Here is a 70,660-nt window from a genome sequence, read left to right on the forward strand (position 1 = left end):
GAATGGCCTTGGGCCTTGTCCACAACTGCCAGACAATGAAAGACAAGTTTTGACAGCAGCAGGTTTGTTGCTGGGGGACTTGCAAAGCTGACGGATGAGGTGGCGAGAACAAAGATTGATGTTCAGCGCGAAGATCTGCCTTGCAAGGAGCAGTGTAGGGAAAAGGGCAGTGGGTGGATGGGATGGAGGGAGGGAACTAGCAGTAAGAAAGCAGGTGTGATGCAGGGGTATCCTGTGGGCCTGATTCAGCAGGGCCTTGCGCCTGGTGTAGTCATTTGGTCCAAGAATCCTGAAAGGTATTTAAGCATCAAACTCTCATTGAAATCAACCAGAGTTTGGCACCTCTATATCTTTGAGCCTCTGGGCCTTAAAATCTGTGCCACAGGAGTGTGAAATGCTACCAAATCAGAGTTTGCCACTCACTTTACCCCAGCAGGAGCATTTTACTCCTCCGTTGCAGAGAGGTACACGGACCACATAAGGTTTACAGCGGCACGGAAGCAAATCACAGAATCATAGAATTCTATGATTCTATGATCTATTTACGTATATGATCCCTCCATCATCTTTGTACCTGTGAGATGGGGAAATACATTATCCTTATTTTAGGGGCGGGGAAAGTGAGGCACAGAGAGACTAAGAGCCAGATTTTCAAGGATGCAGATAGACACCTAGTGGGATTGACAAAAAACACCGCAACAGGTTAATCTCACTGGGCACCTATTTGAATCTTTTGGGGCCTAAATGCTTCTGAAAATCTGGCCCTGAGGGACTTGAATAAGGATCACACAAGGAGTCTGATAGCAGAGCCAGGAATTAAACCGAAATATTCAGAGTCCCAACAAAGTGCCTTTCCCACAAGACCATCCTTCCTACCTACTATTAGCTGAGCTGCCGCTGCTGGTTCTTTCATAGATATTTGCTCTGTGCTGAAGGTTGTTCTGCGTCTGTATGCTCTATATCTTATGGGCAGAGGCAGCTGCTGCGCGCACAACACAAGCTGGAATCAGCTGTTTGCTGTAATTCCTCACGTAGCCAGTCGGAGCTATTCCCAGCCTCACCTTGCTTTGGGGAACAAGGCCAGGTCTACACTACAAACTTATATCAGTATAACTACATCACTCTGGGGAGTGAAAAATCCACGCCCCCGAGCGACGCAGCTATACTGACCTAATCCCCAGACGGCGCTATGCCGACTGGAGGGTTTCTCCCCTGGACATAGCTACCACCTCTCATGGAGGTGCATTGACTGTGCTGACTGCAGAAACTCTCCCGTTAGCGTAGTAGAGTCTTCACCGAAGTTCTACGGTTTTCAGTGTCGACCTGCCCTAAGAGTTTCTCTGCAGAGGGAGCCCTGTGACCCTCAGTACTCTTGCCCTAGAGATCTGGCTGTAGAGTCATTTCTTTCACAATGACGAAAGGTCACTCTGTCCCATTTACTCTGTTTTGTGTGATTGTCGGTGTATTTTCCTGGTCTCCAGCGCTTGTAATAAGCATCCACATTAAACGGAGCCCTTGAAAACTTTCAATGTCTCTGAGCAACATTAATAATGAATGACAGTTATACAGCATCCCTTCATCTAGCCACACATCTCTCAAAGCACTGAACAATTTACATATTCTGGGCGTATTTCATTCATCACTGAACTGCAACCGCCTGATGGCCACAGCTGTTTAATAGCACGCAGCACTGTTACTCAGTGGTTTGGGGCAGAAAGTGAAAGCCAACGCAGCCACACTGAAAACACAGAGGGAGTTTTTGCAGCAGTTGAAACATTGTTACCTAAATGGAATGTTTCCAGGTGAACCCCTGTTCTTGCAGAAATCACCAGGGAATCAGTAATGGTGACAAGCAATCAAAGCTTTGGGTTTGCCTATTATAGGAAAGACAGCACTTACTGACCTTGTGGCAAATTGCCGGTACTACTTTGATGGGTCTCACACTTCCTCTTCATGTGGAGGGTTCAGGGCACCATTTCTCACCCCTGAACTGGGGTATTAACTGCCCCACTAGTGTCCTAGAGGACGGGAGTGGAGAGGGAGGGACCCAGAACCGCCCTCTACTCCAGGTCCCAGCCCAGGGACCCTAGGGATAGTGGTAAACCGCTTGAACTAGCAGTTCCTTCCCCTGGGCTACTTCCCTCTCCTGCCCTTCAGCTTGTGGGGCTTCCTGCCCTCCCTCTGCACAAACCAGGTGTCCCTTTACCTAGGGTCTTGGTCTTCTTAGCCCACCACAGGACTTCTCCAAACTCTCCTCTGCTTCCCTCCAAACTGCTCTCTGCTCCACCGCCAATCCACTCTGCTTCAACTCCTCCAAACTGCTCTCCGCTCCAACGCCAATCCACTCTGCTTCAACTCCTCCAAATTGCTCTCTGCTCCAACGCCGATCCACTCTGCTTCAACTCCTCCAAACTGCTCTCTGCTCCCACGCCGATCCCCTCTGCTTCAACTCCTCCAAACTGCTCTCCGCTCCAACACCGATCCACTCTGCTTCAACTCCTCCAAACTGCTCTCTGCTCCAACGCCGATCCACTCTGCTTCAACTCCTCCAAACTGCTCTCCGCTCCAACGCCGATCCACTCTGCTTCAACTCCTCCAAACTGCTCTCTGCTCCAGCACCAGTCCACTCTGCTTCAACTCCTCCAAACTGCTCTCTGCTCCAGCACCAGTCCACTCTGCTTCAACTCCTCCCCTTGTCTGATTGAAGCAGGGGGTTTTTATCAGGTGACTGGCTTCAGGTGCTCTAACTGGCTTCAGGTGCTTTAATTGGCTTCAGGTGCTTTAATTTATGTATAAGAAACTTTCTTCCCTCTACAGGGAATAAGGCTCCCCTCTAACACTCTCCGGCTGCCCTCTGGCCATTCTGTATCATGCTGTATGACAACTTATAATAGTTTTTTTTCTATACCACCCTAGTATCTAAGAACCTGATCCAATGTCCACTAAGTCAATGGAAGAATCCCAATTACTTAAGGGGCTCTAAAGCCATGTTTCTTTAGTCTTGTACAACAGATTCAATAGTACATATTTACAAGCTGCAGTTCAGTCCCTGAACTGAGCTGGCACTGCTGATCAGTGGCGTGTCACCCATTCGGCTGGGAGTCCCTGGGATGCCTAGCACCTGCCACTAAATGCATTGTTAATGACACCATCTGAGATGAGGGCCCCAACCTCCGAGCTTGACAAATCCCAGAAGCATCAACACGTAGCAAATCAGAGTCTGAGAGATTTTGCTTGTTCCCAAAGGAGGATGTGAGCTTCACAATCACACCTCTTGCAAAGGAAAGTGGGTTCCGTTGCAGTACAATTCAACCTACAATTATATGTATTAATCTACCCCTAGCTGGTATTAGGGAATTATGAACTGAGACTGTTACTGGCACCCTCGTACTTAGCCTGGGGCATCTGAAATTCTGAGTCCTACAGAGTGCTAAAGGCACTATGCCAGCCTAGGAGAGTCTATAGAAGGGAGTCTACTATAGACCAGTTTTCAGAGTAACAGCCGTGTTAGTCTGTATTCGTAAAAAGAAAAGGAGTACTTGTGGCACCTTAGAGACTAACCAGTTTATTTGAGCATGAGCTTTCGTGAGCTACAGCTCACTTCATCGGATGCATAGCATATCGTGGAAACTGTAGAAGACCCTATAGACCACCGGACCAGGGGGATGAGGTGGACGAGGCTTTCTTCTGGCAACTTGCAGAAGTTACTAGATCGCACGCCCTGATTCTCATGGGAGACTTCAATCACCCTGATATCTGCTGGGAGAGCAATACAGCGGTGCACAGACAATCCAGGAAGTTTTTGGAAAATGTAGGGGACAATTTCCTGGTGCAAGTGCTGGAGGAACCAACTAGGGGCAGAGCTCTTCTTGACCTGCTGCTCACAAACCGGGAAGAATTAGGGGAAGCAAAAGTGGATGGGAACCTGGGAGGCAGTGACCATGAGATGGTCAAGTTCAGGATCCTGACACAAGGAAGAAAGGAAAGCAGCAGAATATGGACCCTGGACTTCAGGAAAGCAGACTTTGACTCCCTCAGGGAGCTGATGGGCAAGATCCCCTGGGAGAATAACATGAGGGGGAAAGGAGTCCAGGAGAGCTGGCTGTATTTTAAAGAATCCTTATTGAGGTTACAGGGACAAACCATCCCGATGTGTAGAAAGAATAGTAAATATGGCAGGCGACCAGCTTGGCTAAACAGTGAAATCCTTGCTGATCTTAAATACAAAAAAGAAGCTTACAAGAAGTGGAAGATTGGACAAATGACCATGGAAGAGTATAAAAATATTGCTTGGGCATGCAGGAGTGAAATCAGGAAGGCCAAATCACACCTGGAGTTGCAGCCAGCAAGAGATGTTAAGAGTAACAAGAAGGGTTTCTTCAGGTATGTTAGCAACAAGAAGAAAGTCAAGGAAAGTGTGGGCCCCTTACTGAATGAGGGAGGCAACCTAGTGATAGAGGATGTGGAAAAAGCTAATGTACTCAATGCTTTTTTTGCCTCTGTCTTCACGAACAAGGTCAGCTCCCAGACTACTGCACTGGGCAGCACAGCATGGGGAGGAGGTGACCAGCCCTCTGTGGAGAAAGAAGTGGTTCGGGACTATTTAGAAAAGCTGGACATGCACAAGTCCATGGGGCCGGATGTGCTGCATCTGAGAGTGCTAAAGGAGTTGGCGGATGTGATTGCAGAGCGATTGGCCATTATCTTTGAAAACTCATGGCGATCGGGGGAAGTCCCGGACAACTGGAAAAAGGCTAATGCAGTGCCCATCTTTAAACAAGGGAAGAAGGAGGATCCTGGGAACTACAGGCCAGTCAGCCTCACCTCAATCCCTGGAAAAATCATGGAGCAGGTCCTCAAGGAATCAATTCTGAAGCACTTAGAGGAGAGGAAAGTGATCAGGAACAGTCAGCATGGATTCACCAAGGGCAAGTCATGCCTGACTAATCTAATTGCCTTCTATACGAGATAACTGGCTCTGTGGATGAAGAGAAAGCAGTGGACGTGTTGTTCCTTGACTTTAGCAAAGCTTTTGACACGGTCTCCCACAGTATTCTTGCCAGCAAGTTAAAGAAGTCTGGGCTGGATGAATGGACTATAAGTTGGAGAGAAAGCTGGCTAGATTGTCGGGCTTAACGGGTAGTGATCAATGGCTCCATGTCTAGTTGGCAGTCGGTATCAAGCGGAGTGCCCCAAGGATCGGTTCTGGGGCCGGTTTTGTTCAATATCTTCATTAATGATCTGGAGGATGGCGTGGATTGCACCCTCAGCAAGTTTGCAGATGACACTAAACTGGGAGGAGAGGTAGATACGCTGGAGGGTAGGGATAGGATACAGAGGGACCTCGACAAATTGGAGGATTGGGCCAAAAGAAATCTGATGAGGTTCAACAAGGACAAGTGCAGAGTCCTGCACTTAGGATGGAAGAATCCCATGCACCGCTATAGACTAGGGAGCCAATGGCTAGGCAGCAGTTCTGCAGAAAAGGACCTAGGGGTTACAGTGGATGAGAAGCCGGATATGAGTCAACAGTGTGCCCTTGTTGCCAAGAAGGCTAACCACATTTTGGGATGTAAAAGTAGGGGCATTGCCAGCAGATCAAGGGACGTGATTGTTCCCCTCTATTTGACATTGGTGAGGCCTCATCTGGAGTAATGTGTCCAGTTTTGGGCCCCACACTACAAGAAGGATGTGGAAAAATTGGAAAGAGTCCAATGGAGGGCAACAAAAATGATTAGGGGACTGGAACACATGAGTTATGAGGAGAGGCTGAGGGAACTGGGGATGTTTAGTCTACGGAAGAGAAGAATGAGGGTGGATTTGATAGCTGCTTTCAACTACCTGAAAGGGGGTTCCAAAGAGGATGGATCTAGACTGTTCTCAGTGGTAGCAGATGAAGAACAAGGAGTAATGGTCTCAAGTTGCAGTGGGGGAGGTTTAGGTTGGACATTAGGAAAAACTTTTTCACTAGGAGAGTGGTGAAACACTGGATTGTGTTACCTAGGGAGGTGGTGGAATCTCCTTCCCTAGAAGTTTTTAAGGTCAGGCTTGACAAAGCCCTGGCTGGGATGATTTAGTTGGGGATCGGTCCTGCTTTGAGCAGGACTAGATGACCTCCTGAGGTCCCTTCCAACCCTGATATTCTATGAGTCTATGATTCTATGCCACCTGTCCTGATTTTCAGATGGCAGTTATGATTTGGATTGGGCTGTTTCATATACTACAAGCAGCGCTCGCAGGATACTGAAGCAGCCCCGTATTGCTTCCGTCACAATTTCATGATGTCACAGATTTGTCCTGGGGAAAGGTGACAATGGTTCACAGCATGAGTACAGCTTCCTGAAAATTCTGTTAGCAAGTCTACTCTCTCCATCCACATATTGATCCAAATTTCCCCCTGGTGGAACTCCGGGGGCTGCAACTGAGTTACATTAGAGATAATAAGTTGGCCCATGGATCACAAAGTCTAGATTGAAAATGGAGCATTCTTTCCCCCGTGGAGTCCACTTTTGAGCCAGATCCTCAGCTGGCATAAGTTGAAGTCATTGGAACTACTAGTTGAGGATCTGGCCCAATCCTTCATTTGACCGTGTCAAAATTCTCCCTATACATTGTCTTAAGTTTCTGTTGTTTTATTTCATTTATAAATCTAAAATACCCTACAATGTTCACAACAACAACAAATAATTATCAATGCTCAACCAATAATAATAATCATTAACAATTAATCACTAATAATTAATCATTAACCTGCACTTATATAGTAGTTTTCATCCCAGGATTGCAAAGTTATTTACATTAACGAATTAAACCTCATAAAATAGGTAAGGGATATACAGCGATCACTTCAATCGCTATTAACATGCAACTAACTCAGATATTTACGGATTGAACTCAGAGGCTTTTTTAAAAAGCAGACAGCTGCACTACACAACAGTTTAGGTCAGCAACTGAAGAATAATAGTGTATCCAGCTGAAGTGTGTGTGGGGGGGACTTTAGGGAGGAAGAATGTAATTACCTGAGCTGGAAGGAGGCCAGACACTAGGACTAGCATCCCATCTGTTACAGAAAGTGCCTTGGGATCTTTAATGACCACAAGTTATTGGGACAGGGAAACATTTTTGTAGTGGCTCTTTTTAGAAACTCAAAGCAAAGCTAAAAGGAGACAAAAGAAAGCTATTTTTTCTTTCAGAGGGGCAGCCGTGTTAGTCTGTATCAGCAAAAAGAACGAGGAGTACTTGTGGCACCTTAGAGACTAAATAAATTTGTTAGTCTCTAAGGTGCCACAAGTACTCCTCATTCTTTTTGCTATTTTTTCTTGTTGTAGAAAGATCTCATGATTCATTGGCATGGAGTGGCTGATTCAGCAAAACAGTTATGTGAGTGCTTAAAGTCAAGTTCCCGTGGGGGGAAATGGCAGAGAAAGAAGGAAAACTGGGAAAAATGCTTCCATTAAAAAATAATTTTGTTTAATTTTAAAAAATTGAAAAATTCCATTAAAAGGGCCAAAGGAAATGAAAATCTTTTCATTTCAGGCAAAGCTATTTGCAAAAAATACCAGCCATGTTTCACTGTGCACCCATTCACTGGAAATTGCACTGATGGAGTTTTAAAATAATATTGAATACACGTCCTGGTGTGAATCATCATAACTCTGTTTGTATTAGTATGTATCACGTGAGGCTGTAGCTTTTTGACTAACCAAGGGCTTGTAGAAGCCTGGCTTCATGACTATTCTGTAGAGAGGAATAAGGGGACGACAGAAACCCTTTTATTCTTGTGCATGGGCTACCCACATCACTAAACCATTGCAGGGCTGTACTTCACCTGACAGGTGAGCAAGGAGTGTGTGGATAGAGGCTGGGAGTGGGCAGAACCCGTGCTCCATCCCTCCGTTGCACTAGCCAGTCCAGCTAAGCTGTCACAGAGGGGGAAGTATATGCATGTTAAGAAAGGGTTGGTGCAGCTAATTTCCCCCTAGAACAGAGCAGAAGCAGGGACTGAGTGGGTACCAATCAAGCCCCAAGCTTACAAAAATGTTCTTCCCTTCAGGACTATGTCAAACTTCAACAAAGTTTCATATTTTTAAATTAATGATGGTTGAGAGCCAGCACTGGACTAATAATGGGAAGCGAGGTTCAGTATTAACTATGCAGAGATAGCATGTTTCTCCATAATACACAGTGGCAGGTTCATGTAGAATATGGTGGGGAATAAAAACTAGATTCAGAAATGCTTGCAATGCCAATTAATTTGAAATCTGTTGGAAACTGGGCCTTGAAATGTTGGGACCTGTTGAGCCTGTCCCAGCTCAGATTCTCTGACTTTGGAAAGATGAGCTGGCCTGGTGCACCTGCTCCAGAATATCTGTGATGACAGTCAATGGCAGGGTTAGTCTAGATATCCTGCAGGAAGGAAAACCCCCACCATGCATATTGACTCAGGAGGAAGGAAATGTCAGCCTCAGATGGTTTGCCACATGCGAGCATGTGGCTGTTGTATTGTTTTAAAGCATTTTACAGCAAGTCTATATTGTGGGTTCATCTCTAATGGGCACTAATTAAAAACATACACGTACCTTAAAACCTGCTGCTTCTAACAGATGAACATCCAGGTGGAAATCTTCACTTTCCCTGAGTCACAGGACAGCGTAGAAGGAAAGGGATGGTCCTGGACCAGATCCACAGCCCACTGAAGTTAATGGCAGGATTTCACTGGGCTTTGGGTCAGTCCATTTAGAGTGGGAGAGGGGTGGATGGCTCCAGGGAACAGGAATAGGGTAAGAAGCTGCTTTAAATCCGGATCAGGCATGCAATGGCTGAAAATTGTTAGCATTTGGCAGTTGTTCTGTGACCATGTATGAACTGATTTGGTGGCCACAGCCCACTTTTAAACGGACCAATGTTTACTTCTGAAAATTCATTATCGCAATCAGGAACCCTGGTTGGCAATGGGCACAGAGATGGGTAAAGGGCTGACAGCCTGATCCACCCCATTGACTTTAATGAGAGGCGACCAGTTGCCTTCAATGGGAGTTACATCAGACACCGAGCACGGAGTCCGAATTCCCTTCTTGTCCCCCAAGATCTGTGTAGTGGGAGCCGAGAGGTACATTGGTGGGACAGCGCGCATATGTATGTTTGCATCTCTACTGCCATTTCTGTTTTGTCGATCACATGAATCTGCAGCAGTCTCCAAGTTTGGTTCAACATACAGTGGTAGGATCAAAGCCTTTCTCCTTATCTCTCCTTTTCATTGAAGTGAATTCGGTGCTGGATTGACAGGCCCACTAACCTCATTGACTTAGCCTCTGGGACTGGCAGAAGGTCATCAGGCCAAACGCTTATCATTCCTATTTGGTTCTCTAAATATCCAGCCTGACTCATTGCCCCATGTCCTTTCCATCATTGGAGACAGGAAAGACGTACCAGCAGATACTAATTCCTCCCTGCAGAACTGTGAATCACTGCCACATCTTTAATTCCTCTATTATGGCGATAATTGTAGGTGTAACTTACACTATGCAACTCTACCGTGAAGGCCAATTCTGGTATTTTCAAAGGGACACAAAGGAAATTAGGTGTTTTCCAATGGGAGTTGGGTACCTAATTCTCTCAGGACCCTTTGAAAATCGCAGACCCAAATGTTCCGGGAGGTTCATAAATTCCCAGGCACTTTTCCGCATTCTGCGTTTCGGGGTTCAGAGCACAGGCCTTTGGAAGCAGCGTGAGTCTCCTTACGTCCCAGCGTGGGACTTTTCACGCAGTGTGATCACACGCTGGCATATTGGTGCTCACACCAATGGGGTCTCATGGCGCTGTGCGGGGCCAGATTTGGATGTGGGGTGCGGGAATGATGCAGTGCCCGTCAGGGGGACCTGGTATTTGGGGCTTTGTTTTATATAGATGCCTATTATCCCCCCCACCCCACCCCCGTCCCTGCCCCGCTTCTTCACCCTTGCGCTCTGGTCACCCTAGCCACCCTGCCACGTTCTCCTGCACCCCTGGGTGCTCAGCAGACAGGGCTGCGGCTCTGCCCCCACCCCAGATCCACCCGCAGCCGGGGGAGGGGGCAAAGCAGGAGGGCAGAAAGGGGTGGAAGGACCCCGGCCATTGTGGGACTGGGGGGGCAGAAGGGAGGTCCCCCCACAGTGATGGGGGGGGCGGGGCAGAGGCCAAGGCCCACGGGCGGGGGCGGGGTGGTCAGCGCTCTGCAGAGCGGGGGAGGGGAGGGGGGTTGGGGCGCCGCAGCCATTGGGCGCCAGTGGGGGGCGGAGCCTGCAGTGAAGGGGGGGGAGGGGGAGAGGGGAGGCTCGCGCGCCCCGCCCCCCGCTCGCTCGCTCGCTCGCTGTCAGCTGACGGGATCACGTGAGCGGCGGCCCACGTGACCCGGCCGGGCCGGCGGAGCAGCGCAGAGCCGGGTGCCGCCATGGCCAGCCAGTCGCAGGGCATCCAGCAGCTGCTGCAGGCCGAGAAGCGCGCGGCCGAGAAGGTGGCCGAAGCCCGCAAGCGTGAGTGCCCGGGCGGGGGGGCCAGGCCCGGGGGCCTCCCCTGCGGGGGGGGGCGGGGCGGCGGAGAGGCCGGGGCTCCCCCGGGGAGCGGGCGCTGGGCCTGGAGCCGGGGCCCCTTTGCCCCCGTGTCCGGTCTGGGGGCCGCTGTGAGTCGCCCAAGGGGCGGCCCGGGCGGGCTCTCGTCTGGCTGCCCCTGGCCCGCGCCCAGGCCGCTGCGTGGCTCTCCGGGCAGGGCCAAGGGGCCGGGGGTGGGTGGGTGGGTGTGTGGGCGGGCGGGGTTGCGGGCTGGGTGTGCGGAGTGGGTGTGTGGGGTTGGGGGGGGTGCGCGGTGTGTGGGGTGCGCGGTGTGTGGGGTTGGGGGGGTGCGCGGTGTGTGGGGTGCGCGGTGTGTGGGGTTGGGGGGGTGCGCGGTGTGTGGGGTGCGCGGTGTGTGGGGTTGGGGGGGTGCGCGGTGTGTGGGGTGCGCGGTGTGTGGGGTTGGGGGGGTGCGCGGTGTGTGGGGTGCGCGGTGTGTGGGGTTGGGGGGGTGCGCGGTGTGTGGGGTGCGCGGTGTGTGGGGTTGGGGGGGTGCGCGGTGTGTGGGGTGCGCGGTGTGTGGGGTTGGGGGGGTGCGCGGTGTGTGGGGTGCGCGGTGTGTGGGGTTGGGGGGGTGCGCGGTGTGTGGGGTGCGCGGGGGGGTTGGGGGGTGCGTGGTGTGTGGGGTGCGCGGTGGATGGTGGGGGGTGTGTGTGCAGGGGGGTGCGCGGGGGGGTTGGGGGGTGCGCGGTGTGTGGGGTGCGCGGGGGGTTGGGGGTGTGTGTGTGGGGGGGGTTGGGGGGGAAATGGGGGGACGTGGGGCCACGGGGGATCTGTCATGCAGGGACTGAGTGGGTACCAATCAAGACCCAAGCTTACAAAAAATGTAAGGACAGGACCTTCCCTTGTGCGAAGGACTCCTGCAAGGCCGGGTGCGTGGGAGACGCATTGGTTCTGGTCTGGCTCTTGCTTACCAGTGCCCTGCATTAGGTTCCGCTGCTCTAAATTAATTGCAGCTGGCTCAGTGTTCGGGTTTTGTGCTGATGTCCCCTCCCAGGTTGAAGAGGGGATTGGTGGAAAACCCTGGTTCCCCCTCTTACTTCCCCCTGGAACAGGAGGGTGGGCCTGAAACTCTTAGACTTCCTCTGTCTCACAAGACTGTTTACTAAGCCCAAAGAAGAATGCGATGTCCTGCACACCAGTTACTTGGGAGTAAGGCCGTGACTCTGTCATGGATTCTGTGACTTTCTGTGACTTCTGCAGCGGCTGCTGTGACCGACCCCAGGGCCACACAGGTGGCTCCTGGGCCAGCCGCACCGGCCGCTGCTGGGGCAGTCTCCGGCCACTGCCCCCTCTCCCAGAGCACCGGCAATGCCCCCAGATGGTGTCTGCCCCAGAGCACCAGCGGCACCCCCACCCCAGAGCACCCAAGATTTAGTCAAGGGTATATAGTAAAAGTCACGGGCAGACCATGGGCTGTGAATTTTTGTTTACTCTCCGTGACCTGTCTATGACTTTTACTAAAAATACCCGTGACTAAATCTTAGTCTTACTTAGGAGTAGAGCTGGTCAAGTTATTAATTGCTAACTATCTGACGTCCCTCTCAGCTCATGCAACCTATCTTGATTTGTGCAACTGTATCTGTTTGTACATATTTGCCAAATAGCTTCTAGAAACAGATTTCAGCTGATGTGTTGCTTGCAAGCTTTTTGCTCTTCATGACGTGATTTGTCACCCAAATCATATGGTATTGTTTCTGATTGGATAACTTCAGCTCTTTAAGCAGGAGACTAGCAGTTGGTGAATAACGCTTTCTGGTACAATTTGTTGGACAAATCATCATTTGGTATAATACATATAACTGTAGAGGTTTGTGAACGTTTTCACAGGCAAACTGGCCTCCCGCATGTTTGTGAATAACAAACAATATGACCCCAGGAATAATAGAGTAAACTAGCTAGGTTATTCATGGCATGGGGAAAAAAAATCAACTTTTCAGTGGCAAATAGGAAAACTTCCATGGCGCTATATATATATGATTTCCATGTTTGAAAAAAATCTTCCAAAGATGAACAGGCTGTAAACTAGCACAGTGCAGCTTTGCTGAGTCTGCGGACAGGTGGCTCCAGTATCATTGCTGGTAGCTTTCTCAAGCAATAGAAGGATGAATCAAAAGAGTGGTCAGTTTTGTTGCTTTTTTTTCAGGACCCTTTGGGCAGTGGTGAAACTGATCACTATTTCACACAGCTGCTACAGACCAAGTCAATCCACCTTCCATTGTCCTAGTGATGTGCACATGGGGTGTGTGTTGGGCGGGTGTAATAACTGTGTCGTTCAGGAGTGTGGATTTTTCGTGCCCCCAAAGAGATCTAGTTACACCAACCTAATGTCCTAGTGTAGATCAGGCTTAGGATCTGTCACTTGAGAGAAAAGTGTGCGCAGTGCAGTGTGTTCTGTTTTTTTAAATATTAATCTATATTCGCATATGTGGCTATGTTTTTGTTAGAGAGGGCAAGATCAACGAAATGCACTTTGCACTTAAAGTGGAAGGTGGCGAGGTTTGTGGTGGTCCTTAGTTCCTGTGGGAGTTCGTTGCACAAGCTCCTGAGAAGGCTCTGTCTCCTGCGGGGATGTATGGGAAAGAGGGGTGGGTGACACCTCTCCATTCCAGCAGCTGGAGAGGCATTGAAAGGCTTCAGATTCATCAGAAAACTGTTCTACTATCTAAAAATTAACATGAAAGATGGTGCCACCAAGCAAGGCCCCCAGATACTGCTCTATTAGGAATCCCATCAACTGGGGGGCTGGACCAGTTTTATTGGCCAAATACTGGCCTTAATTGGGTGGCTCCTCCATGTTTCTTATCTGCCTCTAGCTGGTAGGTTTACTCCCTTGGCTGTTGTTAATGAAAGGGACGTTGTATATGATGTTGACTGCTTACATAGAGATCCTGGCCCCATCCAAGTCAATGAGAGTTTTGCCATTGATATAAGTGGAGCTAGGAATTCATCCATGGTCCCAGCCCTGAGGATTTCAAGGTGTAACATTTTTCAAGACCGGTTTTAAGGACTGCTTCTGGCTAGTAGCTTCAGCTTCTTACGCTGTTGTATGGGAACTGGATGGCTTTAGTTCAGTTTAATTACAGAAATCTTGAAGGGGAAAAGTTCATATAGCAGCTAACTCTCTTACGGCAGCTGCACATCTGTCTTGCGGCAAAATTAGGATAACTTGAGCTTTCTGCCATGCAGATTCACAGTGCTCTGCAATGAGTTGTACTCCTTCTGTAAGCTGAGCCAGCGGCGGAGTGTTTTCTAGCAACGTTTGGTGGCTATTTGTTCATTATCAGAGCTCACCAGTTGGAGAGCATGGCAATGGATCAATGGCACACAAGTGCCCTTCAAGCGCTTCCTGGAAGATATGGAAATACCAGTTATCTGTATGAATTTGGAAGGCTGTGGGGGGTTGGAGAGGGTATACTGCATTCTGGAGTTGACCTCCTGCAGTCTCTTCATAGCTTGCTATAATTGCAAATGCTACAGCAATTGCTGTGAGAGTCCAATAGCTTGGGGGAAAGTGCTGTCACTGTTAAATCTGGCCTGGCTGTCGGGCGTAAATTGTTCCTTAATAAGGCTCTTTCTTTGGAAACAGGAAAGAACCGGAGGCTGAAGCAGGCGAAAGAAGAAGCCCAGGAAGAGATTGAGCAGTACCGTCTACAGAGGGAGAAGGAGTTCAAAGCCAAGGAAGCAGCTGTTAGTTAGATAATTTGTTGCCATCAAATCAGCCACCGGGCTCCATCAGTGTTACTTGCACTGAGATCTGCATGTGATGATGCGGTTAGATCTCTGGGAAATCATGTTTGGCTGCTGCTCCTCTTGGTGGAACGTTCCACGTGGGGTGTTCTGTCCTTGAGCAGTTTCCCTTAATTGCTTCTCTGTGCTTTAACATGCAGCCAGATGTCTTGGTTTATATCAGTGGAAAGGAGCCAGGGCATCAAAAAAATTTTGTCGCATCTCGGAAGCTGGAATTTCTGCCCTAGCAGTAAAGCAGTTAATTAACAAGATCATACACTGACCCGTGCTCCTGCAGTCCCATTCGTAGAGTATAACACTATAAGTTACTCTGGCAACATGCACAGTATGTATTAATGCTAGAAGCAGAGACAATGCTCGTCTTCCTGCTTCCCTTACTAAATCCAGTTCATTCTCACAAATACTGTTTGTTACAATGGTACCTTGATAGAAGGCACTTGGGCCACAGACGGTATTTAATGCTAAAGTTTATTTGTCTGAAATACTGCTGGGGCCTGGATTACCCTCACCTACTCCCATCACCCAGCCTGGGACACTCACCACCAGCATGTAGGTCACAACCTGAAGTGTCTGTGCTGGACAGCCCTGGTTCAGCAGCCTGTCTACAGCCCCAGTCTGGCTTCCACCAGCCTAGGCTACTACTTGCAGGGTGAACCCAACACACGCCCAGCCCACAGCTGGGAGAAAGATCTGTGCTCTGCAGTGTACAGCCCTCTCCTGGACAGTTCAGAGATAATAAGGTTCATTTCTTCCTCTAAAGAGAAAAAAGCAGTTTACAGCTTATCTGGGGTAAATACACCCTTTCCCTGCAAGGTTTAGAGTAAAAAAGAACAGCCTATGTCCTGTGTTCTCTCTGATTTTTTCCCACCCATGTGCAGAATGAACTGGGTTATGTGCACCAATATGGAGGTGATGTGTGACACATCACCTTCATATTGGTGCACGTAACCAAATTCATGTGGTGGGGGTGGGGCCGAGGGGTTTGGAGTGTGGGAGGGGGCTCGGCTGGGGCAGAGAGTTGCGTTGCAGGGGTGTGAGGGCTCTGGCCGGGGATGAGGGGCTCTGGGTTGGCTGCAGGGGTGTGAGGGCTCTGGCTGGGGGTGCGAGGTTTGGGGTGCAGAAGGGTGCTCCAGGGCTATGGTGTGGAGAGAGGATGTCCCGCAGCAGCACCTGGGCGGGGAAAGAGGTGCCTCTCCTCACTGCGGCAGCTCTGGGGCTGAAGCCACAGGATAGGCACCCCTCCCCTGGCAGGTTTGGGCTGGGATTGGGTTCGGGGAGGGGTTCCATGGCACATGGATGGGAAAAAATCACAGGGAACACAGGACATAGGCTGTTCTTTTTTACCCTAAACCTTGCAGGGAAAGGGTGTATTTACCCCAGATAAGCTGTAAACTGCTTTTTTCTCTTTAGAGCAACAAATGAACCTTATTATCTCTGAACGGTCCAGGAGAGGGCTGTACATTGCAGAGCACAGATCTTTGGGGGCCAGGCTAGGTTGGGGCTGGGGGAGAGGTGACCCTCCTCCGGCCTCAGCAAGTCCCCCGGGCGGATTCCCTGAGCGCTGGTGCCAAGAAGGCTGCTGTGTGGCCCCCAAAGCTTACAGGGAACTTAGCCTATGTCCTATTGTTGTTAGTTTTTACGTTATACTTTGTAAAAGGAATAAAGTTAGAAAGGATAACAAGCAAATGAAAGTGAAAACATGCGTCTAAAACTTAATCTAGCAAGGCACAGGTTTTGTTCACAATAGTTTCTCACGCCTATATTCAGTTCCCTGAGACTTCAAGCCCCCCCCTTTGCTTGAAGGACCCATCTTTCTTAGCTTGCAAGAGCTGTGTTTCCTTGTGCTTGGCCAGTGCTGGATGCCGAAGATGGCATCTCTCCTTGCTTATGTCGTCCAAAGTTCAGTGACTGTTTCAAGAGGCAGGATGACCTCATGCTGATTTTTCCCTTCCTGAGGGCTTCCCATCCCCCTGCTGGTCCTCTATGTAAATGGAGCTTCTATTGTTTCTGGTCGCACCTTGCTTAATTTCGCTGTAGGTTGCTGCCATCCCTCATGTTCTGGGGGAATCTTTTTCTCCCTTTTGGTCACAGACTGGAAAGCCTAATATCAATGAGCAGCCATAATTCCATATGTAGTGTTGGTACATACAGTTCGCAATGATATTAATCGCCAGGGTGTCATAGGCTTTCATAAAAGCACTCACTCTACACAATTTATAATACAGTAAAGTTGATTCAATTGTTCGTCACTTGAGGTTCAGCCCCCCTGTCTTTATAGACAAGTAAACCTTTGCAATGGCTTTTTTGAAAAGTAAAACCAGACCAAGGTTTCTCTCCTGCTGGGTGTAGTTGGATCCTGTCTTCTGTCCCACTCCTCCTTAGTGTGAGGTTTGCTTCCCCCCCTTTTTAGCTTAAGGGTCTGTTTACATGATATGTAAATACGTTCTCATTGTCTTTCAAAGTGCTTTGCAAAGAACTCCCAGGTGGGGAAAACTCCGCTTCATTTGTTTAGTGCAGACCTGTTTACCCCCCCACCCCCAGCATGCCTATTTTAAACACACTTTAGTAATCATTCCAGCATATGTCCATAACTCTTAATACCCATTGCTTACGTACATCACCCAAGAATACTAATGATCAGGGAGTTGTTAGTTTTCAAGTGATACCCCACCACTCCTGTCTTGTAGTGAGGTGACTACAATTGTGTGTAGGGTGTAAACACAGGGGTGCTTAATCTCACAGAGTTGGGGATTTTTGAAGAACATCAAAGAATAGAAGGGATGAATTTGTATTGCAGAAGTGCTTTACGTCTTAAATTACATTGTTTGTAAAGGGCTTTGTTTTTTATTTGAAATTATTTTCTTATTGCAGTAGTGCCTAGAGAGCCCTAAACTGGAATCAGGGCCTCATTGCTCAAATACCTAGAGAGAGAGACCGACCTTGCCCCCAAAAGCTTAATCTAAATATGTAAAACAGTCTGAGGATGGGAGGTGAAAATAGAGGCACAGAGAAGTGAAGGGACTTGCCCAAGCTCACATGTTGGGTTATTGGTAGAGCTGGGAATGGAACCCAGATCTCTCCCGGTTCCCAGTACAGTCCATTAACCACGACTCCGTGCACCAAAGGATGTAACTGTTCTGCCATTCTGTATATACACCTGAGCACAACATTTTGTTTGGTTGCCAAGTATCTCTAAGTGGGCTTCTCTCTTTCTTTCTTAGGCTCTTGGATCTCATGGCAGCTGCACCACAGAAGTAGAGAAGGAGACCCAGGTGAAGATGAGCGCAATCCAGGGCAACTTCCAGAAGAACAGGGAGGAAGTCCTGAATAACCTGCTGATGTTTGTGTGCGACATCAAACCGGAAATCCATGTGAATTACCGCATCAATGGATAGTGGAGGGGGAAGGAATGGGTCTATGGAAGTGTTAGCAATAACAGCTATGCTTCAGATGAAGTGTACAGCCCTTAGACTTGCTATAGCCCTGTGTGCTTCTCGTAGAGATGTTAAATTATTTCAGTAAGTTGTAGGCTATCTTGTTGGAGAGACTCTAGTTTACCTTTATATGGATTCAGATCTTATCCAAAGATTTCATGGCCATGTCTCAAATATGCATTAAGTGTGATCTAGGTATTTAAGGGGAACGTTAACATTCTGTGCTTCTTGGTGGGTGTTAAAAATCGGTTTTCCTTGCTCAAAAATGTGGTGAGATGCCGGACAGGTTTAAATTGCAAGCCTCTGAGTCTGTACCTATTGGAAAACACAGCTCTGATGGCCTCATAGAGTGGAGTTTGTTACGGTAGTAGTGGTGGTAACATGAAAATAGGGTTAAGCCCAGTAAGGGGAAAAAAAATCTTCTGGGTGTGCAGTCCTGGCTAGTAGTCCTCAGGAGCTTGTGAATGACTGTGTCTTAAGCACCCTCTATATATTCTACTGTTAACTTGAATTAGAAGCCTGGCACTATGATATTTGAAAGTAAAGAATTTATTTAACTCTGGAGTCTCTTCAGTTTTCTTTTTTTCCCCTACCCTTTTACTTACTATTTGTTGCAGTAGCACCTAGTTGCTGTGTACACACATGGGTCCTCACCCTGAGGAGCTAACAATCTAAATAAACAAGACAGACAGACAGGGTAAGAGGAGAAATGGTCCTAAAGAGATGAAGCAACTTGCCTGAGGTCACACAGCAGGTCAGTGACAGAGCCTGGAATAAAACCCAGGTATCCACTAGACCACTATGCATCAGTGTTCCTCAAAAAAAAAAAAAAGAAAAAACTCCTGGAAAAGATTTATTCCATGATCACCTGGCGAAATGGAAGCTAGTCATTCTTTCCCACTGTATTCTGGTAATCAGACACTGAATGCAGTCATTATCCTTCCTTTCTTCATACTCCCATACTGATCTCTGCTGTACTGTAATACCCAGGTTGTACTGATTTAGGCAGCATCCTGCTGAGCCTAAGAACAGCGTGGGACAAAATACACTTGTACATACTAGTGTTTGTGTCCTGACTCGCAAAGAAATCGAAGTGCATCAGACCCCATTTAGATAGGCTTCTTGTTTCAGCATTTCTCTCTCCATTAATTGGGGTGGTGATCAGCCCTAATCTTGATAAAAGCTCTGTAAAGGATGAGTGAGGGAGACCAGCCAGGCAAGGGCCGCTTTTATGGATAGCGTCTCTATAATTAAACTAAGCAAGAAATGTTCTCTTGATGCAAACCTGTTGCATGGGAACAGACCAGAAATAACAGCCTGCACTCGTATAGTGTTGTTTGTCAGAGGGTCTAAAAACTCCTACCTCACAAGGGTGCTTTGATAGCGGTTAGGGGAGAGAGCATCAACCCTATATTTTGTCTTAATTGCTAAGCTAAATTCTCATCAAATATCTCCTTAATAGATTCCTGAAAGAGCCTCTTCAGAAAATCAAGCTATTAAACTGGCTATGAAATTGAAACAACAAGCCCTACCCGTGTCACATTTCAGTGGGCCTGGAAAGAACCAGGACCTTATGATGCCTAGAATTACTTAGGCCTCACTCTTGGAGCCTGTTCCACTGGAATATTAATAAACCATAGCAATGGCTGGACAGGTGCCAGCTGACTTCCCAGCCACCCCCCAGGGGAGAGGTGGTTGGCCCCTAGATTTAATCCATTAGTGTTTGAAGCATTTGCTGCTGCTATTGTAATGGACAGATGATGCAGGGTTCCAGTTTTGTATCCTTCATAGAATATTTGGCTAGCTCAATGCTGCAGTATGTACCTGTTATCTGTGGTTTCTCTTCTCTGGTAGACGGTCTGAGAAACAATGGAACTCTCTCTTGCTGCACTTGTCTGGAAGCACCTCATTAATAATGTCTAGGTGCCCACAGCTGCTTGGTGATGCTGGCTTTTCCTCCTCATTCATCCTCTTGATTGGGGTGGATTATTTTCTGTTCCACTCCAGAATTCCTCTTTGGCTGGAAATGTAAAGATTTCAGCCATAGCTCATGCTGAGGCTTTAATGCTTTTTAAGAATGCCAACAGCCTTTTGCTTTTCTACCTATTGGCATGCTGTTCCTGAAAAGTCTTATTACAAGAATTATCTGACTGCAAGTGTTCACCAGACACGGTTGCTTTGTTTGCAATGCAGAAGATTCCTTTGGAATGAAAGATGCATAAACCTTATCCCAGTCCACTGTGGGGAAAGGACCCCTAGTGCAATTATTGTTCACAAACTATGGTTCACACAATATTTCATCTTAAAATTAGACTGCACGCTAGTAAATGTACTACAGGGTGCAATTTTCTGCAGGCAGAGGCATACATTAGGCAAAAAGTCTTTCAGTTCTCACATCTGATTCACATAAAATTCCACCTTCTCCCTAGTGACTGCTTGATGAATACAGGTGTAGCCTACACCAGCTGCTAACACAATGTTTGAGAGTGAAGTCTGCTTTTCACGGCTCTGCCCACGTATTGCATCAGTGGCAGATGGCAAATAGTAAAGCTGCGTGCACCGGGCTATAGACTGAGCGCAGGTAGTGGTTGAAGTCCTGTTAATTCTAACAGCAGTTGCATGCCCAGACCAAGAACAGTCTTTCTATAGACTTTTCTATGGTGCCTATTACTGTGGTATTTGAGCACGTCACAAGCACTCTGAAACCTACCATTAATAAATTGCTGTATGGGATTTCTCAGATGAGGAAACTGAGACCCAGGGAAATTAAGGTCATACAGTCTGTAGCAGAGCTTGGGAACAGAACCCACCCCACCTGCCGTCTGCTCTTGTCCAATATTCCTTTCATATGTCTTATGTATGCTTCAGCAATTAAACACTCAAGCTGAAACTCCACCCTTTAGGGTTATTTGTCTTGTAGTAGCTCCTAGGAGCCCCCATCATGGACCAGGACCCCATGGTGTTTGGTGCTGTACAAACACAGAACAAGATGGTCCCTGCACCGAAGAGCTTGCAGTCTAAGAACAGTTTAATCGTGTGTGTTTGTGTCTGTCTGTCTACATAAGCATGAAGTACCAGTTTTACATGCCTAGATAATAGCATGGAGTGAGCCCGAACCAGCCCTGCTGTGAATTAGTGAATTTAGTTCAATATGCACAAGCTTACTCGGTTTGCGGACACCTTGCCTTCCATATTCAGTCAATGCACAGCCTTGTTCTAGCACACTCGTTATGCGGTAGGCTGGTTAGAGGGAAGGGGTTGTATTTCCCACCCAGTTGCCAGGCAGCTTGATGAAAGTGCCGTCTCCTCTCCTCCTCCCCCGGCCCCCCAATATCATCTCACTCTCATCTCTGCAAGTGCCACTTTGGCCAAGTGTCAGTTTTCACGGGTCACTGATATATTGGTGCTGGGAAATTCTGCACTTGGCTCTTTGTTCGGAGGAGCTTCTGTATTAGATAAGCCTGGGCAAAGGAAGTCCCCGGCAGCGGTGGTTCCTTGGAGCCTGATTCTCTTTTCCCTTACACCCATGTTGCACTCATGTCAGTGCTTCTGATTGACACCAGTGTGAGGATAATCAGGCCTCTTGTTTTGGAGGTGGGAGGGAATTGAGTGACTGCATGTGGAAGGCAATAGGCTGATATCCTGTGGCTACTATGGAAAGAGGACTTTCTGGACAAGAGCGCTGGCACGTTCTTATATTGTGCTCTGTGCTGCTCAAACCACAACTAAAGACCTGGTTTGTGTTAGGGAGCTTATTCCTTCACCCAGTTACTTCCCTGGTCCTTCTCGCATGAACAGAGAGCAATACCCGAAGCCCAAAGGTGCAAACAATTCGATGGTTATTGGGGTGAACTTCCAGCAAGCATGATTCCAGTTTCCTTCCTTAGTGTCCCCCTTCCCAGCTCTGACACCACAGAGCCTTACACCTGTATCCCTGTTCCCATTCCTGCCCTTAGGCAAACGTGATTCCAATTTCCCCACCCCCCATTCCCTGTTCCCATTTCCGCCCCCCCAACACACTCCCTGATTGACTGCAGACTATATAGTAAAACTTGAGTTCTGCTTAGCTATACCTTAACCAATCATTTTACTGAAATTTAACTAACCAATCCTAACATATTGTAACACGATTATTTAACCAATTATATCCCACCACCTTAATTATTTTACACCCAGCAAAATTAATTATGCAGCAGACAGAAACAATCACAGAACCAGACAGAGATTATACAGACAAACAACAGGGAAATGGGGACTACAATGATAGAACAACACAGAAATGAAGATTTCACGTCCTAGCTATTGATAGGTGAGTTCTTGCCAGACAGGATGCTATCAAACTAAGTTTCCTTTTACATCTTCTAGGCACTTCCCTTTCTCTGGAGGCGATAGGCACTATCAGGACAGGAGTATATTCCTAATAGCCCAATAGCACCTTCTTTCAATGTGACTAGGTTAGAATGTGAGGAGGTGACCGTTCGCTTCCCAGCTTATGGCTGCCTCTGCTGCTTAGCCAAAGGCCTTAGCCTAAGAACAGGGCCTCAGACTGTCACAGTAAGAGAAGGCCCTTACACCGGCAGACAGTGATTTTGATTCTTTCTTTTATACCTCTATAACTAGCTAAGTGATAAGAATACACCTAAATTCTTAGAGTCTAGGCCTTTACAGACAGGCCTGAATATTTATATCCTAACAGTTTGCAGTGATAACTTGGAGCTCCAGTTGCAGTTGATGAGAACTGCAAGATGCTCAGCCATTCAGAAAGATCAGGATCCGTATCCCAGCCTCAAGAGCTACATTTAATATTTGCAAATTCTGCTAAGTACCATACAAATATGGAGTCAGGGATAGTGCCCGGATTCATAGTTTATATAACCTGCTTTTGTGTGTGTTACAAGTTCTCCCGCTTGTGTCTGAGCCACAGAGGATGTGAGTCTGTTACAGCCCAAGTTAAGAAAAAGTGACTTGTTAGCTCAAGCTGTAGCAGCTCATGCTTTTAGCTCTGGAGGTCCCAGGTTCAGTCCCCAGTGTGGCAGCCAAGATGGCGGCTGTCACACTTACAATCTAAGTAGACAAGATAGGGAAAGAGATACAACCCACAGAGCAAACTGATGGTTTGCAGTATGGCACTTTATGATAAGGATAAAGACTGTCCCTACCCTAAATCACTTACAATCTAGGTTACATGGGACACAACGAGAAGTGCTAAAGGAGTTGGCGGATGTGATTGCAGAGCCATTGGCCATTATCTTTGAAAACTCGTGGCGAACAGGGGAAGTCCCGGATGACTGGAAAAAGGCTAATGCAGTGCCAATCTTTAAAAAAGGGAAGAAGGAGGATCCTGGGAACTACAGGCCAGTCAGCCTCACCTCAGTCCCCGGAAAAATCATGGAGCAGGTCCTCAAGGAATCAATCCTGAAGCACTTACAGGAGAGGAAAGTGATCAGGAACAGTCAGCATGGATTCACCAAGGGAAGGTCATGCCTGACTAATCTAATCGCCTTCTATGATGAGATTACTGATTCTGTGGATGAGGGGAAAGCAGTGGATGTATTGTTTCTTGACTTTAGCAAAGCTTTTGACACAGTCTCCCACAGTATTCTTGTCAGCAAGTTAAAGAAGTATGGGCTGGATGAATGCACTATAAGGTGGGTAGAAAGTTGGCTAGATTGTCGGGCTCAACGGGTAGTGATCAATGGCTCCATGTCTAGTTGGCAGCCGGTGTCAAGTGGAGTGCCCCAGGGGTCGGTCCTGGGGCCGGTTTTGTTCAATATCTTCATAAACAATCTGGAGGATGGTGTGGATTGCACTCTCAGCAAATTTGCGGATGATACTAAACTGGGAGGAGTGGTAGATACGCTGGAGGGCAGGGATAGGATACAGAGGGACCTAGACAAATTGGAGGATTGGGCCAAAAGAAACCTGATGAGGTTCAATAAGGATAAGTGCAGGGTCCTGCACTTAGGACGGAAGAACCCAATGCACAGCTACAGACTAGGGACTGAATGGCTAGGCAGCAGTTCTGCGGAAAAGGACCTAGGGGTGACAGTGGACGAGAAGCTGGATATGAGTCAGCAGTGTGCCCTTGTTGCCAAGAAGGCCAATGGCATTTTGGGATGTATAAGTAGGGGCATAGCGAGCAGATCGAGGGACGTGATCGTTCCCCTCTATTCGACATTGGTGAGGCCTCATCTGGAGTACTGTGTCCAGTTTTGGGCCCCACACTACAAAAAGGATGTGGATAAATTGGAGAGAGTCCAGCAAAGGGCAACAAAAATGATTAGGGGTCTGGAACACATGACTTATGAGGAGAGGCTGAGGGAACTGGGATTGTTTAGTCTGCGGAAGAGAAGAATGAGGGGGGATTTGATAGCTGCTTTCAACTACCTGAGAGGTGGTTCCAGAGAGGATGGATCTAGACTGTTCTCAGTGGTAGCAGATGACAGAACGAGGAGTAATGGTCTCAAGTTGCAGTGGGGGAGGTTTAGGTTGGATATTAGGAAAAACTTTTTCACTAGTAGGGTGGTGAAACACTGGAATGCGTTACCTAGGGAGGTGGTAGAATCTCCTTCCTTGGAAGTTTTTAAGGTCAGGCTTGACAAAGCCTTGGCTGGGATGATTTGATTGGGGATTGGTCCTGCTTTGAGCAGAGGGTTGGACTAGATGACCTCCTGAGGTCCCTTCCAACCCTGATATTCTATGATTCTATGATTCTAAGGGACATGACAGCTGGGAAGGAAGTTTACACAGAAGATTAAATAGTGGCTCTTTTTGCAAAGTGGTCATCCGGTGTGTTTCTTTTAATTAGATTTAAATAGTTACCATAGGATCTGGAGGCATAAGCTTTCATCACCATGGTCAGGAATGCAACTCGTTGAAAAAGGGTAAGTATTAGGTGTGAACATTTTAAAAAACCCAAATGTTTTATTTTGTTTTTGAAATTTTCCACAGCAGTTTTTTGGGTTTTTGGTTGTTGTTTTTTTTAACACCCACCCACTCCAAGTACCTTTTTTCAGTTTTACGGGAAGTTTTTTATTGCATTTTCTCCTTCCTTCCTATTTCCAGTGACAAAATAGAAGAGAAAGGGGGCGGGCAGGGGGAAGTGAGACAGAGGAGGAAAAAACGTCAGAAATGTTCTCTCTTAAAAAAACAAATATTTTGCAATATTCATATATTGAATATATTTCATTGAGTCAAAAAAGCCAGGTTTCATCAACCAAAAAATTTCAACCTGATTTAGGTGGAAAGGTTGTGGCGAGAACTTGGCCTTTGTGACTGCCCCTGAACACAGAGCAGAGATTTAAATTGTGCTAACTGAAATGATGTACAGGTCTCATTGGGTTTTTTTCCCTAGTGATCATCAGGTTCTAAGTTAATGTATCATTTGTAGGAGTAGTTCAGGTTATTCTAATGTTCACTAGCTTATGCTTGTCAGTATTGAATTGCAACTGCCATTGTTCTTCCCATTTACCTCCTTAGGTGAGATCCCTCTCATTGTCTCTAGTGTGAACTGACCTAACTGATGTTGAGTCCTCTCCACTCCTCAACCCATTTTACAGATCACTGATAAATATATTGAACAGCATCACTCCTGTTTATTGCTAACCTTGTGCCAAGATGACATTGGATCAGTTTTTCCTTCTTTGTTTCTTAGATTCTTCCCCCTTCCCCCCACACACTTTAAGATTTCATTATGAAGTCTACCAGTAATTCATAACAAATGGTAAAGATCCTCAGCTGGAAGATACACCTTTTACAGCAGATGAGACTCTGGCCTAAAATGTTAAAGAACAATAAAATCCGTGCCCCCACTCCCCAATAACAATGGTTTGTCTAGAAAGACAATCCTTCAAAACACCTTATGGAAAGGAAAGAAATACCCCCCCCCCTTTTTTTTGTATTAATCTCATGCAGTAAATATGGTTTCTCAGACTGGCTTGAGAATAATAATTAGATAGATATTAAATTACAGTCAGCTACCTCAAAATATCTATTAAGGAATCTGTTGGATCAATATCAGAGCTGTTAGCCAGACTGAAAACTGTTAGCTTCCTTATTTTTAATTTGAGATGCAAGAAAGGGTTTTTGCATCACCATAATCAAAAAAACAATTTACCTCATCTTGGCAGGAAATAAGACTCAGGTACAAAAAGCAAGAACTGCACATTCTCCATTAAGCAAGGTCAATTTTTGATCTCAAATGTAGAATTTGAGAAACATCTTGAAATATAATAATTAAACCTAATGGCTCCTGATCCTTGGGTTCTGATGGGCTACACTCAGCACTGGACCAGAGAGAGAGAGAGAGTGTGTGTATATTGTGAGGGAAGATACAAAGGAAGATTTGATACTGTAATGAGGGTCCTCAGGGCTTCCAGGGGCCTTTCTGCTTTAGGGGTGTTGCCGGCACCCAGTCCCGAGAGGCAAAACAACAGCAGGGGTTGGTTCGCTACCCGGTATGCTTCACCCAATAATCACAACGGGGTGGAGAAGCAGAAAAGTTTATTTGAAGCTTCAAAAAGGTACAGGGAGAATAGAATCTCAAATCCTGCACACAGAGCAGGAAGTTACACAGGCTTTTATACATCCTTTCTTCAGCAGACTTACTCAATAGCAAGCTGCCCTAAGTATCCATATAGCCAGCCAATCCAGTTACCAGCTAGTTCCCTTGTTTTTTGTATCATTTGTTAAACTATACATAAAGCTGCTTTATTCAGCATTTTTCTTCCATATCTGCCCTTTTTGGCCTTGCTTAGTTTCAGGCAGTCTGACTCTGCAGCATATTGTTGCAGATCCTCAGCATAACTGCTGTGAGTGCCTCCAGGCGGGGGGGCCAAGGACACTTGGGCCTAGTACGCAGAGCTGCTGCGAGTGCCTCCAGGCGGGACGGCGGGGGGGCAAGGACACTTGGGCCTAGTGCGAGGGGGCTTCATCGACACTCGTGGTCTTCCATCCCCTCGAGTTACCTAGTGGCCATGCCCCAGTGTCTCCAACAGGGGTGTGCATGCCTTTGGAGACTTTGAAATTCTTAGGCTCAGCATGGAGGCTGTTTGAGAAATTGTAACCATCTCCTTATTTGTGACTTCAGGGCCTTTTAGGCTAGTAGTTTCCTTATTTTTTTGCTTTTCTGAAGTAACAGGAGTTGGCACTGGAGATCTCTAAGGGGGAAAGGCTATAGAAAGCAGGAGACTTAATGCTCAGGAACCACTAGGCTATGGCAGCCCCGTCACTCCGGGTGGATGCACAAAATGGCAGATGCACGAGCTGCAGGCCACTCCAACTTACCTGCATAAAAGCAGCTGGAGTCATGTCCTCGTCCCTGGGTAGGATCCCAAGTTTTCTCCCTGCTTGCACAACAGAACCACTAGGTTTAAGCCTCCTCTGCATCCATGGAAGGGGCTGGCAGGATTTGCCCCTCTGCTAAATCTCTGGTCCCTTTGAAATCCATTGGAATTTTGCCACTTAGAATCATAGAATATCAGGGTTGGAAGGGACCTCAGGAGGTCATCTAGTCCAATCCCCAGCTCAAAGCAGAACCAACCCCAACTAAATCATCCCGGCCAGGGCTTTGCATCAAGGGGGCTGGGCTTTGGCTCTGAGATCAGCTCCCAAAGGTAATTTTTGCTCAAGGGTACCAGAGTTTATGCACTGTAGCTAATCAGAAAGTAAGCAGCCACAGAGATGCAATGTCATTTTTATTACCCCCGTCTGTGGTTTGCCACAGGCTGTTTTTAATAGCCTGCTTACAGTACCCTTTCTAAACTCTGTGCCCCTGTTTTATTGCTATGCCTGGATCCTTATCTGGGGGAGAAGAGAAGGCAGATGCAGTTACTCGTTCTGATGCAATTGCACTCTGAGCTTTGCCTACCTGTGTCTGTAGAGGGGAGATGATACTGCGTGCTAATGACAACAGAGAAGCAGCCTGCAGTGGTCAATGTAATAAGCCCCCCTGCAGATGAGCGGCTATAAAGTCAAAGCTGCTCCAGTGTTTCAGAGAACATGTTGCCTAGTAATGGTCAGTGTAAACCGAGCTAGAGAAATTCCAGGCTACGAGAGAATCACAGGGGGCGCAGGCACAGTAAGTGGAGCTCATCTTTTTTTTATTTTAGTCACCATTCACGAGTATAAAGAAGTGTGCTACGATCCTGGATTAGATCTGTCTCGTGCCTCCCCAGAACCACTTGCGTTTGCTTGTTTCTGGTGCATCCCAATTCTATGGCAACCTCATGATTACAGACAGTGTAAAATGAACCTTCTCCCTTCCCACTCCACCCCTTTGCTTGGGGGAAGCTGTAAAGCTGGTGTTGCATGTTACACAATGGAGAGAAACCTATGGCGTGACTCCCTCTGATTTTATGGCTGATCCTGTCACATTTCTCTGGGAGAAGCTGGGCTGGACGCAGCAGGTAGGGAAATGGTACAGTGTGTGTCCTTTGGGTCAGCTGATTGTGCATCCTCATGTTTTGAATCAGATGCGAGTAGTCCATAACTAGGATCTGATCTAGGCCAGGTCTATGTTACAAACTTTTGCTGGCACAGCTATGCCAGTCAGGGGAACGAAGGGGTGGGTTCCCTGACTGATGTTGCTGTGCTGGCAAAACCCCCTAGAATAGACACAGTTATACTGGTAAGATGGTGCTTTTATCAGGATAATTTATTTCACCTGGGGTGTGTGGAAGGGGGCAGGGGGACGGGGGACTGAAATAAGCCAGCAAAAGCAGTTTTCCTGGTATGTGCTTTGTCCCCACAAGGAGTGCCTTACTGGTGTAGTATACTGGTATTCTATATCAACTAAAGGCTCCTAATATAGACTTGGCCTTAGACCCACTACCAACCCTACTAAAGTGATTGGGAGTCTTTCCACCCACTACAATGGATCATCCCTAATGCAAAACTAACACATCTTTTCTTGGTCTCTCTGTGCAGCAGTTTATTTGTAAGGGAAGCCAGGAAAATGTCCTAGTTTGATGGTCGATTCTTGTAAACAGCCAATAAATTCCCAGGGCTGGGTATGTATCTCCCCTTCCTCCTATCTACATTTGTCTTTTTGTTTGCATGACCATTTTCTTAGTACTGTATATTACTCCCCAATCTTGAGCAATTGGTGTGAAATCTCTATGTATTTCAGAGAGAGAAGTGTTTGCCACAGCTTTGCTTAATTCCTGCCTTCTGTAGCTGGGAAGGGGATATGCACAGCAGCCTTGGCTGTCTTTAAAGAAAACAGCCCGGCCACTGCCATCAGTGTGTATTCACTGGGCTTGTTTTGCAGGGATGAGTGAACAGTTTTGTACCACTCAACAACAGCGTTGTGTATGTGTGTGTGTGTGTAGTTTGGGGATGACTGATGGGGCAGAGCCTTCAGTGAGAACAATGAATCAGAACCTTGATCAAACCAGTTATTTCTTATGAGTCAAATATTCTGGTAAAGGAAATGTCATCATGCTGGAAATGAGCACAGTCAGTGAAGACAAGTTTCACGGTGCTCAATGTCAGCGGTCATCTTCTGAAGGCTTTCACTGCAGACTCCAAAAGTGCGGTCCCATTGTTAAAGCTTTGCTTTGGCTAATAAACCCATGGCAGTTTAGATGATGCAGCCCTGGGGTTTGCAGCTGAGAATACAAGGTGACCCTCATCTTCTTGTTTAAGGGAAAGTGTCCACTTTGGACCATGCTGACGATCAGCTTCCTGTACCTCCACTAAGCCTGTGGGGTTTAACCCCAGCTCTGAACTCCCCCAGACTTTGAGGTATTTGAAATCCGGAGTCTTTACAGTTGTAACAGATGGGGAAACACTATGTAGGCACTCTATGGGGTTAAAACCACTATATACAACATGCCTAGGGGAAAACTCTCACGCACATGAGCTGTTTTGCAAGTTGGTGCCTGCAATGCAGTATAATGAAAGTGAGAGGCAGGGTGGGGGCGAATATGCTGCTCTGACTTCCGTGGGTTGCACCAGTATATTCATTTGGATCAGGGCAAATGAGGATGATTTATTTCTGCAGCAGCCACACTGTACAATAGCCAACAAGAAAGAGGTTGCCATCCCAAGGTTCAACAGTGTTAAGGCACAAGGGGTACGGTGTTGGACATGCTCATGCAAAAGACAGTAGGAGAGAAGGAAGTGAATGGTGTGAACTCATTGGATACAGAAGACAACACTGAATAGGTGAGCTTTTAGAGGTCTCTTGAAGGACAAGGGGGATGGATTCATAGATATTAAGGTCAGAAGGGACCATTATGATCATCCAGTCTGGATCTTGTTGAACATTAATCTGGATCTTAGCTAAGAACATGAGGTGTCACAAAAGGAACTGCAATAGCCCAGAGTGAGTGAAGGAGACAAAGGGAGTAGTTACACTAGTAGATTGGCAGAGCATATAGAATGGGAGGGAGCATAGGAGGAGACAAAGGCAGACTCCCAGAGAACTTTGGAGGTGAAGAGGAGAACCCAAGAAGAGAGGAAGGGAGAGTGGAGTTGGAAGAAGGACCGGGGGGAGACAGATCTCCACAGAGGGGCATTGCTTCCACACTAACGGAGAACCCCGTGGAATGAGATGCACGCTAGATAAAAAGGTAATGGGGAAGCTATGGAATCGGCACCCTCTTCCTGGGTAGGAGGGGCTAGCTCCCTGCAGCAGCTCCCCTGATGTCTGTGAACTGCCAGCACGCATTGCATGCTCTGAGCCAGCTGTTCCAGCTGAAGTTTTCTCCAATGGGAAGCTCTTTTCGTGTGACTGACATGTCTAACCCTGCAAATCCCGATTCAGCTGTCGCTTTATATGCTACCAGCATTGATGGCGCGTTTAGTTGGTGTATGTTTCTTAGCTCTGTGCTGTGGTTTGGTTGTCTCTTGTTCTCCTTTTTCATTGTCCTCCCAGTTTGCCACCAAAGGGTAGGAATTGAGGGCGAGGCCCGGAGGGAGAGTGACATTCACCACCTGTCTTTTGACTTGGGGAGAAGAGTTTATTTCACCCTCAATCAAGGCAAATAGGATGGAGAGTGTTTTTTTGTTTGTTTGTTTGGTTGGTTTTTTGAGAACAAGAATGTTCCTTATTTGGGCTGGCATCAGGGTGATGTGATCTGGTGGAGAAGGGCTTGTGTGAGTGTAAATAGCAGCTGTCACAATGGAGATATTTCCTGCCACAGCAGATCACTCATTTTCTTGAGATTGCATGAATACTCACCCTCCTAAGTGCTCAGTCTGAACAATGCCACCGCTGAATGGGTCAAATTCACACACACCTCTCCTGTTGTGCCAAAATATCAGAGCTTTACTTCTTTAACTGTGAGTTTCCTGTCCTTTGTGGGCTCCTGCTGCAATCATAACGATCTTTTAATGTAGTTTCTGTTGCATCAGTTTCCTGTTTGACTGCACTTTAGCTGATGACTATCATGGATTTATGTGACTGGGTTAAACCTCAGTGACACCAAGGGATGCAAACAGAGCAATCCCGTATCTGATTGTGGCACAGCATTGATAGGCTTTGTGCGGCAGCCCTGCAGCTGCAACACAGGCTCTTGGGAACACAAGACAGGAGAAGAGGGCAGAGAAGTGAAGAGTAATTGTGGAGCATCATCCGTGTTCTAATAGAGATGCAGATGAGCCCCATGCACGCAGGGCAGTTACACAGGCAGGACAAGCCTCAGAACATTCAGATGCTCATTTTGGATAAGCACCCACAGTCTGGCTTCTGATTTGAACTATACAAACCTCCTGCATCAGCAACATTTAACTCAAAAGCTCACAAGCACCATGTCACGGTCCAGGGCACCTGCCCCTGTATCCAGCAAGAGTGCCTAGTTTTAGGGTTCTGGCTCCCAGCCATCAGCTCTCTTGGGCGGACACCCCATCTTGCTTCCTTCTGATTGGGCAGAACTGTTTCCCACCTACACTGTGAGCTCCCCAGCAAGTTAGACTGCCTAAGCAGGCCTGCTTTGCTTTCTCCTCCGAGGCTATAAACAGCATAATTGCCCATAATTATAAGGTACCACACAGCTTTTCTAAGCAAGCGCATTTAGTCTTAAGGTGAAAGCATTACAAAAAAAAACATATTAAAACACTAAAGAAACCTACATGCATGCTAATAATCTTACCATAGACTACCCCCACCGCCCTGCCCAGCCGCAGCAAGGGCTCTGCGGGTGGGGCAATCCTTCAAACCCACCAAGGGGTTTTGCTGTGGTTACAAGTTCCTAACAACATTAACAACATTAACATACCCCCTGCCCCCGGTATTTCCTAGGAAACCCAATCAACTAAAAATTCATTCGTGTCTGGTACATTGTTTAAATGAGTCCTTTGAAGCTCATATGTCCCAGGGTTTACATTGGTCATGTGTCTCTCTTAGCGACATCTACCTCCCACAATAATACATAAGCATTTGCATTTTTAATCCAATGTACAGTAGAACCTCAGAGTTACGAACACCTTGGGAATGGAGGTTGTTCGTAGTTCTGAAATGTTCGTAACTGAACAAAATGCTATGGCTGTTCTTTCAAAAGTTTACAACTGAACATTAACTTAATACAGCTTTGAAAATTTACTCTGCAGAAGAAAATGCTGCTTTCTCTTTATTTTTTAGTAGTTTACACTTAACAGAGCACTGTACTGCATTTGCTCTTTTGTGTGTGTGTGTGTGTGTGTGTGTGTGTGTCTCTGCTGCTGTCCAGTTGCGTACTTCGGTTCCAAATGAGGTGTGTGGTTGACTGGTCAGTTTGTCACTCTGGTGTTCGTAACTCTGAGGTGCTACTGTACTCCTAAAATCCGTACATTTAATCCAATCAGGTTTGTCTAGGATAATGTCATATCTGACACACACTGTCTCTCTCACAGGGCTGTGTGACTTCTGTTTCTGGAACTGAGAACTGAAATGCACAGGTGAGGGTGCAAATGAGAAAAAAAGTTACCCTGGCATTTCTGACCCAGCACAAAGGTTCCCTGAGGGTGCTGGGTGGAAGTCCTAGTCTGTTTGTCACTCTCTCTTTGCATTTGTAATGTTCCCATCACTGTGTCATCATTTCTTATCTGAATTGGTTTTCTCTTTCTCACACAGTCGTCCATTATGATGCACCTGCTCAGTGTCCAATATTTACAGTTCAATGACTTGGCTGCTTTAAAGCATCAGTAATGTATATTCTCACTGGCCCTGATCCTACTCCCATGGAAGAAAATGGCCAAGCTCCCCACTGGCTTCAACAGGCTCAGGATAGGCCCATTTGTGGATTAATTGCCTACAAAATGTGCATGATCATGTTTAATTAAAGGACAGTCTTCCCCATGAGCAAAGAGGGCTGTTGCCTCATAGATGGAAGGTGTGGATGCCTGGCACCCATGCCTGCAGCAGCATACATAAACATGGGGATGACATGGGTATGCTTTATCCATGAGGACTCTGGAGCTGACCCAAGAGTACTCCATTAATCATTTGGGCATAGTCCATCAGGAGCAGAGTCCACAGTGCTCCTAAGAGCTTGTATGCTGCTGTGCTACAAGGTCTTTTTGTGCAAGATGGTGTCATTTCTCTTCCCCCTTGCAGGCAAGATTGTGACTCCCTTGCTCAAATCAAGTCATATATTACATCGCAAGCAAATCAATGGGACTTTTCTTCAGTGTGAATAAGAGTATCACAGTCCAGTCCACAGCAAGGAGAACAGTCTTTAACTGGGTGTTTCTATGCTGTAAAAGAGGAAAGGGGAAGAATTATGAATATAGAGTGTTGGATTTATGACTGCAGGAGATAGCGGTCCGCATGAAGCCCGTTTCTTCACCATGGCCTGTGAAAGCCAAGCAGGTGGAGCTGAGAAACAAAGTCCCATCTCCTACTGTGGGACCCATGCAGGTGAAAGCTCCCTTCACTGGGTGAAAGGTAAGCAAACAGCTCCAACTATTGATTGCAAGGACATTCTGAATCAGGTGACATTAAACTAAGAGAAATTGCATTTTTTTTTCTTCAGGGCTGCTCATTTTCAACAGAAGGAATATAACCATTGTAATAATTAAGCAAAAATAAAGAACACACACCATGGCCAAGAATTACAAAAACGTGGCTAGTAATTTTGGGTAGCCCAAGTTTGGGGAGCCCAGCGTGGTACACTTTAACGAGGCCTGCTTCTCAGGAGTGCCCTGCTGAAAATTAGATCCCTTTAAGGCATCACAGTTGGGGCACCCAAAGCCATAAATCGCTTGAGAAGATTTTAGCCTGGATTTGTAAAGCGACTGACAAAGCCTTGCTCTGTTTATGTGGCTTAACACAACGACACTCCTTTAGAAATGGACTGAAGTTCTGCGCCCAGCTGATACAATCATAGCACTTCGCTCCTGTAGCACATTTCATGCATTGATCGCCAAGTGGTTGCCCTGTGCAGATCCAGCTGCAGGATCAGAGCCCAAGGTTTCAAAGTGATTTTGAAAGACATCAATGGGAGCTGCAGGTGCTCAGCTCATCTGGAAATGAAGCCATGTAAACATTTTGAAAAAGGGTCTGTTCATTCTGAGCGTCTCCGTTTCTGGTTTGCCCAGTTTGAGACACCTAGTAGCTAGTGCCTGATCGGCAGAGGTGCTGAGCACTCACAGCTCCCACGGGCATCAACTGAAGTTGCAGGATGCTCAGCACCTTTGAAAATCACTGGGGGCTAAAGCTGGGCACCCAGAATTATTAATTAGACTTTGTCCTGAGTAACTTGCCTAAGGTCACGGAGTGGGTGAGCGGCAGGGTGGGGAATAGAACCCAGGCTTGCCGACTCCAGCTCCTGGCTTTCTGATGATGTAGTTCATCTCAGCAAACAGGTAGAACATTGTTTCATTCACATACCCTTGAAATATGCCTATTCCATGGATTTTAATCTGAATGGGCCACACCTTTGTGTGAGAAGGAATTTAGCTTCCTTGTTGTTAGCCAACACAGGGGAAACCTCGGGTGGCGTAGAGCTGGTGCAGAGGGTTGGGCAAGGTGTGCCATGGGTAGGAGTGAGTGGGGTAGAGTCTACGGTGTTCTGCCTTGTCCTCTGCCAAGACAGCAGTGCCTTAAACCCAGTTTCTCAAAGGTATTTAGGCACCTAGATACCATTGAAATCAATGGGAGTTAGGCTCCTAAGTACTTTCAAGGAGCTGGGCCTTAAAGCCATTTGTCACGGATCTTCACAGCTGTTTTGAGTGGGTTGAACCCATTGTCTCATCACCCACTGGACTGGCACATGATCCCTTCCCAGGTCAGGTCACATCCTCTTTGGGCACGTGTAGGATTTGGTCTCCTTACCTTTCAGCCCTTGGTCCCTCCAATACAGCCAGAAGGCTGCGCAGCTCTTCATGTTGTGATTTTCTTCGAAAAGATGGAGGAAGAATTCAGAGTCCGTCACGTGCTGAGAGCTTCTCAGCGCAATCTGCCACTTCCTCAGTTTGCAAGCCCACTTCAGCGCTCACGAGGAAAACACACCACAGACCAGTCCCTTTTGATCACACTCAGCCTTCTCCTCCGATTCCTTTTGCAGAGTTCCACAACGGCCAAGTGCTTATGGTTCTCACTGCTAGCAATACCTGCTCTTCCACCTTCTTTGATCTGGAGCTTTGTGCAGAGAAACTGAAGACCTTTGGAATTCAGGTTAGCTCCTCACTGGGAACCTGGCTACTTGATGGCTTACTGGGGTGATGGGTATTCTGATGGCTGTGTCACTTGCCCCAGTTACAAGAAATCAGGGTCTACTTCATATCTGTCATGCAGAAGTATAGATGGCCTATAGAAAGAGGGCTATCACTTACTCCTGGGCATTCCTAGTGACTTCAGTTGTCTTTTGTGCGTGTCACAAGTCGATATCTAAATTATTCGGCTATCTAAGTGCTGCATCACTGAGGGTAGCAAGGTGTTGCAGCTCACACTCCAGTCTTCTAATTGTGCACTCCTCTACGTTTGACTGTCTGCATTGCTGGCCTGCAGTCATGTTGGCTTAGCTCAGGGGTGGGCAAACTATGGCCCGGAGGCTGCATCTGGCCCTTCAGATGTTTTAATCCAGCCCTTGAACTCCTGCCAGGGAATGGGGTCAGGAGCTTGCTCTACGCAGCTCCCCTCTGCATGCTGCCCCCACCCCAAGCACCGCCCCCGCAGCTCCTATTGGCCAGCAAACGGGGCCAATGGGAGCTGCAGGGGCAGCGCCGGTGGACGGGGCAGCATGCAGAGCCTCCTGGCCAGGCCTCCGTGTAGGAGCCAGACGGGGGACATGCCGCTACTTCTGGAAGCTGCTTGAGGTAAGCGCTGCCTGGAGCCTGCACCCCTGACCTCCTCCCACACCCCAGCCCTGATCCCTCTCCTGCCATCCGAACCCCTTGGTCCCACCCTCCTGCACCCCAGAGCCCACATCCCTAGCCAGAGTCCTCACACACTCCCGCACCCAACCCCCAATTTCGTGAGCATTCATGGCCCACCATACAATTTCCCTATCCAGATGTGGCCTTTGGGCCAAAAAGTTTGCCCACCCCGGCTTAGCCCAATCGTCACAACTTATTACCTTCAGAGAGGTTGGGTGTGTATAAATTTCAGCTGCGTCTGAGAAAGTGATATTACAAAGTACAGTGATAGTGCTTTGAGATCCTCTGGTGATAAGTGCTCTGTATAACTCAGGGCTTGTCTACATGCGGAGTTGAGTCAGTTGAATGGCTGTGATTTTAAACGAGTGCATGTAAACAAGCCCTGCAGCTCATAACAATCAATTTGCAGACACCTAGAAGATAATAAGGTGTTAAGTAACAGTCAGCACAGATTTGTAAGAACAGCTTTCTTTGACAGGGTAACAAGTTTTGTGGATAGTGGGGAAGCGGTAGACGTGGTATATCTTGACTTTAGTAAGGCTTTTGATGCTGTCTTGCATGATCTTCTCATAAACAAATTAGGGAAATGCAACCTAGATGGAGCTACTACAAGGTGGGTGCAAAACTGGTTGGAAAACTGTTCCCAGAGAGTAGTTATCAGTGGTTCACAGTCAAACTGGAAGGGCATAATGAGTGGGGTCCCACAGAGATCAGTTCTGGGTCTGGTTCTGTTCAATATCTTCATCAATGATTTACACAATGGCATAGAGAGTACACTTATAAAGTTTGTGGATGATACCAAGCTGGGAGAGGTTGCAAGTGCTTTGGAGGGTAGGATTAAAATTCAAAATGATCTGGACAAACTGGAGAAATGGTCTGAAGTAAGTAGGATGAAATTCAATAAGGACAAATGCAAAGTACTTCACTTAGGAAGGAACAATAAGTTACACACATACAAAATGGGAAGGAGTATTGTGGAAAGGGATCTGGAGGTCATAGTGGATCACAAGCTAAATATGAGTTAACAGTGTAACACTGTTGCGAAAAAAAAAAGCAAACATCATTCTGGGATGTATTAATAGGAGTGTTGTAAGCAAGACACGAGAAGTAATTCTTCTGCTCTACTCCGCTCTGATTAGGCCTCAGCTGGAGTATTGTGTCCAGTTCTGGGCGCCACATTTCAGGAAGGATGTGGACACGCTGGAGAAATTCCAGAGAAGAGCAACAAAAATGAAAGGTCAAGAAAACATGAACTATGAGGGAAGATTGAAAAAATTGGGTTGGTTTAGTCTGGAAAAGAGAAGACAGAGAGGGGACATGATAACAGTTTTCAAGTTCATAAAAGGTTGTTACAAGGAAGAGGGAGAAAAATTGTTTTTCTTAACCTCTGACGCTAGGACAAGCAGCAATGGGCTTAAATTGCAGCAAGGGAGGTTTAGGTTGGACATTAGGAAAAACTTTCTAAGTGTCAGAGTGGTTAAGCACTGGAATAAATTGCCTAGGGAAGTTGTGGAATCTCCATCATTGGAGATTTTAAAGAGCAGGTTAGACAAACACCTGTCAGGGATGGCCTAGATAATACTTAGTCCTGCCATGAGTGCAGGGGACTGGACTAGATGACCTCTCGAGGTCCCTTCCAGTCCGACGATTCTTTGGTTCTCTAGTCTGTTTCACTAAAAGACCTGATCTTAGCACTAAAAGATCCAATCTTGCTCCCACTGAAGTCAATGGTCAAACTCCCAGTGGCTCAAATGGGAGCAAGGATGGGCCTGTTGTTAGTGGAGAGAGACTTGAGTAACATGCTTGCCCATGGTCAGTGAGCAGTTAGACAAACCATTCATTGTGCTAAAGACAGAAAGGGATGGAGCAGAGCTGGAGGTATCTGTGATGGACACAGCATTGCAAACTCTCACCTTTAAATATGATCTTGGTCTGACATGAATTCCCATGATGGTTCTTTTGCAGTTTCATATCAATACAGTGATTCTGCCTCACAAAGAGTTTCACTGCTTTCAGAGCAAGCTAGGCTGACTGCATGAGCAGGGCAATGAATTATACACTATTACTTAACACTCAGTCCTTGTTCACACACACTCTCTCTTTAGTTAGATGGGTGCAGACCCTTGTGTGGACTCTCTTATTTCAGTTTAAAAGGGGCTTATTTCAGTTTGGCTGAAACCTGTTCCTTACGGACTTCAGCTAAACCAAAAGGTTTGATTAAACCAATATAAGAATGTTCAGACAGCCTTTTGCACGGGTTTAACTAAATTGGTTTAAAATCCCATCAGTTAAATTTCTGCAACTGGTGCAACTTTGCAGGTAGATGTATCCTTAGTTATAAAGAAAGCACCTTTCAACTGCGGATCTCAAAGCACTTTAGAAAGGTTGGTGGTATTATTTACAAATGGGGAAACTGAGGCACAAATAGGTTTCGAGGGCAGATTTTTATCTCTGTTATACCAGTATAAATGAGATCAGAATTTGTGCCAGTGTCCCTTGTTTGGAGGCAGAGTCTGGGACATAGGCCAATCCTATCGAATCTCCAATCTCATAATCTAATAATGTGAAATGCCGGCCTGGCTCTTGGCTATTGCCATTCAGCTTGCCTTCTGATTGTTCTTAGAGATCTGCATGAAAAAGTGAGTGGGATTTGTTTGTTTTTGGTTTCTGAACAGATGACAATGGATCAGTGGAGGAACTTAATTCAAAACGCCATTCTGGAACCTGAAGTAAGAAGATACATGTTCTACAACTCCAGAGCTTTTGGGATAGCCATTGCTGTGGTAAGCATCACGGCCCCTCATTCAGGTTAATTGGTATTAGGGTGACCAGATGTCCTGATTTTATAGGGACAGTCCTCATATTTGGGGCTTTTTCTTATATAGGTTCCTAATATCTCCACCTCCGTCCCGATTTTTCACACTTGCTTTCTGGTCACCCTAATTGGTATGTGCCATTACTGATATACAGTGAAAATTGCCTTGGGGATTTTCATAGGAGCCTAAGGGAGTTAGGTGCCATTTCAATGGGAGTTTGGAGAAGGGAATGAATTTTCAAAGGCACAAATGGGAGTTTAAGTGTCCACCCCCCATTGACTTTCAGTGGGAGTTGAGCACCTAACTCCCTGAGGCCCCTTTGAAAATTCCATCTTGCCGAGATTGCTGTATAATGAGGCAGGTATGCACACGGCCCACTTTTCAGGAGTCCCACCACAGGCAGTCAGTTAGCAAAGCTTTCGCTGTGGTGGCTTTAATGGGGATGGAACTCATTTACCAGAAGCATCTGCCTCATCCCATCCTTCTCAGCTCTCAAACGTCATCCGAAAACACTCTGGACCTCATCTCATTTACCCTGAGGTCTTCACACTTCTCTGGCAGGCCCAAGGAGTCTTAAAATGGGACTAAATTATATTTTCACCATCTTTTAGGCCCCTTCTCATGAACAGGGTGGGGTGGCCCTTCTGTAAATAAAAATCAAGGGCTCCTTTCTCAGAGATATTTTTTTTAATGTCAGCCATTGTATTTTCGCTAATGCTGCAGTGTTTAGATTTTTAATATTTTTCTGTTTGGTATTATTGATCTATCTACCCCATATAACATTGTACCACACTGTATCATACCTACCTTTCAGTCCATCTCTAATCTATACGTTCCATCAGGCAACATCCTGTCTTAAGATACCACTCCAAGGTATCTCCAAATGAATACGACTCTGCTCTGCCTTCATTAGTCCCTCGAGTGGTCCCTTGAGGCAGGTGCCACTGTACATTGTTTTTGCATTATTGTATTTTAATTTTCTTGGCAGTACCCTTCGTTCTTTGGTGTGGGAACTTTATAAACACAGTGACTCTAAGAAGTATTATTTTCAATACACCTCGGGGAATCCGTTTCTTACTAGAAATGGAGGAACTTGGTTGAAATCCTAAGTATGAAACACTATCAAGAATTCATCTGCTGTCTTTGATGATCAGGAGCTCATTCAATCCCGACTCTCATTCTAGACCTCTCTCTCCCATGTTTCTTATTAGAAGGACCTTTTGTCCATTAATCCTCTGAAAATCCCTGGTAATTTATCTAATTTATGAGAAGGGAACTTTCTTGTGCTCTTGACCTTTCTTCTGCTTTCGCCATTTTTGTGAGTATTGTTTTCTGAGTCTCTCTGGGTCTTTTCAGGTTTTCTACATCTCAATCTGGGCAAATATTTACTCCACCATGCAGCTGTATTCCTTTGGGTGCCGCTGGGAAGTCATCATTCTGGTGACGTTGGCTGCCATAGCACTCACTATAGTTGTTATATTGATTATTGACCAACATCAAAGGAAGGTAAGGAGAAATTTCTCACTTGTTCCATTATGTAACAACGTATTTCTTTCCAAGCAAACAGTTAGGGAACAAGGTAATTGTCTAAAAGTATTTGAAGAGCGTAATTGCCAAGAAGGGACGAAATATTTTAGAATGGGCACAGTATAATTAGAATAACCAATGGGGTGCCAAGATAAAGTTAGGCTGCATATTAGAAAAAATAAAAGCCCTAGGGCTAGCCCTAGGGCTTGATCCATAGCCCACTGAAGTCAATGAGAACCTTACGGAGACTAGGACGGACTTTGGATCAAGTGCTGAATGATGAGAGCTATAGATTTAATCTTCCAAAGAAAGAAGTGGAAGCTCCATTGTTTGAAATATTGAAACCTAGACTGGAAGATATACAGGACTGTCTGAGATAATCCTGAACTGACTGGTGGGGGAAGGAACAGGTACACTGATTTTACAAGTCATTTCCCTCTCCATCTTCTGAGACTATATCACATTTTGTGGTGGGAGCGCTGGTTGAATAGACCTGGTATGTAAACTTGCTTCAATGGCAGCAGAGTTAGGCCAGAGCTGAGTGCCTCTGAAAAGACTACCTGAAATGGATAGTTTCTCTCATTGCTTTGTTTTCAGGGACTTAGGACTTTGGACCATCAGAGTCACCAACTCTTTACAATTCCTGGTTGCAGGCTGGCCTGGAAAGTCACCGTGGGACATGCTAACATCTTTGTTATTTAACAGATACATGTGAATACTGATGTGAGGCTGGCAGCTGCCAATGAAGTCTTCATGAAGCACAACTTACTTCTGGGGGTTGCAGATGCCATGGACAGGCACCAGAATGTTCTACAGGTATCCTTTCTGGGTGAGACAATTTCCCCTCATTGCCGGTGCTTGCAGATAAGGAGGTATGTATCATCAGTCTCCTCATCAAAGAGGTTCTCCAGAGGTTTTTTTTTCATATCTAGGGACTGATCCACTGAAGATAATGACTCCAACTGAGTTCAGTGGGCTTCTTTATTATTTGTTGAGTGCCAGCAGGGCACTCAGGGTTGTACAAATATAAAGGAACATGTGGTCCCTGCCCCTAGAGCTTACATTCTGTGTTGCAAAGACAAACTCATTAAGGCACCAAATACACCATTTTCACAAGTACCTCCTGACTCTGCGTGCCCTACTTTAGACACTTTAAAGGGGCCTGATTTTAAGAGGATGAGTGCTCAGTGCTTTCAGAAAATTGGGCCTCTTTAAGACATCTCAAATTGCCCCCCACCCACAACATAGAGGGACACCAAATTAGTAGGTACTTCTAAAAATTTAGGCCCAGAGGACCAAATGAAAATGAGTCTCAGACCCTACTTTTTAAAGAGAACTTTTGTGGATTATTGCACAAGAGCTTGGAAGACGTGCAGTTGAAGAAGGGGGTTGAAGAAGGGGACAAGAAAACAGAGACTGCCCCCCGAGCATAAGAGGCAGCATGGGAGAAGGCACAATGATTAGAAATGGAGAGGAAACCAAGAGCTGAGAGGGGAGTAGGAAGAAATTAGGAGAGATGCAAGCAGGAGGGGAGTTATGCGAAGTCTTGAAGGTGAGGGTGACACACTTGAGAATTTGAACTAGATGTCTGGACAAACCTGGCTACACCGCTAACTAATCAGGGTGGCTAATGGAATAGGCTCTGGGCTCCATGCATGTGTGCTGGGCTTGTCGGAGAGCAGAACTAGGCCCAAAGATGTATATTTTTATCCGTCTTACTCCAGTGTTTGACTATATCTTTTCTCAGCTTTCATATTGCTTTGGAATTCCCTTGATCATGCAAAGCAAGACTATAGATGTGTAACCCGCTCCCCCCATGCCCAAAATTGGTGGAGCACCTCATTCTTCCCTCCTCAGGGACCCCGTGGCCACCCCCCCCCCCTCAAGGATCAGTGGGTCCTGGTTTCCGAGTGACTGATGCCTCCATCTAGTGGCTGGGAGCACAAAGCCAGCAACTTCTAGGTTATTAGGTCACAAGTACAGCAAATCAAGGACTACACAAAAATAAACCACAGTTTATTCCCTGGACCAGACAGAGGTCATTTAAAAGAAGGGGAAGGGAACAGGTAAAGGTCTCAGAGAAAATAAATAAATAAGGCCCCAGCCACTCCCAGAACAACCACTAAAACCCCCAAACAAGAAATACCCCCACCAGACTCTCCCCACAGACCTGACCAGGGAAGTGGGGCTGAAGCTCAGGTTGTAGGCCTGGTATCCCTGTCTATGCATCCAACCACTCTCATGTCCAGCTGTCCCCATTAGCTGGGCAGTAATGAGGCCTGGCTGACCCCTGGCTCCCAGTGCAGGGGGGCCTACGGGCACTACTGGTTTTTCAGCCCCCATGGATGTAGCTTCTTGGGCTTAAACTCACCATTGTGGAGGGGAGGCTCTGTTTTGGCCATCTGACCGGGTCAGTCAAAATGGCTGCCTCTCCTGCAGCTGTGGAGAGCAACAACCAGCCTCCTTCCCCTCTGGCTCTCCCTCCCTGGTCACTTGACCCCTCAGAGTGAGCTTCACAGTGCAGGCTCTTTGGGGCCAGAAGTTGGTCACCCCAGTGTGCCAGTCCAGTTCCTAGGTGTGTCCCTCCAGCACAAGCAGATAGGCAATCCCAGTCTTTCCCCGTGGGAGCTGTGCCTTGTCTCCGAAGTCCCCAAACTGGCAGGTAGTGGGTACAGATAGATACATTGCTAGCTCAAAAGATGGAGCATTAAGGAATTGTATTGGTGTCTGTCCTGTAAAATGCTCCTTCCTTAACGTTCTCCACCATCGTCAGCTTTGCTTTGTCCATTTCAACCTGGAGCAGTGTCTTCACTCCTTAGCAGGCTATATTACAGAACTGAAGAGAAACCACCAGGTAAGCGATGCTTGGAGCAATCTGAGCTGTCTGTGCTACATACAACCTCTAGGATTCGGAATAAATGAGGGGTATAGCGCATGGGCCAGGTTCCCAAGTATACTCTGGTTGCCTTACCCCGCTCTAGTAACACAAAACAGCCAGAAACATGGCTTCACCAGCCAGCTGAGCTGGGTTTGTGGCTGCTTTGCATCATTGGAACAGCCCAAAGACGCCAGTGTGGTGGTGAATTCAGCTCTGTGTGTTGATCTGAAAGTGAATCTAATATAAATAAAAAGGATCACCTGTTTGAACTTCCTTGTGATCAGGCCCCTGTTGTAAATTTCTTCATCTAGGGCCAGATTTTTAGAAATGCATGTCGCAAATCAATGGTATGCATACGTGTCCAGTTCACATGCAATTTGGTGCACACATTTCTATAAATCTGTCCCTTGATAATGAAACATAACAATTTAATGAAAGAAAATGCACAAGAATCAGGGCCAGATTTTGATACCTGTACTCACATTGAGTAGTACCTAACTTCCTGAGCCGGGTGACTGAAATCAATGGGACAGCTCAAGGAGTAAGAGACGACGCTGTTTGACTAAGGTTATATAATCTAATCCCTTCAAAAACTGCTCTAGCTCTTCTCCACTAGGACGTGCACGAATGTGTAAATTCCACCCTGTTGTGTCATGACTGGTAATGAGCCCAGGTCCCAGTGTGTGGTTCAAATCCCCACTCCTATCATTCTCTGAAATGTGAAGAAGCCCCTCTGCAGAAGTGATGGAAACAGCAATGGGTGGAATGCAACAAGCAAACTGAACAACCTAACAGGCATGGCACATTTCAGACAAAAGCATGATTATTTATTATTTGTGTAGGGCTGGACCGTGAATGTCTTGATAGTGCGCAGTTACTCACACAAGTAACACAGCTGAAATGGCTGGGTTTATTTGTGTGAGATACTGCTGACCCATGTGAGTATGGGGGTCACAACCTGATCTGTAGTCCTGGCAATATGCTGGGTGCTGTACAAAATAGAGACCTAGTCCCTCCTGCAGGGAGGTTAAATTCTAGCTAGACACACAGCACGTGTTAGACAAAGTACGCACCACCTGATGAAATGCAGCTCCGTGCTCAAAGCAGTGTGGGTGGCTCTAACATATTTTTAGGCTTGGCAGAATTCAATGTTTATTTTTTAAATAATGTTGACATATACTATTGATGTTTATTTTTAAGCACTTTTTCGATCTCTATTGATTTAAATTTTCACATTTGCAGAAAATTGTGGGGGCAGAGTGTCAGACAATAGAGTAGGCTGGAGGCAGACAATAATTATTTAAGGGCAGGAGGCGTGGAGATACAAAAAGGTAAAGCTTGATGACTGTTAGAACATTAATTGTCAACATCGTATGTCAAAGCACAGAAAGTAAATATCCTTAAATCAGACAGTCATTCTCCAGCAGCATTTTCTGTACTTTGCCTATTAGTAAATTTCTATTAACATTGATGGAAATATTTTTTCATAGGTTTGTGTGTGTGCACGTGCGCGCAGTGAAATTGACATTTGCCGATAAAAATCGAATCCTTCCAAGCGTACATCTTTTTCATGCCCTTCTTTCCTGGGTGGATAATTGTGGGTAACTGTGCAGCACCAGATCCTATAAATTATCCTTGCCAGGTACTCAGAGAGGAAAGGCAGAAGGACAATGCTGCCCACCTTTGGAGACCCCAAGAGCTCTCCTTGTGTTTTTCAGTCAGCCCTGAGGCACAATCTGGACCAGTTCTGTGTCACTATGGAGACAGTGATCCAGTCGGGTCAGGGGACAGGAGAGGAGAGTTCGTCTGAAGAGTCGCCTCTTCTACCCAATGACAAGAAAGGGACTCTGGCATGCAGTGAACTGCTCCAGCTCATTCCCGAGGGAGCTCCAGAGGTAACGTGGAGGCTAAGTAGCAAACATTTTCTCTCTGGCTTAGCAAGAAAGCTTCAATGGGATGGGTTTGATTGACTGTACATTTTTATACGCAGAGCTATTAAGTGAATTTAGTGCTGGTGACAGCCCTGGAAACGGAAGCCCTCTAGCTATCTCTAGAACAATATGAGCTGTGGCAAAGCAAGCTTGCCCCCCGCTCCATCCCTGCCAACTTGGCTCAGCCCTGACCCCCTGTCAGGATGAGGTTGTTCAGTCTCCATGGCCCACTTAGTCCTTGGCCTCTCAGCTGGGTCTGTCCGCTAATAACAAGTGTGGGGTCTGTTCTGTGAGGTTGACACCAGCATGCTGAATCATTTCACATTGGGCCCAACATGGCTCTTGGATGGTAATAACATTCTATCTCTGCTGACCTGAGCTGTATTTGAAGCAGTGACTTAGCCAGCACTGTATTCCATTACTGTTCCTTTGAGCCATCTAGTAACCTCACTTATATTGCCATTAAGGACAGAGGGCCTGATCCACATTTGCAGTAAGGCAGTGTAAAGGTGTGTACACTTTAAAGTGACTGTAACTTAGACCCCTTTACATAGCCAGAATGGTGTAAATGTAAACAAGAATCAGGCCCAGATAAACTTAAGCTTCTGAGTGCAGCCAGGATCCCCTTGATTTACGGGGACTTTCCTCAGTATTTCCAGCCCTTTGTGTTCATCCCATTTTTCATACAAGAAATATAGCTACAAAATATCTTTGGTGGCTTTTGCACTATCTGCTGTTGTAGGAGCATCTGTTTTGGGGCTGGATCAGGAATAGTAAGGAGAAATGCATTAAGAGTTATCATTTAGTATCTAATACATCATCGATTGGGGGGCAAGATGTCTCCTTGGCAGGAGATATTGGCACCAATATCTAAAAGGTCTTTTTCGTCTTTGATTCCTATGATTGCCCCAAGACTTTATCACCATGGATAAATCACCCTAGAACTCTGTCACCATGGGCACTGTGAAGGTATTGATGTGTGGAGTGCCTCTGATGTTGATCTCATTCTTGTTCCAGGTGATGGCCCAGCAGCTGCTGGTGATCTTCAGTGGCTATTACATCAGACTCTTGATCAGTGGTCAACTCCCTCAGGTCATCATGTTAAGGCATGTGGAACACATGAATATCCCCTGCCTTTGCCAGTTCATAGAGACGAATGTGCTTGACACAGGACACTGTTGGTTCAAGGCCAGGTGACGTGAGGGGCCTGGAATGAGTTGTTGCAATTAATACTGTTCAAATACAGTGGTCCATGGAAGAAGCCAGGGCATAGGGAAGTCCCGGAGAGAGATGCAATTGCATCAGGGATTTGTTTTGACCAATGAGAGGTCAGTAATGAGGTGGAGGACATGACTTTAGTTAAATATTCAAAATCCCATTCAGAGACAATAAAAGAGACAGACACCTAACTGCCTAATTGCCCTCTTGCAGAGGAGCAAAATCTCATGTCAAGAAGTGAATTGGGCTGCTTACAAATGTGCCTTCCTTACTTCTCGTCAGGTCTGTTGGCCGTCCAATACAAATAGTTTCATTTAAGTGTGTTTGTAATGAGCTATCAACTCATGCTGGCAATAGTGCAAGTAAGGATCATGCCTGGATGATACACAGCATATAAAGTTCATATTGTTGAATGTTTAATGCAAGGAACATGGCAAGATCATGGCTAGTTAAGTTTCCTCTTTTATGCTCCACTCATGTTCCTTTCATCATGCATGTGTGATCCTTGCATTTTTCCCAGCATGGGCAAATGACCTGGCTATTGTCTTTATTTTCTTGCACAGACATGCTCTATTTTATTTGGCCCTGAAGATCAGAGCATGACATTTCTCATGCTTGCTTCACCCCAGCAGAAACTCACAAACTCTTAGCATCCCATTTGTTCTGGACTTCTGTTGGTATTTGTTGTTTGCTAGGCATGGACACTGCACTCAGCACTGTACAAAACACAGAAGATGTCACGACCTCTGACCTGGAGAATTGTTAACCTAGGAGCATGATCAGAAACATCCCCCACTCCCTTTTACTCTATCAGGAGTTAGGGGTGATGAACAACTTCCAGAAGGTGCTCAGCATCTCACATTATTAGGCCTTTAAAAAACAGACAACATGAAGCACACTAAAAAATCTAAAGCAAAGTTCTTTATTGAGCATCTTTTCTTTAGTTTTGGGACAGTATTTTGGGGGTTTTTTTTGCTATCATTTTAAACGACAGGGAAAAGGAATTAGTTTTAAGCAGGAGACCAAAGTGTCTGCTTGTTACCGGGTTAATTTAATAAACAGCAAGTGAACAAAGTGCTTAAATTATACAAGTAATTGCATCCTGGAGTAATAACCGTGACTGGGCAATCAACATACAAGTCAGACGTGGCTCATGCTTTCCATCTGAATCCATCGGACAACTGCAGACGCTGTCAGCTGGTTTCAGCAGGTAAACTTAAGGCTATAGTTCCATGGAGGAGTTGATCCAGTACACATGGAAATAGGGATTTACATGACCTCACGACCATGACAGGCTGTATCTGTAAGATTGTAGTAGCTGCCTTAGGCACCCAGATGACCTAGTGACGATCAGGGTATGTGGAGCTAGACAGACAGTTGTAATGACATGCTCCTGCCCTGTTATTTCTAACTGTAAAGTCCCCTGAATATCTTATTTCTGTTGATGAAACACATTCATTTGTAATTTGCCTCTCCATGGAGGCACTTAAAGATATAATTTAAACCAAGATTCACGCACTCTTTCCTATTACATAGGAACATGGGAATTGCTAGACCACATCAGACTAGTGTGATCCAGCTCAGTATCTTGTCTCTGACAGGGGCCCCTGCCAGACGTTTTTGATGACAGAGCAAGAATATCCATAGGGAACAATAAAAAAGTAACCTGCTCCCAGGAGAAATTCCATCCTTACCCTCCTCGTTGGTCTATGCCCTGAAATGTGCGGTTTATGTCCCCTATAACTATTTGTTAAGTGTGGATGTTCGCGTTATCCATGTAAGTGTCCTATCCTTTTTTTGAAGCCTTTTTTCTGCAGAGAAATCCTGGTTCCTCTGAAGTTTTTAACGATGACTTCAGTGAGCATTTCACCCCCGGCCTCAATAGTTTCTTGTGGCAGGAAGTTCCACATTGTTCTGAGCAGGCCTTTGTCATGAAACTCTTCCAACAGACCAGCTTATGGTAACAAAATAGAAAATGTTACCTCTGGTTGTCTTGATAGGGCACTTGACTGGGAGTCAGGACATTTCAGTGCTAATACTGGGCGAGCAACTGACCTCAGGCAAGCCACTTCCTCTCTTCGTAGCTGTCCCAGGGTGGCTGGGCCTTTTAAAGGAAGCATGTTCAGGCCAGAACTGGTGCTCCCAGTTTGGCTGATTAAGAGCATGGGGCGGCACCAGAGGGAGAGTCAGAGAGGTAGGAGGTCCTTGAAGGGAGCTGGAAGAGGTTCCTGAGGCAGCAGGTGGTGAGGTTTATGGCTGACCTCCCCACGCTGGAGAAGGCTGAAGGCAGTAGAGCAGCATAGGGAGTTTCCTGCTGACTTTGAAGCCAGAGGGTTGAAGATGGAGGGCTGAAGCCAAGGGAGCAGTGGAAGGGCTTCCTTGCTGGTCTGTCTGAGATGAGTGGTTAACACAACTGGGGAGAGATGGCTGTTCCCCTGGTGAGGATGATGTCCCAGCAGAGAGGTTAGTGGTGGGAGTGGGTGGGCTGCCCTCCAGCTGGAAGGCCGTCCTAGCAGAAGGACAGGAGAGGACAGAAGACGAGCCCAGGTGTGGTGGATGATGCCGGAATGTGGCACATGCTATGCTGGTGAGCTAGATGTGGTGGGATTTTTAAAGACTATTTCCCTGGGGTGGGGCATGAGCGAGTGATAAGTGGACTATGTTCTGGGATGTTTGTTAAGGATTATTTGCACTATGTTTTTGTAATAAAGTCTGTCCGTTCCCCCCCCCCCCCCCCCGAGGGGGATTATTGAGGCAAGAGAGCCTGTCATGGAGCCTTTCTGAGAGGGGAATTGGGATGTAGCCTGGTGCTGGAGCTCCCAGGTGCCAGGGGGCATCCAAGGATGAGGGGGAATCATTCACAGTACTGCTGAATCACTTCCTCCCCTCTGTCTGTCTTCTCTGTTTTGGCTGCAAGCCATTCAGGAGCAGAGGCTATCTCTTACCACATGTTTGCAAACATAGTAAAACACCACGGGCGTAATCTGGGCTGGGGCCTCCGTGGCAACCGTAACACAACTAATAAATAATTCACTGTGTACCCCAAAGGAATAAATGCTCGCAAATGGAGCAACACCAAAAGGCCATCAATGTACAGTACACTTGCTTTCATTAGTTTTTACTTCTGGTTGAATTGCATGTTTGTAGCACAGGAAGGATTCGGACTTTTTCGTCTCCACACAAAGGAGTTTGTGAATCTGTCGTCATTGTTCACTGTGACAATACAGGGAGAACTTCCCAGAAGAAAGGAAATCAGATCACCAAGGGCCAGATCCATCCACCCATGTAAGGGTGGTGTCTTCCTTCCATGGGCCAAATTCTGCTCTCTCTTACTCCAGTGTAGACCCAGAGTAACTTCATTGAAATCAATTGAGTTTCTCTGCTTTATGACCGTTTTAGAGACGATTTTTAGCCCTGAAGGCCAGATTCCGTTTTCTGTTACACCAGCGTAAATTCAGGGCAACGCTGGTCCAGATCCTCGGCTGGTGCAACTCAGCATACCTCCAATCAATGGAGCGACACTAATTTTTATCAGCCGAAGATCTGACTCTATTAACTTCAGTGAAGTTACTCTGAAGTTACACCAATATACATGAGACCAGAATGTGGCCTGATATACGTATTGAATACCACTTTGGTTTGAGAAGGGTAACATATTCTCCCTGGCCCCAGTATAGAGCATGGAGTAAGTTTTCGAGGCAGCAGTTATAGCAGATGCTGAGCATCGGACTTAATTTGTCTTTCATGCTGGGAAATCCTTGTGGCAAGGGGTTAGTAAGGACAATTCATATTGTTATACAAATGCAAGATGGATTTACTGGTGAACACGCATTTCCGATCGCTGGGGAGCAGACCAAGACCCTCGCAGAGTCAGAGAGAAAGAAGGCCTCGGGCTTCCAAGGAGGGCCCTGAGGCCATCTACCCTCAGGATCCGCAGGGCTGTTCAGGGCCGAGCGTCTTGTTCCTAGCGACGGCGCCTGTCACTCGGGGGCCTTCTGATATCACTGTGTTTACATCTGAAAATGCAAGCACAAGAGAGGAAAGAGGAGGAATCCGCAATGTTAGCCGTGGGAATTAAAAGGCCTTATCCGTCATATGGACAAAGCTTCGACATCAGCTAGCAAGGAGGCTACGTTCCAAGCCTTACAGCGGGAGATTGTAACACAGAACAGGGGAAAGCTGAGGCTAGGTCTACACTGAAAATGCTACAGCTGCACACCGGCACCTGTAGCACTTCAGTGTAGACACGACAGTGCCGGGAGGGGTTCTCTCGGGGCTGTGGTTAATCTACCTCCCCAAGAGGGGGTAGCCAGGTCCACGGAAGAATTCTTCTATCGAACTAGCGCTGTCTACACAGAGACTTAGGTCAGCCGAACTCTGAGGGGGGGTGGATCTTTCACACTGCTGAGCGACGTAGCTGTGTGGATCTAATTTTCTGGGGAAGACTAGCCCTGAGAACAGGAGCCCAGATTTATATTAGAAAATGTTTTCAGTCTTAAATGGCCCAGCCAGCAAAGCTTCCAAGCGTCGGCAAAAACGGGCTCTTGTAGGTATAGTTTATTTCACTCACTGAACCACTATAAGCAGCTCCATTGAGTCCAACAGAGCTATGCTGATTTACACCAGCTGAAGAGGAGTCTATTAGCTTAAAGGGGAAGTTTAAATACCACTGCCCGGGCAACTTATCTGACACCAGTTAAACTGCGATTCCAATGCTGGGCCTCTCTGCGGCCCCACCCCACCTGGCTTTCAGTGAGCCTGTTGAAAAAACTCTTTGTTTTTCAGTCACAAACAGCGATGTTGACATAAGTAGGCTGGCATAAGCTTCATGGCCACACCTCCTGCTGCTGCATATGGCAATACAGGTTGATACTGTCAAGATCTGAACTCACTTACACTTAGGGTGACCAGATGTCCTGATTTTATAGGGACAGTCCCGATTTTTGGGTCTTTTTCTTATATAGGCTCCTATTACCCCCTACCCCCGTCCCGATTTTTCACATTTGCTGTCTGGTCACCCTACTTACACTAAAGCAAATCAGGACAAACTGCACTGAGTTACACTGGTGTAAACCTGGTGTAAGTGAGAGGAGAATCAGGCTCATTACCTTGACCACATAAACCCATCACTCACTGCTTCTCTTAGAGCTTGAGCAAATGATTTGGAGCCCTTCTTTGGACCTCACTTCTTGTGCCTCAGTCTCATCAATCTACTATCCAATTGCTGCCACATTTTAAAATCTAATCTAAGACTCCTGAGCAAGGGTTCGGACAGCAATTCAGTTAGCCTTATCTTATCGGAAAGTGGTGCACGCTTGGTATATTCTACAGCAATTTAACAGGAATAAAAGTGCAAGTCTGTCAAGTGACAGCCATATTTTGTGTCTCCAAGAGCTGATCAGAAAGGAGGGAATGTCCCAGCTGATTCAGTGGCTAGTAGCAAGGTATTGAATTTCAGGCAGCTGGGAGAGCCGCAGGCCTCCTGGGTATTGCATGAGCCATCTGCAAAGTCATGCTGACATCTGTGTTTTAAATAACTTCCTCTAACTGATGCAGCCAGCGGATGGGGGTAGGGCTGAATTTGGTAATGAAAATAAGAGATGTGTTTGCCTGGTGTGTGGTAAGGCATTTTGGCATCAAACAGGAAGCCTGCTGGGGAGACCTAGATCTGGGAACTAGAGGGTGCTAAGTGCTTAAACAGCTTATACCTAATCTGCCCTTTGATTCTATGTGGGTCAGTTCAATGTGAAGTTCAAGTAAATTTATGCTGGGATTTTTTTTAATGGCGCCTCCTATTGGGCAAATAGACAAGTTTTGAAAAGACTTCAGCTAATCAAAAACAAAGCCGTGTCTGTAAGGAAATGTGGGGGTGGGATATTGCCTGTCCATAATAATTTGCAGCCTGCCCAAACTTACATGCCTGGCTATGGCACTGCCATGCAGCAGAAGTAGGAATAGACCCTAAGTCTCCTGAGTCCCGACCGGCTGCATCCCATCTCCTTTCTAATCTAGTATGCTTGTTGCCCCCCACCACAGCAATCTTCACGACAGCTCCAGCAAGTCCATTACTTACTTTGGTTCTGGCTGTGGTCCGCTGAGTGGGCCGGGGTGGCAGGGGGCTCCTCATCTCTGTGGCCACATAGGCTCCCAATCTTTGCTGCCACATACCTGCAGCCTGCAGAGAGAAAGGAGACCATTGGTTTTTATTCCTCAAGCTAAGGGCAAATATTTGTTGGCCCCTGTGGGGCACTGGGGAAAAGAAGCTGCACAAGGCATCAAGGTGGTAGGGGTGTTCACAGGAGCAAATCATCCCCTCTCTGATCCTACCTGAGCTAGGGACCCAATAAGTCACCTTTTCAGCCATGGTGGGAGTCAGGGGGGATGTAACAAATGGTCAGCAAAATGTCCAGTTTGCAATAGAATCAATAGAATCAAGTTACACCATTCAAGGTAAAAGCTTGGGGCAAAGACTTTCCTTCTGTTCTGTGTTTGTACAGCACCTAGCACCATGGAGTCCTGCTCCAGGACTAGGGCACCTAGGTGCTATGCTAATACACGTCCATTTCTTGTCAGGGTTGGAGAAAAAGCACTGAGAGAGCGAGATTCGCACTGATACCACAAGAGATCTTGGCCAAAAAGCACAGAAGTGAAGGTAGTTGGTCGCAACTGGACAAAATGGGCCTGGCTGCACACTTACTAGCTCCAGTTTCATCCTGTGTAATTCTGTTAATTTCAGCAGGATTATTCCTGATTCACCCTGGTGCAAGTCCACAGTCAGACCCAAAGACACTCAGTGGAGTTGCTCCTGTTTTACACCCGCGTAAATGAGATCAGAATCAGGCCTAATGATTTTTTTTTTAATTAATGAGCAAAGTTTTACTTTATTCCTTAGATAGTACCCCCCCCATCCCCCCCTCCACTCTTCCCCTCCCCTGCCAGACCCAGCTAGACCAAGTATATGATGTTATTGTGGGAAGGGAAAGTTGTGGAGAGCGCCAGCTGATAGGACTTTACCTCCCCTTGCAGGGTGACCCAGCAGGTATCACAGAAGCCTCGCTTTTGTCCACGGCTGGGATATACCCCACTGTGGAACAGTCCCTCCCCGCAACAGTGAAGACAACACCCGTGTAAGGAAAGACTCTTTGCGAAGGCCTGGCAGCTCAGACTGCATTTCAAAGAATTCACTCATCATCCCACGAACTGCAGGCACCAGTGATAGTCGGGGGCACACACGTATTTACAAACCAAACCTCCCCCTCTGCTCTGCTTTGTCCAACCCAAAGAGGTTTCCTTACCATTGATAATTACTCAGACCATCTCTGCGGGGCTTCAGCCTGGCTGTGCTTTCTTGCTGCTCGGGCTCGGCCTCTGCTTGTCTCTCACACTCAGCTGGGCTGTGGTTTTATTTTTTAACACACTATTTCCTCCCTCCCCGGACGGACGTTGCCCCAGTAACATGAGTCATGTGGCTCGAAGGCCAGAGGATGTTGTGTAAATCTTTGCTATTGTGCCCTCCAGGTAGGGCTGCGAGGAACAGAGTTTAGATCCTCCCCTGGCCTGGGTTTTGATCTAACCTACGTCGGTGTATTGCCCAGGTTATACAGGGGTTGGTTAGGCACGCAGAACCTTTGTATCTAAATGGAAGCAGCCGTCCCTGCTGTAGCTCCACTCACTTACGTGAAGTTACACCATTGATGCATTTGGCCCAAGCTGTGGGACTTGCTCCGGATGCCCGAGAGCGATCCAGGAGTTAGCTGTTGTTCGAGCATGGTTCTGCCTCCTTAAAAACACACGTCGGGGTGAATCCCAGTCTCTGAGCTAAGCCAGAGGATGTGGCCCTGATGCAGTGCTTATCTGTATAGATTAGGCGTGAAGGGAGAGGAAGCTGGAGCCTCCTTCTGTATTGTCCATCCAATGTCCACCTGTCCCCATGTCTTCCTTCCAGAGCAAAGATCTCTGTGGTCCACATGGACCACATATATTACATCCCCCCTCTACCCCCACGCACAATCCTATCCCCTCCTTACACCATTTCCACAATTTGAGAGTCCGGTCGAAAAGGGAACCTGGCAGCGTCCAGTCAGATCTACTGACCGGACGCTAAAAGTCCAGTTACCGAGGGTAGGGGGAAAGTGGCAGCCTATCACCCGGCCCTGAAGCGGTGGCTGCCATGGCAGAACACATGCACCAGCTCGGGCTGCAGGCCACCCCTTGGAGGAGCACAGTTTGCAGGGCTGTGGCAGAGGACAGAGTGCGGGGGCTCACGGCGAGCAGGGGAAGGGGTTCCCAGCAGACATGGAACATTCCCCGAGAGGGAAGGGAAGCAAACTGCCCCGCCAGCCAGCGCTTCCCCCAGCCGCGCTCTCAGGCAGCGCCGGGGCGGGGAGGGTTCGAGCGGACGGGAAAGGGGGCTGCTGGGCAGACAGCTCAGAGGGAGGTGGGGAGCTGCCAGGCAGGAGGGTCATGTCCTACCTTGCCAGCAGAGCTGCCTGGCTGCTCCCGTCTGGCCGCAGCGCTCTTCTGACCTGCACTCCAATGCGGCTCAGGTTTGCAAATCCCTTGGGGCTGGAGTTGAGGAGGGAGACCAGCAAGCAACAGGGGGTGGAGGGGAGAGGAGTGAATAGGGGGCAGGGCCTTGGGGAAAGAGGTGGTAGACATCTGTGCCTGCAGAGCTGCATCAGCAGGATTGCTGCATTTCAGAGACAGCTTTTCCTCCGGAGAGATCTGCCATCGCAGTGAGGCTGCTGCATCCCCAGCTCATCGCTCTGCAGGGCTCACCCCCATGCCAGGCCCAACACAGTCTTAATGGGGCTCAGCGTCCCGCTGCTTGGCAACCCTATTGCAGTTCTGCTGCTCTAAGAGGAGCAGCCCTTCGCTCAGCATCTCTTAGCTGGAGGGCAGATGTCTCTGTTGAGGGCCTCTTTGCAGAGAGGGCCCACAGGAGTTCCTGCAGACTGTTGCTAAGGAGATGCACATGCTGTGCTCTCTCAGGGTACATTTTCTTTTGTGCTTTTTTGTCATTGTTTTCCATAGGGTAGTCTGAAAGCCTGTGCTTTGCTCTTTGAGTGTGGAAAAGCAGCTATTCTGCCAACACACAGCCAGGCTGCACTAGGGGTGAGGTTGCAGCCATACTGGATCAGATCCAAGGTCCATCTACTCCAGTATCCCGTCTCCAACAGTGGACATCACCGAATCATAGAATATCAGAGTTGGAAGGGACCTCAGGAGATTATCTAGTCCAACCCCCTGCTCAAAGCAGGACCAGTCCCCAATATTTGCCCCAGATCCCTAAATGGCCCCCTCAAAGATTGAACTCACAACCCTGGGTTTAGCAGGCCAATGCTCAAACCACTGAGCTATCCCTCCCCCCCGATGCTTCACCGGGAGGTGTAAGAACCCTTCAGAAGGCTGATATGGGATACCTGCCTCCCGCTCCCCCCACAGGTCTCTAATATTTAAAGATTGGCTTAAACCCTAAAGATTGGGTGGGGGATTAAAACAAAAACAACCCCCCCAACCCATAACACAGCACACAACTAACAAAATCCGGTACCTTCATGAGCAGCCTGAGCCAAAGACCAAGAATTAGATGGACACGAAAAACCATCTTTCCCCTCCACTCAGCCCAGTCACTGCTGGGACACACTGACCTGTGAGCACTGCTGCTGGCTACGTTATGCCTGCTTTGCGGATACAGAAAGGACCGCAGCTCTCACGACTGTCAACCTTTCACCTTCGCGAAAGAACTGAAAAGAACAAGGATGATTGCAGCCCACATCTTGTGGTTTGCTAGGACTAGATGCATCTGTGCTGAGTCTTTACCAGGCAGTCTGATTTGCTCTGGGCCTTTGGGATTGAATATATTTCCGAGGGAGTTATCGTTTGGAGACTGTATGTACTGCATAAGGCAGGGGAGTCTTGGGTTTTTGCATTACTGACACAGCACACTAGATGGCGATAGATTAAAGAGAAAAGGTCTGAGGTGCAAGCCGATCTCATGATTAATGGCAGAGAAATTCACCAAGCCTAAGGCATGAACTGCGCAAGGAGGTCATGGGCTAAAGAGAGAAGCCAGTAGTGAAATACCAGAGCCACTGTGTATAGCCAGCACTCGCTAAGTACTCCCAGGGTGATGACACAGAAGCATCTGTACAAATTATAGACCTCCCCGCTGGTACCTAAGAAGGCTCCTGGCCCATCTTGCATGCCCTTGTGTCATGTTCCCCTTCTGAAAATGTGATGACTCTGCAAAAATGGCACCTTCTTAATCAACAGGTCTGCTCCCTGTGTGTATTCAGAGTCTGGCCTACTGATTTGGGTGACAAAAATACATTTGTACTATTTTTGTTTTACTCTTGCTAGCCACGCAGAGCAACCCAGCGAAGGGAGAGTGAGCTGGATTTTATTCCATCTCATGCATCATCAGCTGCATTGTTCACCAGATTCCAGTTACAGAATCTGTATTATGTATTGACGTCACTTCATGAGCCCAGAAGAATCCAGCTTGACTTTTAGGTCCCAGGGTGGATTTGCAGGGATGTAGTTAGAAAAAGACCTCTCCAATTTTTTACTGAGCAAATTTTACTTGGTGCCTCTAAAGGACAATAAATACAGTCAGTAAGGAAACCAATAATGCCATTTTTAGAGTCCCCTTCTGGGGAATAACCACATTTTGGTCCTGATTCTCCTCGCATTCACCTGGGTGTAAACCAGGACTAACTCCATTATAGCCAGTGGACAAATTGTGGTGTAAAATGAGTGCGAGAGGAAAACCAGCCCACTCATCTATATTCTCTTTAATGTCTCTTTGTTCTTGAAGGGGCAAAGATGCTCCTGTACTTCAAAACCCTCTCTTAAAAATATTGGGCTACAACCTATTCTCTGGGAAGGCTTGCCTCGGACCAGATCCTCGTACGTCAGCATAGCTCAGCTGAATCAGTGGACCTCTAGCCTTATGTGCATGCCTGCAACTGCTGTGGATGCGTTTTTGAGCTATCAGATTACGCATCTGCCATTAGAATCTGGTTCTTTGCCTAAATTAGTCTTTTATGATCTCCGGCCATTGCACGGCTATTGGTGAAGCTCCAGTGGGAGAGAGGCAGAAAGTCCGGCTTTTCTATGGTTTGTTTCCCGTCCAGTGTTGAGACAAAACGCCATTCTGAGGAGCTCGCCGCTCCGCCCGCACCGGCGTGGTCTCACATGAACAGTGCGTATGAAGTCACACCGTCAGGGGTGGGATCATGCAGGCAGGGGTGGGGCCACACAGTTCCCAGAAGCAAAGGCGGATTAGGGGTTTGTGGGGCCCTGGGCCAGAGCAAGTGGGGGCCCCTCCCTACCCCTTCCGCCTGCAGTCCTCCCCCCTCCCCTGGCACTCTTGCCGAGAAACTGGGTTGGGGGGTTGGGGCTTCCCCCCCTCCCCGGCAGGAGCGCCGGGCAGGCGGACTGGGTCGAGGCACGAGGGTGCCCATTCTTCGAATTGGCTGGGGCCCCATTGGCCCAGTGGCTAATCCGCCAATGCCCAGAAGTACTGGATGTACTGGATTGTCTGCTATTCTGGGGATGCTGCTGGCCTTTTAAGTACCGTGTTATCTAGCCGGGCTCAGTGCAGTTTTCCAGTACAGTTTCCATGACCACTGTGAAGAGGGAGGCCCCACCAATGACCCATCACCCCCTCTGGTTGCAAAACCTGTCTCTGCCACTGGTGTCTCATGTCCTGGTAGGACGGGGGGGCAAACTTTTTGGCCTGAGGGCCACATCAGGTTTCCAAAACTGTATGGAGGGCCGGTTAGGGGAGGCTGTGCCTCCCCAAACAGCCAGGTGTGGCCCAGTCCCCGCCTTCTATCCAACACCCCTCCCCCCCACTTCTCACCCCCTGACGGCCCCCCCGGGACTCCTACCCCATCCACCACCCCCTGCTCCCTGTCCCCTGACCAACCCCCGGACCCTCCACCTCTGACTGCCCCCTGCTGCCCCATCCAACCCCCCCCCATTCCTGACTTGCCCCCCAGGACCTCTGCCCCATCCAACCACCCCTTCTCCTTGTCCCCGGAACCCCTGCCCCTGACTGCCCCCCGCCACCGCATCCAACCCCCCCTCTCCTTCCTGACTCCCCCCCCCAGGACCCCTGCTCCATCCAACCCCTCTGTTCCCTGCCCTCTGACTGCCCCGCCCCCATCCACACCCCCGCCCCTTGACCGCCACCCCTAACTCCCCTGCCCTCTCTCCAACCCCCAACTCCCTGCCCCCTCACTGCGCTGCCTGGAGCACCGGTGGCTGGTGGCGCTACAGCCGTGCTGCCCAGAGCGCCGGGTCAGGCCGCGGCTCTGCAATTGCGCTGCCCAGCCACCCAGAGCATGGCACCGGCCGCACGGGGCGCTGAGACTGTGGGGGGAGGGGCTGGGGGCGAACCTCCCGGGCCTGGAGCTCAGGGGCCGGGCAGGAGGGTCCCGCAGGCCGGATGTGGCCTGCTGGCTGTAGTTTGCCCACCTCTGTGGTAGGAACTAGCAGAGACTTAGGGCAGGTCTACACATAAGACACTGCACTGGTGCAGCTGCACCACGGTAACACTTAACGGAGGATGCCCCTGTGTTGACAGGAGAGCGTCTCCCGTCTGTGTAGTTAATCCACTTCCCCAAGAGGTGGTAGCTATGTAGATGGGAGAAGTTCTCCCGTTGACGTAGTGCTGTCTACACAGGGGGGGTTAGATCGGTACAATTGCATTGCTCCGGGGGCGGGGGGGTGGATTTCTCTGAGCAATGTAGTCATACCAATATAGGTCTGTAGTATAGTCCTGGCCTTACACTCAACAAGATAAGAGGCAGGGCCCATCCCAGAATCATTAATAATGATCCTTCAGGACAGCTGTCAGAGCAGGGCACATTCAGAGGTGCTTGTGGTTTTCTTCACCCCTCTGCATTTTTCAAATGTTGGAAAAAGTTAGGAAAACTCGGCCCTACCCCGACCCTCATTATTTCTTATTTTTGCTGCAGCTCCTGGATTCTGGCTGGACAGAAAGTGCCCCATTATTAGTATTCTTTCCCCCCATCCAGCACCATAAAGGTGCACAGGTCTGTACCCAATGAAGAAGAGATGGAAATTAGACTGCCCCAAAGCACTCGTAAAGCTAATTAAATATACCGCAAGGAGGGCTTTTTTTTTCCAAGGCATTTTCAATCTAACTGGATTTGTTAGTCTCTAAGGTGCCACAAGTCCTCCTTTTCTTTTTGCGGATACAGGCTAACACGGCTGCTACTCTGAAACTTGAGAAAATGTCAGAAATCCCATGAAAAAGAACTCTTTCTCACGTGCTTTCCAGCCTAGTTGTCAGGCTCCGGGTTCTAGGCAGTCAGGCCGGGTGATGGGAGTCGTGGTCAAAGCCAGTCAAAGAGCTGAGACTGGGCCAAGGGCAGCAATGAAACCGGGGTCCAGGGACTGGCCGTGGGTCAGAACAGGGGTCTGAGGTCCATAGACAAGCCAAATCAGGGTCATAATCAGAGTCTGGATGCAAGTCAAAGGTGGCTTGGAGTCAGTCCAAGGACCTGGGGGTCAAGAGGCTGGTGCAAGGCTGGAGCAGGGTCAGAATAAGGCCCGGACAAGGCTGGAACAGGAGCAGAGATAGGGTTGAGGGCCGACGAGAAGTCTAGGGCATCTGTGATGCTACGAGGTGGCAGGCGAGCGCCTAGCTGAGCAGGGCTGTTGCACAACCTAACTTGCAGCTCTGGTGGTGAGGGTGAAGTATCTGTGCCCTGGGGTCATCTGACCTGGGCCCTGTCCAGGGAAAGGCCACTGCAGCACGCCTGGTTGGTGAGTCAGTGCATGCTCTGCTGGAGCTGTTATTCGCTATTCATGGTCACCCATGCGAATAGGTTTCCATTGGCCGGATTCTTTGGGAAACAGCTGTACTTTGCTCACATGCACGTATTCACGTGCGGGCAAAGGGATTCACGTGTGATCAAGGATATGTGCTGTTCACTACTTGCTGTTCATCGTTTGTTATTTCTTATTCTCCCATTTAAAAAGTTTCAGTCATCCGATCAGGGTGCAGAAAAAAAACAAACCACATGTTAAGTACCCAGTCACACTGAGCAAACAATGGACAGCCCGCAAACAAACCAGAGGGTGAAAATTGTTCATCCAAACTATCTGGTGAGTACTTAAGGAGACTGCATTCACAGCGATCGGGACTCCTTCATGAATTATTTGTGAGCTGGAAAAGGACTAAGTCATCTCATAACTGATGGAAAGCAGGAAGAAGCTATCTCTATAGGCAGGTTATTCGACTGTATTAGAACATAAGAACAGCCATACTGGGTCAGACCAGTGTCCTGTCTTCCGACAGTGACCAGTGCCAGGTGCCCCAGAGGGAATGAACAGAACAGGTAATCATCAAGTGATCCATCCCCTGTCATCCATTCCCAGCTTCTGGGAAACAGAAGCTAGGGACACTTGAGAGCATTGTATTGTATTCTGCTCTATTCTTGGGTTCTTATACCACTTATTACTACAGCGTCTGAGGGCCTTCTAGCAGTGCATTAAATGAAAGTATTCCAAACCTGTCAGTGGCGACGGGTTTCTTACACCTTCCTCTAGTAGTATCTAGTAGTAGCTGTTTTGGAGACAGAACATTGGACTAGATGGACCATGGGTCTGACCCAGTATTACAACCTCATAATTCATTCATAATTCTGGCAGAATAGATACCGTGTACAAGTTTATTCAGTGGCAGCTACTTGCTAATGGAAACAGAAGAAAGGAGCAAAACCAAAGCTCCAGGTCAAAGTGATGCCAACCCATTTGAAAATGCAGCTGTTGCTTTATAGCATTTAGTGGAGTTCATAGTAGGGAAACACAAGCCCAGATGTGCTTTCGTAAACATGCAAAGGATGTTGTTTACTCCAGTTCTGAAGAACACCACTCAGACAAACAGGCTGTATCTGAAAAGCTCATTCTCGTCAATACAAGGCAGGAGCCTAGTAAAATGTCATGTATTCCAAACAAAAAGTTTTTTTTTTCATGGTTCATAGTGTCCATTATTAAAGTGACCTAGGAGCCTGGGAAATGGCAAGACATTTACAATAGATCTTCTGTGGTGTCATAAACAGAAACAGAAGATCTACCCTAAATGTCTTGCCATTTCCCAGGCTACTAGGTCACTCCAATACCAGACACTATGAACCAGAAAGAAGATCTTTTGTTTAGAGTACATGACATTTTACTAGGCTCCTGATTTATACTCCCCATCAGTGTCTGGGCTGGGGAAGCCAATGATCCAACCAGCAGACCAAATTCAGTGATGAATCCTGGTCTCATGCCATCTGGGGCATATGTTGTGCATATGCTAAGAAGAATGCAAAGGTTTTTTTTCAGCTCACAGCCGTTCATCGGGTCAGCAATACAGGGCAGGGAAAGCACTTTGCCCTATTGCTCTGTTCTCTACCGCACTGACTCCCTGCAGAATCCCAGATCCAGTCAAAGGTTTCATCCCTCATGTGGGACTGACTCTCTTTATCTGAGGGATCTGCTCACTTTGCATGATCATGGTCTCGCAAAACAGCCATGTTCCGCTGGAACAACGGAACCGTTAGCTTCATGGCTGAGTCTAGCAAGTGCAGGATACTGAGTTTTCTCAATGACGGGCCCTCGAATCTGAGGCTCCTAGATGAGGTCAAGTGACTACAAACCTTGCAGCAAAATACAAAGTGCACTTCTTCGGCCAAGCCTTTCCCCAGTCATTAAAAAAATATCCAGTCCGTGTTGGGAGGGAAGAGAAAGACAAACATAGAAATCTCTCAATATTTACACACCATAATTATGGGAGGTGCCCAAATCCCATGGGGATGGGCTCCATTTATTGTATTTGTGTGGTGAGGAGGAATTTGTGTAATCCCTCACAGTCAGCAGTAGCAATGAACACTTTTGTTTTGATTCGTTTGGCCATCCCCTTCACACTCAGGTGAGAACACATGCCAGTGTCACATCCTGGGCAGTCATTTTTGTGACCCAGTCAGACTTAAGAGATAGGTCAGGGAGGGATTCCAATGTCAAAACTTCAGGTGGAGGAGGATCGGCACAATCTAGCATCTATAGTGGCATTTGGCTCAGTGCGCTGATGATCAACTTTCCCGGCTTGTAGACAAGCGTGTAGTTGTAAGCACTTAGCATGACACTCCAGCATTGCATTCATGGTGATATGACTTGAAGCATTGGCTTGTTATTGGAGAGAATTCCTAGAAGTGGCTTGTGGTCAGTACAAATCTCATAGAATCATAGAATCACAGAATATCAGGGTTGGAAGGGACCCCAGAAGGTCATCTAGTCCAACCCCCTGCTCGAAGCAGGACCAATTCCCAGTTAAATCATCCCAGCCAGGGCTTTGTCAAGCCTGACCTTAAAAACCTCTAAGGAAGGAGATTCCACCACCTCCCTAGGTAACGCATTCCAGTGTTTCACCACCCTCTTAGTGAAAAAGTTTTTCCTAATATCCAATCTAAACCTCCCCCATTGCAACTTGAGACCATTACTCCTCGTTCTGTCATCTGCTACCATTGAGAACAGTCTAGAGCCATCCTCTTTGGAACCCCCTTTCAGGTAGTTGAAAGCAGCTATCAAATCCCCCCTCATTCTTCTCTTCATGTACAATGCATGACCATGGATGTAATTGTGGAACTTCTTGAAGGCAGCAATGATGGCGAGCACTTTCCTTATCAATTTGTGCATAGCTTCTTGTGGTGGATGTTAAGGTTCTTGAAAAGTAGGCGACAGGTGCCTCAGTTCCATCTGGCAAGGGAATGACTAAGAATGGCTCTGCCCACAGGTAATGATCAACAGCCTCTGTTTGTCATAATGCATGAGGACAGAGTCAGGTGTTAGTAACTTCCTGATATTCTTGAAGGCTTCTGCCTGCTGGCAAGTCCATTTCCATGGAACTGCCTTGTCAAGAAGGCGATGAAGAGGTTCAGCGACTGTTGCCTCTTTTTGAAGAAAACTGTGATATAAGTTGAGCAGCCCCCAAAATGCTTGAAGTTCCTGTTTAGATTTCATCTCAGGGGCATCATAGATTGCCTGTACTTTGTTTCTGGGCAGATGGATACCAGATGCATCGATGCAATAGCCCAAGAAGGTGACATTTGTAGCTCCAATTTCACATTTTTCCTTCTTGACGTGAATGCTTGACTTCTCAAATCTGTGCAAGACTTCTCAAAGTCACTCGGCAAGTTCATCCTCAGTCGATCCCATAATCAGGATGTCATCAAAATATGGTACAGTGCCTGGAATTCTGGAAAGTAGAGTTTTGATGAAGCATTGGAAAATTCCTGGTGCAATGGAAATTCCAAACCGGAGATGCTTGACTCAAAATGCTCCTAGAAGAGTGATAAATGTCTTCACATCTGCAGTGTCTTTGTCAACAATCAATTGTTGATATGCTTGCCAAGGTCAAGTTTTGTGAAGACTTTTATTTCAGCAAGAACAGTGAGCAGTTGGTTAACAGCAAGTTGACATTTTGTCCATTGTCGTCTCAAAGGCTGCATGCCGGACTTGACAACTTGGTAGGACAACGTGAAGAAAAAAGAAACGGAATGTGTCTTCACTGACAATTGATATTCTAGAACAGAGTCAACTTCCATTTCACAATCATGGCCATTGATGAACACTGTGACAAATATTTCAGAACCTTGAGATTCCTTGTTGCAGACTCTATGAATGTGATAACGCTTCTTGACATTATTGTCGAAGGAGGCATAGGATTTGTTTGATGCTTGAGGATAAGAATACTTGTCATGGTTCTTTTGCCTCACACTGCTGACCTTTGATCGGGAGACTCGCTTGATGTGACCTTTCTGTTTTGCGGAAATGGCACTCGGTGTCTTTGAATGTTCAAGCAGAGCTTTGATGCTATTCTGCGTAACTTAAGCAGATGTTCAGAGGACTAATCTTGCCTCAGTGTGATTGAGTTCCCATTGTTCCGCTGAGGACAATCATCCTTCTTTTGTGACAGATGGCGTTGACATTGGTTACCGTGACATGAATTTTCTTAGGGTACAATGCTGCCATTTTGGCAGCCAAGGCCTTTTCCTGAGTGATGGCGAATGTCAAATTCAGCTCAGCAAGGAAAGGGCATTGAAACGCTTCATCCTGAACTCCACTGGGTTCTTGCAGCATGTCGTTGAGACAATGACCAAAGTGACAATGTTCTGCGATGCAACACAGTGCGACAGCATAGGCGGTGATGCCCTTTTCAGTTTCATAAACAAAATCAATGAGCTGACATCTCCAAACAATGACAGATGGCGTAGGCAAGAAATGCAGGGAGAGATGGACCTCTTGTGAGGGTCCCCGAGGAAGGAGCAGTACCTCTGTGGAAGACTTCTGTTGTGTTTTGTCATGTCCCTGTATCACATATGGCCTGACTACAGAGCTTGCTTATATGCCGCACATGTGCTCACCCCGAGATACTTCAGCACTCAGCCAGGTATGGCTGAGGTTTGTTTAAATAAGGTATTTTACTTGCAGTGCCACCTACTGTCTGAACTGTATAATACACGTTACCATTCTATTATGTTTCCTTTTGCGAACTTTGTTATTTTAATTAAAAACAAAAACAAAAAAACTCAGACCCCAAGGAAGGCTGCTGAGCAAGACTGTGTGGAGTATTGTTTAAGGAGCCCTGAAGAAGGGGAAAACAGGGGCAGGGCACTGCAGAAGCACCCCGGGCCACCAAGGGGTGCTTGGATGGTGGTCACGGGTCTACATAGGGGCATTTGCTGTTGGGCATAGAATGCAAGTCAGACCACACCCACGCTTCTAGTGAAACAATTTACATTTATTTAAACAAAACCTGAGCGTATCCTTCCAAAGGTGTGCACCAGCGCATCTGGCTCATTTTACATCAACACTGCTGGTGATTAGTGCTCATGCCATCAGAGGCATATCGTTTACAAAGCGTGATGCACTTTAGTCATGGTGTGCAAGCCTGACATTGCATCAAACTCCCTGGATGTTACAAATTAATAATCTGAGAACACTTGTCTGATACTACTGCTTTATTTGCAATGGATCTTGCGCAACTGTGGGTATCAGAGGCATGGAATTTCACTTGCAGGGAAATACACTGCAAGGTTTTATGGAAGCCATTGGGAGCAGATGCCACATGGTTTATCATTTTAAAGGCTTTTGACATTTGTTGTTATTTCTAACTCAGAGCTTGTGTCCAGTGCGAGGCTGTAGTTCATAATGTACAACAGAGCGGAGGGAGCATGAAAAGGGAAATTGATCAATAGATGACATTCCATGTTGTTATGTGGTTTGAGCATTGACTTCCCCGCCAGGCTGACTCAGCAAGAGATATGCATCAGGGGTCACCACCCATATGGAAATGAAATGGCTCAAATCCATTTTGAAGGTTGTAAATTTCCTGGATTATACTAGTACTCATGGCCGTGTGGTCTAGTGGTTACAACACCAGGCCTGGTCACTCTAGAACAGAGTGTAGAGGAGTGTTGTCAAGTGGTTAGAGCACAGGCCTGGGTAACAGGAGCGCTGGGCTGTGCAGGCCAGGGGTTGTCAATAGGCAGACCGTGGGCCAAATCCGGACTGCCAGATGCTTTTGAACAGCCTGTGAAATCATTTTATTTACTCTCTGGAGTCTGGAACTTGACTACACCTTGACCAAGAAATTTGGACCTTGACAAAAAATAATTGATTACCCCTGGCATAGACTGAATGACCTTCTAATCCTGGTAGTTGGTTATTCCCGAGCAGGGTGGGGCTATGAGGGGAAAGCTTGCACTGTTGCTGCCCACACGGTACCTCTTCTTCGGATAAATAGGGACCTTTGTTATTCATGGGCGTGACTCCAGCACCTTTAACAAGAACTCAGTTCACTCAGAGAAAACATATTCCCCCGCTGCAGATTGCTGAGCCAGTGTTTTTGCTCCTCTCGTGTTGCAGCCAGTAAGCTGTTAAGAAGAGACAGGAGTGTCCCTGAGCCATAAATCAGATAGAGTGAGATCTCATGGAAACCGCCTTTTATTAAGGTCCCCAAATATGCACGTAATTTACAATTTAAAGGGACAGTTAGTGTGTGATAAATATCAAGTGCCTATAGCAAAATATTTATAGGGATGTAACAGAGACACTCACTTTTGTATAACAGGGTCGTTAAGCCACAATAAATGTTTTAATACCCAATTATTGTTTTATCTTCGCAAAAAATATCTCCCCCTAGCCTGAGTGAAATGATTAGCTGGGGATTTCATCCGGTTTTCAGGAAGCTGGTTAACAAGGGATTGTGGGGCGTAAGTAGAAGCATCAGATTCTTAGTTTTAAACCATAGTTGGTGAAATTCATCCCCTGTGCACCACTTAAGCTCTGTTTTGAGGGCTCAAATAGTGCCAAGGACCTATGCTGACTCACTGAGCACTGAGGAAATGTATCCCAGTGCATTCTCCCTTCCTCTTACAGAAATCCCACATCAATTCCAGTAGTTAAACCCTATCGTCCAATTTACAGGAATACTCAGCTTTTCCATGTCGCTTTTCATCTGTAGCTCTCAAAAGTCGTATTTCCCCCATTTTGCAGATAGGGAAACAGAAACATGCTCAGTTTCACTGAGCCGAGCCACCAATACAATCCAGCTTCCCCTAGTCGCTCATCCATGGGGCCATATATTGTTATAATTATTTGCATTGTGGTAGCACATGGGGCCCTGTGACAGGGTTGAGACTCACCACCGCGGCGCCTCCCGCTGATGACTCTGGGAATTAGCTCAGTCCATGTGGAGTGCCCTCCACCAGTGGTGTCCCGTCCGTCTCTTGCCCTCCGTTGGTGTCTGGACCGGCGTTGCTCCCCGCTCGGCGGTGTCCTCTTCAGGACACTTCTCGCCGGTTGTGCCCCTTAGTCCACACTCACCCCCTTTTGGGGGGTGGTTTAACAGCAGTCTCCTGGTTCGCCCCTGCTACAGTGGCCAACCACACCCCGAAGTCTAACCCCTTCCCTCAGGGGTCTGTTGCATTCCGTTGTGGCCACTTCCCACAACCAGGTGCAAGATAAGGGGGAAGGGGGGGGACCCAGGCACGCCCACTACTCTGGGTCCTGACCGAGGGACCCTCTAGCGACAGCCTCCCTGCCCTCCTTCTCTCCCCTCGTCTGTCCGCTCTCCCTGGGTCACTTCCCCTCTGACCCCTTTGCACCCTCTAGGCCCTTCTGGTCAGGACCCGCAGCCTGGCACGTGTCGAGGAGTCGAACACCAGACGGCACGGTTCGTTGTCTGACCGGAGAGAGACAGGCACCACCAGCAAGGTCCGAACTCAAAGCTCTTTATTGAAGAGTGCACACAACAATAGAGAGCAGCCCGTCTCCAAAGAGAACCAGCCAGCCTCTAAGTAAAACTCATAGGTTTTTATAGACAGTCCCATCGCGTCACAGATTTATTCATAAAGCAGCCCACCCCCCCATATTAGTTAAAATCCTCTTTCTCTATATGCATGCACATCTACCCCCCTTATTGTAGATAACTTTTAGCAAATCGTAATGCTTCACTAACTTTCTTATCGGTATGGGTGTCAACCAGGAGACAAGGAGTTAAAACAGACATAACACAAGAGCAGGGAGTGGAAAACAGCGCCTCTGTATCTCAAGGACTGTTCCCAGCACATCTGGTACAAAAATGCAGGAATGCAGGCCTCCCTTTTTTTTCCTCACTCTCTGTAACAAACAAATATTCCTTCATTCTACTTTCAGAGACTTTCCCAGCAGCCTCTCTTAGCCTGACTTTGGTTTGGTTGGCATAACTGTCTCCTATTTAGCTTTTCTCACCTAACACAGGTAACAGGCTGGAGCTCTCCTATGCTCCCCTGAGTCTGCTCAGCACTGTGCTGTCCTAGGCGCTGGTCTCCTTGCTCAGTAGATCGACCTTCCCTGCTGGAGGTCTGGGAGAGACTGACTGCTCCTCCATGGGCAGCCTTTATATAGGGCTGAGCCCAGCCCTGATTGGCCACCTCTTACCCAACCCTGATTGGCTCTCTAACAGGCCCTCTCTGATTGGCTGCCACTTTGTGCAGCCCCTCTGGCCTGTCTTTGCCCACTCTCACAGGGGGGTGGGGCACTTGCCCCACCACAGGCCCCCAGTCATGGACCAGGATCCCATTGTGCTAGGTGCTGTACAAACACAGAACAAAAAGACAGTCCCTGCCCATAAGAGCTTACAGGCCAAGCCATATATAGATTTAGGGTTGTCTACACAGCATGACAAAGCATGCCGGAGGGGTGTAATTTGTAAAGCACAGTAACGTGCTGCGCTGTAATTGCCCCTTGCAGACCCTGCTGATGCGCTCTAATGGTACCTAGTTTGCATTAACGTAGTCCTGTTTGAACCGCGCCTACATTAACATGAACTAGGTACCTTTTAGAGCACACCAGCAGGGTCTGCACCGGGCCATAAGAGAGCAGCATATTAGTGTGCTTTACAAATCACACCCCTCTAGTGTGCTTTGCCTGCACCATATAGACAAGCCCATAGATATAGATGGAGTCAGGGTGACCACTTAGTGAGCATCCCCACATGGCCCGGGGTCACTTTGCAGGCACCCTGCTGCTGTCAGCTCCCTCTTGTGGGCCCTTTCAAACAGTCTCTCTTGTGTTTAACACCACCCCTGCCCAGGGCTGGTTTACCAGTAGGTAAGGACTCTGAGGACTGTTTGGATCTTAATAACAAATGGTTCAAACAATCCTTAGAGAGTCCCCAAAATAAAATCCCTACCCATGACATTCCTGCTCAACCTCAGTTCCTCTGCCACACACAGAGCTCTTCCTTTCCCCCCATCCGCTTCACCCAAAGGCATCTCTTCCAGCCCTTTCCGGCTGGAATTCTAGCCCTGGCTTTCTTCTCCTGCAGTGTCTTCTTTGGTTTTGTGGAATAGCAGACTTGCTTCCTGAGGCTATTCCTGCCATGCCCTGTACTTTGCATTTTCCCAATGACTTAGGCCATGTCTACACTACAAAATTATGTCAACCTCACTTATGTCACCATACAGCCACCGCAGTTATTAAATTGCTTGTGTGTGCACACACCTGGCCCCTTATGTCACCAGGAGCGATTGTATGGTCAGCGTGGGACTGCTCCTGGAAGCCAATAACCGTTGACATAAGCAACGCAGTGTCTACGCTGACACTGCATCGACCTAATTACGTCGGCTGTGATTCTATGCCGCTCAGGGAGGCGGTGTTACTGAATTGGCATAGAGAGGTAGTTATGCTGGGGAGAGCCAAATTTCAGTGAAGACACATCTACCGGTAGATCAATACAAGGCAGCTTAGGTTGACCTAACCCTGTAGTGTAGACCAGGCCTTAGAGTCTTGCACCTTTCCCAGCAGCTTTCAAAAAATTGCAGAAGAGCTTGTTTTTACTGGGCTCCATTTTCCTTGTATTCTTGATACATGGTCCAAGAAAAAAATTGTTACTTTAAGGCCCCTGAGTTTTCTAAATAGACATCTCCTTTCAATGGTATGGCCGTTACAATCCCAAAGGATCGGATCTCGCTCCCGGTACTGCAGTCTATATACTGCTCTCCCCCAGAGAGCTCCTCCCAATTGGCTGGAAGAGAGGGAGGCCCTGCCCCACCCTATGCTACAATGTTTCTGATCTTGGGCCCTTAAAGGGACAGTGTCCTGGGGGGAGGGTCCCTAGGACACAGCAACAGATGTCAGTCAGCGCTTCCTTGTGGGACCCCCCTCCCCAGGGCTGGGAGCCAGGGCGGGGTCTAGCAGCTGTGGCATGCAGGGGAATGGACCAATCAGCTGCAGATGCAGGGGAGGGACCAATCGAGAAGCAGACCAATCGGATCTCTTTCTGACCTGCAGCTTGTCTGCTCTGCAAAAACCGGGGTCATTGCCTGTTATTTGAAAAATCTGCCCGGACAGAGAAAGGAGGCTCAAAAAAGAGGCTCTGTCTGGGTAAACCGGGACGTATGGTAACCCTACACATAACCACTCCTTTTATGATATTAAGTGTAGTTATGCTGTGTGTGTGGACAGCAACAAAGCTAGAATCCTGATGTATTTTGCACTATGAGAGATAATTATAGCAACATTGCCCTATCTAGGGGAGTGTTAGTTAATACTGGGTTTCCAGAAGATGCTTTGACCTGTTTGGGGTGGCTGGAATGCCTTTGTAATACATGTACAATCTAGACAAACCAGAGAAGCCATTCCCTTAGATTCAGCA

The 70,660-nt window shown here is 47.3% G+C and overlaps 2 protein-coding genes and 1 long non-coding RNA gene across 8 annotated transcripts; 2 read left to right on the top strand and 1 right to left on the bottom strand.

Moving 5' to 3' along the window:
• The first annotated feature begins 10,317 nt into the window (after nt 1–10,317).
• Nucleotides 10,318–18,332, top strand: ATP6V1G1 (ATPase H+ transporting V1 subunit G1). The gene is made up of 3 exons (XM_037879846.2): nt 10,318–10,511; nt 14,176–14,276; nt 17,558–18,332. The coding sequence occupies exons 1-3, from the start codon at nt 10,430–10,432 to the stop codon at nt 17,729–17,731; spliced, it is 357 nt and encodes a 118-aa protein (XP_037735774.1). The 5' UTR covers nt 10,318–10,429; the 3' UTR covers nt 17,732–18,332.
• A 9,208-nt stretch (nt 18,333–27,540) lies between these two features.
• TMEM268 (transmembrane protein 268) lies at nt 27,541–48,540 on the top strand. Of its 6 annotated transcripts, XM_027819677.3 has the most exons (10): nt 27,541–28,176; nt 28,697–28,779; nt 33,309–33,638; nt 35,260–35,369; nt 38,746–38,853; nt 40,243–40,392; nt 41,119–41,229; nt 43,187–43,267; nt 45,010–45,186; nt 46,240–48,540. In XM_027819677.3, exons 3-10 carry the CDS (start codon nt 33,497–33,499, stop codon nt 46,417–46,419), a joined length of 1,059 nt encoding a protein of 352 aa, XP_027675478.2. In that variant the 5' UTR covers nt 27,541–28,176; nt 28,697–28,779; nt 33,309–33,496; the 3' UTR covers nt 46,420–48,540. The 6 variants fall into 6 exon arrangements, with proteins under 6 accessions (XP_027675478.2, XP_027675479.2, XP_037735618.1 ...); XM_027819678.3 differs by lacking the exon at nt 28,697–28,779; XM_037879690.2 differs by lacking the exons at nt 27,541–28,176; nt 28,697–28,779 and adding an exon at nt 29,721–30,345.
• A 1,002-nt stretch (nt 48,541–49,542) lies between these two features.
• LOC114018883 lies at nt 49,543–53,893 on the bottom strand. Its single transcript, XR_003564083.3, has 3 exons — nt 53,736–53,893; nt 52,514–52,615; nt 49,543–50,456 (listed from the first exon to the last, which is right to left on the bottom strand). It is a non-coding gene; the product is annotated as an uncharacterized LOC114018883 (long non-coding RNA).
• Nucleotides 53,894–70,660: the final 16,767 nt, after the last annotated feature.

This window comes from Chelonia mydas, chromosome 16, assembly GCF_015237465.2.
Source record: "Chelonia mydas isolate rCheMyd1 chromosome 16, rCheMyd1.pri.v2, whole genome shotgun sequence".
In the NCBI taxonomy this organism is placed as follows: Eukaryota; Metazoa; Chordata; order Testudines; family Cheloniidae; genus Chelonia; species Chelonia mydas.

What these genes read in the sequence shown, in the direction of transcription:
- ATP6V1G1 (XM_037879846.2), top strand. Translation starts at nt 10,430, where the DNA reads ATGGCCAGCCAGTCGCAGGGCATCCAGCAGCTGCTGCAGGCCGAGAAG. An exon ending in GGTGGCCGAAGCCCGCAAGC is followed by an intron (nt 10,512 to 14,175) that starts GTGAGTGCCCGG and finishes CTTTGGAAACAG; the next exon opens with GAAAGAACCGGAGGCTGAAG. An exon ending in TCAAAGCCAAGGAAGCAGCT is followed by an intron (nt 14,277 to 17,557) that starts GTTAGTTAGATA and finishes TTTCTTTCTTAG; the next exon opens with GCTCTTGGATCTCATGGCAG.
- TMEM268 (XM_027819677.3), top strand. Translation starts at nt 33,497, where the DNA reads ATGACTGCAGGAGATAGCGGTCCGCATGAAGCCCGTTTCTTCACCATG. An exon ending in CTCCCTTCACTGGGTGAAAG is followed by an intron (nt 33,639 to 35,259) that starts GTAAGCAAACAG and finishes TTCCTTTTGCAG; the next exon opens with AGTTCCACAACGGCCAAGTG. An exon ending in AACTGAAGAGAAACCACCAG is followed by an intron (nt 43,268 to 45,009) that starts GTAAGCGATGCT and finishes TGTGTTTTTCAG; the next exon opens with TCAGCCCTGAGGCACAATCT.